Source organism: Vombatus ursinus, unplaced genomic scaffold, assembly GCF_900497805.2.
Source record: "Vombatus ursinus unplaced genomic scaffold, bare-nosed wombat genome assembly UNPS02014786.1, whole genome shotgun sequence".
Taxonomy (NCBI): domain Eukaryota; kingdom Metazoa; phylum Chordata; class Mammalia; order Diprotodontia; family Vombatidae; genus Vombatus; species Vombatus ursinus.
In genome coordinates this window covers 44,293,961-44,366,049 of record NW_020954564.1, presented here as the reverse complement: position 1 = coordinate 44,366,049, position 72,089 = coordinate 44,293,961, and the positions used below count along the sequence as shown (strand labels likewise).

General features: G+C 37.1%; 2 protein-coding genes across 2 annotated transcripts in view; both read left to right on the top strand.

Annotated features, from left to right (window-relative positions):
• Positions 1-29,009: 29,009 nt before the first annotated feature.
• Positions 29,010-48,366, top strand: LOC114047255 (olfactory receptor 1J4-like). The gene is given in 3 exon segments (XM_027868038.1): positions 29,010-29,506; positions 47,425-47,861; positions 47,864-48,366. Coding segments are annotated over 3 exon segments (1,437 nt in total).
• Positions 48,367-71,221: 22,855 nt separating this feature from the next.
• The window catches only part of LOC114047254 (olfactory receptor 1N2-like), a 948-nt gene continuing 80 nt past the window's right edge, over positions 71,222-72,089 (top strand). The window contains exon 1 of the mRNA XM_027868037.1: positions 71,222-72,089. This exon is cut by the window's right edge and continues 80 nt beyond it. Coding sequence (XP_027723838.1) covers positions 71,225-72,089 — 865 coding nt within the window. The 5' untranslated portion in view covers positions 71,222-71,224.

Sequence of the window (72,089 nt, the reverse complement as noted above, 5' to 3'; positions counted from 1 at the left end):
AGATCAGACTTGTTTCTGGGTGTTGTGTTATGTGTTACTACTTTGTCTAGTATGGCCCCTACAATTCACTGAGGTTCTATATTCACTTGAAGAGGCTATCTTGCCCTCTGGGTCCAACTTAATTCTCATACCAGGTAGCTATCATCTTGTTTCCCCAAGAATTGTCATGATATTATTTTATGATTAAGTGAAGATTGATTTAAAAAATGTTCAACTATATTAGACTTGATTCCAACATGATGACTGTGATAATGATGATTAATAACCAATTATATTCCCTTTGAGAATATCTTGTTCCTGATGTTTGAAATCAAATGCCTGATGTCTGAAAACATAAATAGAATTTCAGAACTTGGAGGGTCCTTACAAACCATCTAGTCTCACTTCCCATTCTGGGCAGGAATTCTCACTACAGAAAACCAGTCACAAAAACTTCCAGTCTTATTGAACTCTTCCAGTGATGAGGAACTCACTGTCTAACCAGGCCATTCATTCCATTGTTAACAGTAGCCTTTATTAGAAATTTTTTATACTTTTTATCTTTTTTAATACTGAATTGAAACTTGACACCTGTAACTCTGACCCATCGATCCTGTTTCTGCCCACTTGGGGCTAAGCAAACCAAGTCTACTACATTTTCTGCAAAAAAAAAAAACCCTTTAGATCATTGAACATGGTTAAAACCTCAACTTGAGTATGGTGGCTATGGGTGAAAAGTTCAGCAAACTATGGTATATTCTTCTTTACTGATTTTTCCCTGTCCTGATAATGGACCTATAGTATAGACTGAGGTGCTTTGTAGTTTTATTGTATTTATTGTAGTTTTATTGTATTTATTTATTTGTAGGGCTATTGGCATGGGTATTGCCATAATAATTATGGGGAGGGAGTCCCTAGGCAGTCCAGGCTGAGTCAGATAAATCCAAAAAGCAGATTAGAAAATGTCTTCTTTGGGATATTCTTTCCTCCTACATTTAGGAGATAGAAGCAGTGGAGAAAGGAACCACAATTCCTCCTCAATAGCATGTAATATTAGCACTATGGGGATGTAGGAAAAAAGTCCAGAAAAGGAAGGACGTAATATTGGTTCACATGAGGGCATCAGCAAGAGAAAGGTACCATGGTATAATGAAAAGAGCAGTAGCCTAAGAGTTAGGGAATCTGAGTTCTAGCCCCAGCTCTACTCTTCACTAGCTCCATCAGTCAGTTGGTAATCATTTAGTGTCTACAGTGTGCCAAATGCTGTGATAAGAACTGAGGATAAAGAAGCTCCATGACCTTGAGCAAGTCACTTTCATTTTATTTCCTCATCTATAAAATGAAGCAGGTGCATTAATGATTTATAAAACCCCTTTCTGGTCTCACATCCTCTGGTAGCAAGGTACTTTTATTCTCTGAATCTCAGTTTCTTTATAAAATCAAGGGATTGGATTAGAAGATTGCAAAACTTTTAAGCTCCAATATTCTCTGAGTCTTAGTTACTTCCTTCTTGTTCTCAATTTCCTCATCTGTAAAATGAAGGGATTGGACCAAGTGATATGTTACTCATTGATTCTTTGCTTGTATTTTTGCTTTGCTACAATAAACAAAACATTGATCTTAATTTAATTCTTGGTTCCTTTCTATTTATATAGGCATAATGTATAGTTTATAAAAAAATCTAAATAGATAAGTGAAATATGAAAGGAATTTCTTGGGAATTTCATATCTTTGTGTCTTAGTCCTCACTTGTCTAAAGATGGAAGGAGCTGGGGATTTAGGGAAGACAAGAAAGAAAAGCACTGTTTACAAACCTAAAAGTAGGGGACTGAATGATTTGAAATGATTCTTAAGGCTTTTGAATTAGGCAGGTTGGTTATGCAACGGATGGAGTGTTAGGCTTAGAGTCAGGAAGATATGAGTTCAAATCCTACCTCAGATACTTACTAGCCTGTGTTATTATCTGTAATTCCTTCTAGTTCTAAATCTATGATTCTCTCAATATTACCAATAGTTTCTCATTGGTGATATTTTATTCATTTTAGAGTCTGATAACCTGGGTTCAAATTCTACCTCTGCCATTTACTACCTTTGTGACCTTGGGGAAATCACTTAACTGCTCTAGGCCTCAGTTTTCTTGCCTGTAAAATGATTGTGTTGAACTAGATGATCTGTGAGGTCTCTTTCAGCTCTAGATCTATGATTCAATGATCCTTTGATCTTCAAGGTCTCTTCACGATCTAGTATTCTTCCAATCCTATCCCTTCTCTGAGTTTCTATCTCATCATCTATGAGAGACAATAATACTTGAATTACCCGCCTTGCCAAGATATCATGACAAAAGTGTTGTATTTTTTTTAAATAGGAACATAATAGCTAAGTCCCCATTAATGCAAATAATGAATCTCATTAAGTGGCCACATTATTTAAATTTGTATAGCATATTTCCATTCAGCTGGAACTAATTATCATATTTTACATACTTCTAAGCTCAAATATTTTGAATTCAAATACATGCTGCCACTTCATAGGATTCATTATTCATTATTTGCCCTAATTAGGAACTATCTTATAAACTAAAAAGTGCACTAGGAGTAAGAGCTAAAAATTACTGCCCTGTTCTGCCTACTTCCCAGAATTTTGTGAGGGGCAAGTCAAGTCAAGAATTTCTTAAGTGACACCAGCGTTATAATAAGCACCGGGGAGACAAAGAGAGGTAAAAGACGTTCCATGATTTCAAGGAGATCTCGCTCTAATAGAAGAGACAACATCCAAGCAACTATGCACAAATAGCATATATACAGAATATATTGAAGATTATCACAGAGGGAAGGCACTATCAATAAGGGGGGTCAAGAAGGGCTTCTTGCAAAAGATAAAATTTAAACTGGGTTTTACTGAGTGCTTTAAGGTTTGCAAAGCTATATGTACATATACTTACATGCATGTATATATACAGATAGACAGATATGGATATAGATTTTTTTTTCATTTTGGGGCTCAGCAATCCTGTGAGGTGTTTCTTAAGGGTATCATTATCTGCAATGATTATTGCCTCTCGGCATAAGAACATTTCAAAAAGTGTGAGAGAAATGCGCTTATTGTGAAACCAACATTGGAGCTTGAACTCTTCTGTCTGACACCAAGTCACCATCAGGAGCTAACTTTCTTCCCTAAGTGCCCTAAAATATGCTCTGAACCTGCTTTGTGATGGATCAAGAACCTGAGGGTTAAAGAAATGTGAGGGCTGCTCTTATGAGTAGGCAAAGGCTTTTTATAAGGTATGATTTCTTGGACTCTGGGGAAATCTTTCCAACCCCTCAAAGTAAGGCTTCACTTGATTTCTGTCCCCCAAAATACCACCATTAGTTCTGCTTTCTTTTGCTTCAATCTTCTATTAAATGGTGACATTTTGTCCTAATACATAATTATAGAATCTCTGAGTTGTAAGGGACCACAGAGGTCACCAGCCTTACCTAAATCACAAATCTCCTCCCCAACACCTGCTTCAAGGTCTCTGGGATCCAAATAACTAGTTCAGAACATATATCTTAGAGGGGACAATGATGAAAATGACATCAGTGCCAATGATGACGATACTGGGAAGAATAAGGGCAATGGGATTGAAAAATATGATAATGGTGGCATTTGTGCTGATGGTTCTAGTGTGCTTCAGAGCTCCAACATCTACCTAAAGACTTCCAGTGATAGGGAACTCATTATAAGTCAAGACACTCTGACTCAATTTTGGACAGTTCAAATTGTTCAGCAGTTCTTTCCAATGCTGAGCTGAAACTAATCCTTTAGTATAAATGAGTGCACATTCCTAAAAACAGGATTATAGGGAGTATTAGAGAATGAGATGAAGACTATCCCAGGAAAGGTCACCCTCCTAAGGGCATAGTGAAAGCCAGATTAGAGTTAAGCTTGGGGTCATGCATCAGATATCCTGGAACAGTTGTATACCATATATTGAAAGGTTAATTACTAACCCTACTATGAAATTCCTGCTAGTCTGAGTTAGACTTCATTCTGTCCACATTTAGATACCTGACATCATTCTGTGATGAGAAGTACACCCATAGAGGTCAGTGACCTGGCTCTGAAAAAGGAAAACATCTATCTAGGGGAAGAATTAAGCGGAAATGAATGTGGAATCAATGAGATTCCAGAAGGAGTTGTTCCCTGTCTGAGATAGATGAGGCTGTTCTGAAGTGTGTTGGAAGCTGAGGTTTGATCAGACATTCCCATTATTCTCATCACTAGAGCCTCAAATAAGCCTCTGTCCAAACTTCCAGCAACTCCTGAGGGTCAGACTCCCACAACAACTGTTTTTACTGACATCATTCATTACCTTGGTAGCTGCTGTGGCACCCTAGGAGGGAATGGCCACACTGTAGGCATCAAGAGTTCAGTCTGAGCAATGAGTCTCTTGGGATAGTGACCCAGAATTTTGGCTTGGATGAGAAAGTAGAGATGGTCTTTATTTAACAACTGGTTGTTTGACTCCTCAAATATTACCAGGGGCATAGGCAAACATTTCTGAGCTTGAGACCTCAGAGACATAGACATAATCTCCTCCTCATTATCCCTCATACCGCTCTTTGGAGTGAGAGATTAGCAACCACATTCCCAAGCCAATAATCTTGAGCTGAGGTGTCAAACACACAGGGCACATGTGGACCACAACACTCTGGCTGCCAAATGAGATTAAAATGTAATTGGAATGGTTAATAAAACAAATACAAATACATATATAAGGCTAATATGTGGTTTTCTAAATCAATTATGTGTCCATAGAGATCCTTATGTACAATTTAGTGGCCCCCTTTTCTATTTGAGTTTGACACCACTGCTCTAAAGGATGACAAAGCTTCTTTTCTATAGGCATGATAGAGAATAAGGCACAGACTTGACCTTGGGTGGAACCACAGAGATTGACAGAGACTGAGTCCAGCTACATACAAATAACATCAGCAGTCAGACTTAAAAGCCTTTCTGTCCTGAAGATCTCCATCTATTTCCCCAAATCCAGCATGTTCTTAGACTAAGTCCTTTTCTTTCTACACCCCAGCCTTCCCCAGAGAAGTGATTTTTAAAAGTAGATTTTTATGGGTATCTAGGTGACACAGTGGATAAAGCGTTAGACTGGCAGTCAGGAAGACCTGAGTTCAAATCCATATTCAGAAAGTTATTAGTTGTGTGACACTGGGTAAATCCCTTAATCTCTATCTACCTCAGTTTCCTTATCCATACAATGGAGATAATAATAGCACCTACCTCCCATGGTAATTGCAATAAAATGAGATAATATTTTAATATTTCTTTGCAAACCTTAAAGCTCAATATAAATGATGATGACTATTACATTGCTTCTATCACTCTCGCATTATTCCCCTTCTCCTCCCTGAAAGCATTCCTTTAAAACAAAGAATAAAAAAAAATACAGAGGGAGAAGAGAAAAAAATTCTGCAAAACTGTTTGACACACCCCAAATCAAAACATCATATTAAGTGTTCCACATACACAACTATAGATCTTAACTTCTGCAAAAACAGTAGGGTAGGGGGAGGCATCATCTTAAATCTCTTCTTTGGGGACAAGCTTGTTCTTTATAATTTCTCGACATTAAATTTTGACTAGTTTGTGGTTGTTGAGTTCTGTTTCAGAATTTGAGATACTTACAGGGTTATTTAGTTCAAAAACTCAAAAAGAAGTTGGTGATATGGAAGTGAAACTCCTGAAAGACTTGGACTAGATAAATAGGTCAGAGAATACTGTGCATCCAGATGATAGTTGAATCCTCCCAGAGGAGCTAATGAAACCACCAAGTCAGAGAGCACAGAGAGAAAAGAGAAGAGAGCCCAGGAGAGAGCCTTGGTGTACACCCACAGTTAAGGGGCATGACATAGATGAAGATCTACCAAGAAAAATACAGAAGTAGTTAGACAGGTATGAGGAGAACCAAGAGAGAACAGTCATGGAAACTCAGAGATGTGAGAGTCTCAGAAGAGCTTATCAAAGGATGCATTTAAGTAATAGATTTTGTTGTTGAGTCATTTTTCAGTTGAGCCCGACTCTTTGTGGACCCATTTATGGTTTTCTTGGCAAAGATACTAGAGTGGCTTGCCATTTCCTTCTCCAGCTCATTTTGCAAATGAGAAAACTGAGGCAAACAGGGTTAAGTGACTTGTCCAGGGTCACATAGCTAGTAAGTGTCTGAGGCCAGATTTGAAGTCTGGAAGAGTTTTCCTGACTCCAGGTCCGGCACTCTATCCATTGCACCACCTCGTTGCCCTTCAAGTAATGGTAATGTTGCGTAAGTGTTGTGGAAAATGGGGATACAGAGGGAAATTGTATCTGTTTCAGACACTTCAAACTAAGTAGTTTGGACTTTGACGATGTGAATAATAGATGCGGCTTAATTCAGGATTATTTGCAGAGGAAAATTCTTTAAGCCAAAGGTTTAGGTCTTTAATGGGAGTATCTGAGGCATTAGTAAGCTGAAGAAAGATATTTAGGGAAAGCAGCTGGGTCTTCCTGGCAATCCTTAAATCCCATAATTTATAGAACAGATAAACTAAATTATAGGCACAGACATAAAATTTGGGGTCATGATGTCAAACCAAATCAAGACTTGACTTGATTTGATGATGTGAGAGGAGATCCTCCCACAACATCTGGAGCTTATAAACAAGTCCCTGACTTATGGGGTGAGGGTGGCGGTGAACCTACTATGTATCTTTCATCTCTACTGCACTATCTCTGACTATCATGGGAAGACAGAGACAGAGAAACAGAGACAGAGACAGACAGAGAAAGACAGAGAGACAGAGACAGACAAAGAGAGACAGAGATGGCAAAATGTCAGCTGGAGCAGAGGTCAGGAAACATGACTTCCAAATTGGAAAAAAGTTGGTAATACACCAAGATTCAAAGATGAGTACTCTTGTTATAAATTTCTGAAAAGAAAATTTGATTTTGGTGTGACTACATAGAAACAAAAATGTTTTTGTCATGTTAATGAGACTATAAGTTTCTATGATGTTTTTGGAGAATAACCTTGTAATATGCAATAAGAGTTACAAAGCTGTTTATAACTCTTGTCCCAGTAATGTTACTGCTAGGGATATAACCTAAGGACACTATTAATAGGGAAAAATACCAGTCTCTACAAAAATATTCATAGTAGTTTTGTCTGTAATAGCAAAAAATGGGAAATAGCCCACATTTTTGATGATTGACAAATGGATAAATAAATTGTAGTATATTGATGCAGCAGAATATTTTTATGTTATAACAAAACATGAATAAAAACAAACATGAATAATACTAAAATACACAAAGATATTCAAAATGAAAAAGAGTGAAATAATAGAAATAGATACTGGATATTACTACACATACATATATGCATATATGTGTCTGTATATATACAAACATATATACATATATGTGTATGTATGTATACAAACATAAACATAAACATAAACATAAACATATACATATACATATACATATACATGTACATGTACATATACATATACATATACATATCCCACCATGGCAACAATTTCTACACTGAAGTAATGTAGACAGAAGGCAGAAAAGAAATAAGGAAATGTGGTAAAAACATTATTCTTAGTTACTGTTTTACTAAAGTTATAATGCAGAGGTGGCTAGGTGGTGTTCTGGACTGGGTGTGGAACTTGAGTCAGTTAAGATCTGAGTTCCAATCCAGCTTCAGACACTTACCAGCTATGTGATCCTGGGTGAGTCATTTAACCCCTCTCAACTGCTGCTTACTCATCTATAAAATGGAACTATAGCACTTACCTTATAAGATTGTGAGAATCAAATGAAATTCTGTATGTAAAACATTTTAAAACCTTAAAGCACTATAGAAATTTTATCTACTAGAATAGGTTTTTTCTTTTATCTCTCTTTTTAAAATAAAAAAAAATCAGTCAGATTTTTTTTGTGTAAGACTGTGCCCCATCCAAGATCTTCAGGACCAAGTGAGGGTGTAGGTAATTTTAAAAGATGGACTGAGCTGCATGTGAATGTAGGAAGACTAGGAGAAAAAAGCCTTCATGACAACTTTGTATATTATTATTCTCTGTATCTTTGGATAGGGTTGCAAGACCCAGGGCATTTTTTCCCTACAGAGGAAAGATCCTGACCCTTCCCCAACTCTCTAGATACTTGCTAGTGTAAACAGGCTATCTCTTGAAACTAAATAAGTGCATTTGAACTGAGGTTCAAAGAGTAGAGTTAGTGGCTGTCCAGATGAGAACTCAGCAGTAGCTATAGTAGAGCCAAATTGCCTTAGGAGAGAGCAATGGAAATACTCTGATTTCCTGAATCACCTAAACAGACTGCATGAATACTGATTCACTGGGAAGTTTGATGTAAGTCAAAATCTGGGTAAATGCTTTACTAACTCCCCATGAAAGTGACTAAAGGGGTTGCTGGCTGGTCTGAAGAGGATCATGTGGGCTGGAGGGGAATGATCTTGTGTTCACTGATGCTATTTACTTTATCAATTTCTAATGTTTTTATTAAAGTTTTGTATAATATGTCGAGCTAGAAGCAAACCAATGAAACTCACAGCCAGAAATAAGGAAAGAGAGTTCCCCTAGTAGGATAGAAGCTGGATAGTGATCAGGAAATATAAACATGCCAACCCTCAGCCAGAGAATCAGGCAATACTACCCACAAAAGAGCAGAGTTAAAGGAAGGGAGGCAGCCAGCTCTCTTGAGATCCAAAGAGAGCTTAGATATTCTCTGATTTTGACAGGTGGAAATCAGCATTTGATTAACAATATCTGACCCTTATTACTGAATAGTGTTAGGCATGAACCATAGTTCTCAACATGTGAAATATTTCGTTTTAAGTGCATATTTAAAATCCAGTTAGAGGAGATTATTGATTAGCTTTTTAAGTTTTTTTTAAAAAAATTTTCATTGTTTTTTGATGAAATTCCCCATTTGAACAAACTTGTGTTTCATTGTGCCTCTAATTGTGTGATAAAGCTGTACAGTCTTCTTGTCTGTTTCTTTGTATGATTGCGTGCTTAAGTACTGATATTTGGAATATTCTTCTGTACTCTGCAATTTTGATTTAAGTGAAATTAAACAGAAGAATATTAAATCTTTGGCATATTGATGCGAAACTTTAGAATTGAATCTCCATTAATGACTTTTGGTGATGGGTCTGCTTTCTGGCACTGAGGAGAAAGGGATAATGGATGCCTTTTAATGAATAATGGATGACTGGAGGGGGAGGAGTGTAAAAAATATAAATATTACACACAAGTGTAGAGAACCCTACCTTTGTTTTGTTTATCAGCTGAAAGTTTGGCACATTCCAGCATCACTGGAAAGACAAAAGCTAGGGTGACCACCTTGAAATTGATCAATAGGTAGCCATAGGATTGTGGAACCAGAGGTTGAAATAGCTGGATGGGATCAATGAGAAAGGGAAAGATACTGTAGGACTAGAGAAGATGCACCCACCTCTTTTATTTGAATAAAGGGTGGAGCAGAGCACATTCAAATTTCAGCAGAGCACAGTTGAAGAGGAAGAGCCACTATAGCTTCTATTATAGATATGGACTGTATGGCCACAGCTGTACTGTGTAAACTCAAGAGGAGAATCACAACATCGTTTATCAGAAGCTGTGTAATATCGGACCAGCTTTGGGAAATAAAGCTTGAGTCAGGTTGGGACCCAATGTCCAAAGAATCTTGGCCTAGTTCCACCAAAAATATTTTTTTTCTCTATGAAGAAGAAGAAGGAGGAGGAGGAAGAAGAAGAAGAGGAGGAGGAGGGGGGGAAGAGTAAAAGTGCAAGGAAGATGAGGAGGAGAAGCACATGGAAGAGGAAGAGGAACAGAAGAAGGGTGGGGAAGATGAGGACAAGGAGGAGATGAACAAGGATTTATTAAGCACTTAGTACATGCTATGCATTGTCATAAGCACTGGGAATACAAATGCAAGATAAAGCATAAGAATACTGAAAAGTGGGAGTGGGTGGGATGGGGAAAAGAAGATAAAGTGGAGAAGATGGATATGGTGAAGGTAGGATAGAAAAGAATGAAGACATGGCTGGCATTGTCATTTTCTTAAAATGGATGTTCTAAGAGAAAATGACCAATCTGAAGATGAGGCTGCAGGAGTGGAATGTGATTCCAATGTGAGAAGGCCAGAGGTGGAGGCAACTTCCAGCATGAGAAGGCTGTTGTGGCATGGTGGAGAAAGTCCAAAGTCAAGAATGGAGCCCAGAGAGGAATGAAGACATGACTGGAATGGAAATTTCCTTAAAATGGAATGTTGTTGATGAAATTTATACTAAGGGGACTTTTATAAATCAGAAATTGAAGCAACTAGAGGTGTAGAATATCTTGCTGTACTGAACCAATGTCATGATTATATTCTAGCTACTTTATGAATGACATTTGCAAGAGACATTGCTACAGGAGATTCAGGATCTAGGCTTCTGTGAGCTAAGTAAGAAGAACTATCTATATCTTCATTTCATCTCTGTGAGCTTGAAGTTCTCTAGGGAAATCTCAGGAGTCAGCAGGAAGGTAGACACTGTGACTCTGGTATGTCTAGATCCCATAAACATTTCTGGTATGTCAATGTTAATTGGAACCAACTCAAGTCTATTCAAAGTACTAGCAAAATTCTTGAAGCAGCAAGTTGGGGTCAAATAGCTGTACACCATGATACTCCATGTCTCCTGTGGGAAAGCTGACAAGAAGAGAAAGACAAATGGTGACAGAGAGTGTTAAAGGTGCATTGACTCTTCTCTTTTGAAAGTGGACCCAGAGAAGTTGACTTCAGTGACTCTCTAGTGCTCATGAAATGGAACTGGCCTATTCTCACTGCATGAGTGAGATAGGGGGTGGGGGTGGGGAGGGAAGGTGCTATGGAGCAATGTATAAAATCCATTTTAACAAATCCTAATGATTTTGAAAGGTGACTCAGAAGATTCATCTGTTCAAGATGGAAGGCCACATAAACCATCTAGAAGACTATTAGTCAATTGTATCATTACAGAGTCCCACAGTCTAATTGCATGATTCATAGTGGTGGTACAAAAGAAGATTGGTTGTGTGTATATTTAGATTAACAGACTTGAACAAGAAATAGTAGGTGGACTAGGACACAATGCTGAGTTCAAGGTGCTCTAGACCATAAGCGAGGCAGCCAGTTATTTTCAGTATTCAACTTGCATAGTGGTTACAATATGATCCACATGGCAGAAGAATGCAAAGATAAGATAGCCTTCAATCTTCTGCTCAGCAGGATTCCATCAGTTTGAGTATATGCCCCAAGGGATTGGAGGAGGGGGAATCTGCCATTTTTCAATGACCAGAAGATGATTGGAGATATGAGCTACCAGGTTTTGATGTACCTAGATGACTTCTTGATCTTCATAAACACACTAGTAGAACACAAGAAAACGTTAATGCAGGTGTTAGATCAGTTGGAAGATACTGCTTTGAAACTATCATTTTGTGGATTCCCATTCTTCAGAGCACAATGGAAAGAGATATTGGTCTGGTGTTAGAGGAAATGGGTTCAAATCCCACTCCTGATGCTTATTACCTATTTTGCATTTGGGAAGTGACTTAACTTCCCTAAGCCTGAGTTTTTTTTCTATAAAACAAAGGAGTTGGACTAAATGATATTTGAGGTATTTTGCTAACCTACATCTTATGATCCTTTAAGTATGTGGGTCACACAGTCTATCAACAGAGAATGAACACTAATCTAGAGAAGAAAAAATTTTTTATAAGCTAGCCATATCAAAAGGACCCTTCAAAAATACTGGTTACAATCAGAAATTTTTACAAGGTATAATCTTAGAAGTGTTCTGATTGAAAGAAATGATATTATGCTAAAATTTATTGCCCATATCTTCAGTAAGCTGGTAGAGTTCTGCTAAAATATCTTGGTGTTCAAGGAATACACAAAATAAAGAACTGATAGAGTCATTCCATACCATTGTTGAAAGATTGGGCATCTTATCAATCTTTAAAATAGCCCCAGACAACAAATGATCAGCCAGTCCTTGTCTGAAGACCTCCAAGAAAGGGGAAGCCATCATCTCTTTAGGAAGATCACTCTACTTTTGGGAATCTCTAATTGCCAGGAAGTTTTTCCTGACAATAAGCTAAATTTGCCTCTTTTCAGCTTCTACCTTTCCAACTTCTATCACTCCTATTTCTCCCCTCTTGAGCCAAACAGAATGAATCTAGTCCATTCTACACATTACAACCCTTCAAATGCTTAAATACAGATATCATGTATCCCACCTCCTCCACCCCAAGTCTTCTCTTTCCTAGGTTTACCATGAACCAAAATTATACTATTTTTCCCGAAGCCAGTGAGCTTTTCACAATCAACATTTAAGCACAGATGTCATCAAATGCACATGAACACATGAATTAATTTAAAACATTTATTAAATTTTTATTATGTACCAAGATTTGGGATAAAAAAATAAAGAAAAGATAATCACTAGCCTCAATGAAGCAATATCCTAATAAGAGAAAACAACACATATAAGGCAGTGGTGGCCAGAGAGGTGTATATTGGTTTGGAAAATTACAGAGCTGGTGAGCTGAGGCATAGGAAAACATGTTGACGTATTCTCTCCAGGAATATTAGAAGTATTGATTTTATTGTAGTCTCAGACTGTAATGTGGGAGGAGTAGCAAGGCAGCTATTGAGAAGATAGCCAGGGAATTGAAGGCATTAAGACTATGTTTAATGGCGGGAATAATGATGGTGATAACTATGTTGATAATGATGATGGTCATCGTGATCAAAATAACAAAGATATGATGTTGAAGATGGGGATAATGATGATTCAGTGAGTAATTATTAGGAGGAGATTTAACAATATTGCATGATGATGTGTATAATAAATGAAGATAATGTTACCTGTTGTGATGATGGCATGTATGATGTTGTTTTATCTTGGTGATATTGATGAAAATCATCATTCAATTTTTTATTCTTATCATCACCCTCATCTTCATCATTACCATCATCATTATGCGTATGATGCATTAAGACAATAATTATAATAGTTATGATGTTTATGCCTATCATGATGATTATGGCATTTATTTTGAACATGGGCATCAAGACAATAAGTGTCATGGTGATGATGGAAATGATTATTTTGGTGATATGGATGGTGATGACGGGCTCTAAAAATGAAATATGTTGCCTCCAGAGGTGGTAGGTTCTAAATCAATACATGTCTTCAAGCAGAAGTTGATCATATGTTTGGCATGTTGAAGAAGAGATCTTTGATCAAGTACAAATTTGATTAGATGACCCCTTAGTTCCCTTCCAATTCTCTAATGATTATCTGTGATTAATCACATATATCCTTTAATAAACTTCACTAGGATATCCAAGTCATGTGTCAGGGGTTTTTAACCCTCCAATACCCTTTGTAGGTATTCAGTCTGACCTCAAATAATTTATTTAGACAATATTTATTACTAGGTATGGGGATGGAGATACTGACCACCTCTTCAGAGTCTGAAAAAGTCACTACTTTCCAGAACTCTTACAAGTAACTAATTTATGTATTAACTCTCATAGCACTTTGTCCCTTTTTTATGGATTGAACATATCTTGTTTTGTATTATAGTTATTATTTGTGTTACTTGCTTCGCACATAATATGTACTTGATACATTTTTGCCAAGTTGAACTTAACTGAATTATGCACTCACATTTTTCCTCATCCCTATATCACACAAGCACACATACATACAGACATACATGCACACTGCACTAGATTTTACACTCTGAGGACAAGGACTGTTCTGAATTCCTTTCAAGCTTTAGTTGCTATTAGTCTTTTTTATCTTTGTCTTCCCACTCCAGGATTAGCACAGTCCTCCAAACTTAGGAGGAATTTAGTGTATATTTGTTCAATGAATAAACATTATAACTATGAGTAAGCAATTTCCCTTTACTTAGTATCAGTTAGATTATCAGAAAAAAGGGATAACAATTCTTACATTACATGCACACAGGGCTATGCTATGGAGAGAGCTATATAAACTGTAAAGCCCTGTAGAAATTGCAGTTATTATTATTATTACTACTACTACTACTATCATTATTAGTTTTTTATTTACACTTCCCGTTGGTAGAATTTCAAACATACAAGTGGGAATCAGAACTGCCCTCAAATACAGAATTCTGTGATTTCAATAAAGAACATTGCACAATGTTTACCAAAAGTTACTACTTTCTTAGGATGTCACAAGTGGTTGTTCTGGTTCTTGAAATAACCTTCTTCAACTCTAAAGGAATAAAAAAGAATAAGGAAAAGAAAATCAAACTTATTCTCTCAGAAAGTTAACTCTAAAGAGATCCCCAAAACATGTAGGCCTCTTCCTGCAGGCTGTTAGAATCCAGGATTGAATGGATGTCACTCACTCGTTTTCAGATGAGAAAGAAAATTGTCCTAGGTAAAAACTTTTCCATGACTTCCTCAACATATAGGGCCATACAAGAATGGTCCTCACAAAATCTCTAGGAGTCCCTTACATAGGACATACCAAAATATCTCCAGGGGTTTCTGTACCAAATTGCATCTCATGGGACTTCATTAATCAGTCCTTTCATTATACTCCCTTTTTAAAAAAATATATATATTGAGAGGATATTGGGAAGATGGCCAAGTAGGTCAGAAAACTTTAGGCTCTCCAAATTTCCTCCACAAAAAAGATAGAGAATGGCCTCAAAGTGAATGTAGAGCAGCAGAAATAAATAAAAGTAGAGAGGTAAAGCAGTTGTCCTCCTAAGACAACTTGAGAAGACCCCAAGAAAGACTTGACTTCCAGGGGTGGAGGTTTGGCCTGTGTGAAGGGCAAACACCTCTAGGCCAACTCCACAGGCAAGCCTTGGTTAGCAGCTGGGTTAGGAGGCAGCTTCAGTCTCAGAAATGTGGGGGTTGGATTGCTGAGTAGGAGAAAATTGAAGGAACTTCCACTGCTGAAGGATACCAAGCACAGTTGTCCTGACCAGACACAGTCCCAGGCTGTGGACAAGGGGCTAGCACATGTCTGGTGAGTGCAGTAACAGAGGGGCAGGGACCCTGCTGGCTGTGGGGACTTATAGAAGAAGAGAGTCCCTGGTTTCAGTTCCAGGGCAAAGAGGAGAGTAGAAATTTGCAGCCACCAAAGAGACTACAGGAAGCAAGAACATTTGCAGGAGAGCATGGCTGGGGTCTTAGGAGTGCAGAAGAGTGTCCAAGGTTGGGCCCCAAGATAAAACTCAGAAAATCACAGTAAGACGGACCTGAGGTGTGGGGCATCATTCCCCATACCTCAGGACTAGAATCATTATAATAATAAGCTGCTAAAAAATAAAATAAAACAAAATAAAAAATGAGCAAGCAAAAGAGAAAGATTCCAACCATAGATAGCTACTATGGGGATAGAGAAGATCTGGGTTCATATTCAGACGAAGATAGTGGAGCTAAAAAAAGTCATTCCGAGCAGAACCCACAAAAAACAGAGTAAAACAAATTTCCAGGCCAAGACAACTTGGATGGCTGATCAGAAAGGTATATCGTGCCAGGCTGGGAGAGGAGCACAATTTGGCGTGGGCGTGCAGGCCACAGCGACCCTGGAGCAGGCCTCAGAGGACTGAATCACAGGCAACTGTGGTGGTTTCCAGACTTCTCAACCCACAAACACTAAAGACAACTTAGAAGGTCAGTGGGAAAAGTCTGTGACTTTGGTGAGAGAAGAAGCTAGGTCTCAGCCGCAAGTCCTAAGTGTGGGCCGCGGCTGCCTCCTGAGCTTCTGAACCACAGACTGAGGGGGAATCGAGTGGCTGATCAGAAGGGGATTGCAAGGATCTCTTTGCCAGGGCTGTGGCAGGAATCTCTTGCTTTGCCTGTGCTTGGATCTGGGTCACAGTTCTGAGGGGTGGTCCTGGGATGAGGAGGAGCATTGGTAAGGAGGAGCGCTGGTGTGGTGGAGCTTGTTGTGGAGGTGGAGAGGAAATACCTCACCTCTTATCATAGCACCTTGGAAGGAACTGACACTTTTCAGGTCCTTAAAAGTACACCTCTGAAAACAGCTGTACAAATCCCCGAAGCTTGGGACAGTACATTCTCCACATTGGAAACAGACTGTTACCGTAACAAAGAGTTTAAAACTCAAGTAATTGGTTGGGATCATGAGCAAGCAGTGCAAAAAGAGTCAGACTATATTATCTTACTTTGGTGACAAAGAAGATCAAAACATACAAACAGAAGAAGAAAACAAAGTCAAAGTTCTTACATCCAAAACTTCCAAGAAAAATATGAATCAGTCCCAGGCCTTGGAAGAGCTCAAAAGGGATTTTGAGAAGCAAGTAAGAGAAGTAAAGGAAAGACTGGAAAGAGAAATGAGAGTGATACAAGAAAATCATGAAAAGCAAGTTAACAGCTTGCTAAAGGAGACCCAAAATAATACTGAAGAAAATAACACCTTAAAAAATAGCCTAACCCAAATGGCAAAGAGGTCCAAAAAGCCAATGAAGAGAAGAATACCCTAAAGAGCAGAACTGGACAAATGGAAAAGGAAGTCCAAAAGCTTACTGAAGAAAATACTTCCTTAAAAGTTAGAATAGAGCAATTGGAAGCTAGTGACTTTATGAGAAATCAAGAGACTGTAAAACAAATCCAAAAGAACGAAAAATTAGAAAACAATGTGAAATATCTCATTGGAAAAACAACTGACCTGGAAAATATATCCAGGAGAGAGAATTTAAAAATTATTGGACTATCTGAAAGTCATGATCAAAAAAAGAGCCTAGAGGGGGGCAGAGCCAAGATGGCGGAGGGAAAGCAGTGACTTGCTAGAGCTTTCCACCAAACCCCTCCAAATACCTACAAAAAAAATGCTTCTAAAGCACAAAACCCACAAAAAAACAGAGCAAAACAAATTTCCAGCCCAAGACAACCTGGATGGGTGATCAGAAAGGTATATCGCGCCAGGCTGGGAGAGGAGCACAGTTCAGCGAGGGCGTGCAGGCCCCAGCAACCCTGGAGCAGGCCTCAGAGGACTGAATCGTGGGCAGCTGTGGTGGTTTCCAGACTTCTCAACCCACAAATGCCAAAGACAACTTAGAAAGTTAGTGGGAAAAGTCTGTTACTGTGGTGAGAGAAGAAGCTAGATCTCAGCCACCCTGAGGGCAGCGGCTGGCTTCTGAGCTTCTGGCCCACAAACTAAGGGGGAATTGAGTGGCTGATCAGAGGTGGATTGCAAGGATTTCTTTGCCAGGGCTGTGGCAGGAATCTCTTGCTTTGCCTGTGCTTGGATCTGGGTCACAGTTCTGAGGGGCGGTCCTGGGGTGAGAAGGAACGCTGGTGCAGTGGAGCTTGTTGTGGCTGTGGAGAGGAAACACCTCACCCCTTATCATAGCACCTTGGAAGAACTGACACTTTTCAGGTTCCTAGAAGTATCTCTGAAAACAGCTGTACAAACCCCCAAAACTTGGGACAGTACATTCTCCACATTGGAAACAGACTGTTACCGTAACAAAGAGTTTAAAACTCAAGTAATTAGTTGGGATCATGAGCAAGCAGTGCAAAAAGAGTCAGACTATATTATCTTACTTTGGTGACAAAGAAGATCAAAACATACAACCAGAAGAAGAAAACAAAGTCAAAGTTCTTACATCCAAAACTTCCAAGAAAAATATGAATCAGTCCCAGGCCTTAGAAGAGCTCAAAAGGGATTTTGAGAAGCAAGTAAGAGAAATAAAGGAAAGACTGGGAAGAGAAATGAGAATGATGCAAGAAAATCATGAAAAGCAAGTTAACAGCTTGCTAAAGGAGACCCCCCAAAAAATTGAAGAAAATAACACCTTAAAAAATAGCCTAACCCAAATGGCAAAGAGGTCCAAAAAGCCAATGAAGAAAAGAATGCCCTAAAGAGCAAAATTGGACAAATGGAAAAGGAAGTCCAAAAGCTTACTGAAGAAAATACTTCCTTAAAAATTAGCATAGAGCAATTGGAAGCTGGTGACTTTATGAGAAATCAAGACACTGTAAAACAAATCCAAAAGAACGAAAAATTAGAAAACAATGTGAAATATCTCATTGGAAAAACAACTGACCTGGAAAATAGATCCAGGACAGAGAATCTAAAAATTATTGGACTATCTGAAAGTCATGATCAAAAAAAGAGTGTAGACATCATCTTTCAAGAAATTATCAAGGAAAACTGCCCTGATATTTTAGAACCAGAGGGCAAAATAGAAATGGAAAGAATCCACCGAACTTCTTCTGAAAGAGATCCCCAAAGGAAAACTCCTAGGAATATTGTAGCCAAATTAGAGTTCCCAGGTCAAGGAGAAAATATTACAAGAAGCCAGAAAGAAACAATTCAAGTATTGTGGAAACACAATCAGGATAACACAAGATTTAGCTGCTTCTACATTAAGGGACTGCAGGGCATGGAATATAGTATTCCAGAGGGCAAAGGAGATAGGATTACAACCAAGAATCACCTACCCAGCAGAACTGAGTATAATTCTTCAGGGGAAAAAATGGTAATTCAGTGAAATAGAGAACTTTCAAGCATTCTTAATGAAAAGACCAGAGCTGAATAGAAAATTTGACTTTCCAATACAAGATTCAAGTGGAACATGAAGAGGTAAATGGGAAAGAGAAATCATAAGAGACTTTTTAAGGTTGAACTGTTTACATTCCTACATGGAAAGATGATATTTGTAACTCATGAGACCTTTGTCAGTATTAGGGTAATTGGAGGGGAAAATTATATGTATGTGCATATACATACACATGTAGATATAGATATAGATATAGATAGATGGATAGATAGATAAATAAATAGAGGGCACAGGGTGAGTTGAAGATGAAGGGGTCATATCTGGAGAATAAAATTAAGGGGTGAGAGAGGGTTATACTAGGAGAAGGAGAAATGGAAAGTTAGAATGGGGTAAAGTATCTCACAAAAAAACAGAAAAGAAAAGGCTCTTACAGTGGAGGGGAAACGGGGGAAGGTGAGAGGAAATGAGTGAATCTTATGCTCATAACATTTGACTTAAGGAGGGAATAACATACACACTCAATTGGGTATGGAAATCTATCTTACCCTGCAGGAAAATAGGGGGAGGGAAGGGGACAAGAGAGTAGGGGGATGATAGAGAGGAGGGCAGATTGGGAAAGGGGGTAATCAGAAGCAAATACTTCTGAGGAAGGACAGGGTCAAAAGAAAGAATAGAATAAATGGGGGGCAGGATAGGATTAAGGGAAATAGAGTTAGTTTTTCATAGCATGTCTACTATGGAAGTGTTTTGCATAACTGCACATGTATAGCCTATATTGAGTTGCTTACCTTTTCAATGAGGGTGGGTGGGGAGGGTGGAAGGGAGAAAATTTGGAACCCAAAGTTTTAAAAACACATGTTTAAAAAAATGTTTTCACATGCAACCGGGAAATAAGAAATACAGGAAAAGGGGTACAGAAATGTATCCTGCCCTACAGGAAAATAGAAGGGGAAGGGTGGGAGAGAAAGCAGGGAAAACAGACTAGGGGAAGGGGTATTCAGAATGCATGCCATCTTGGGGTGGGGGGAGGGGCGAGATGGGGTGAAAATTTGGAACTCAAAATCTTGTGGAAGTAAATGTTGAAAACTAACAATAAATTAAAAAAATAAAAAAATAAAAAAGCCATTTCTTTTCATATGAAGAATGTCAAATGGTCACATGCCCAAAAAAGGAGCTCTTGGAAGTACTTAAAAAGACTTTAAAAATCAAATAAGAGAGATCAATTAAAAATTAGGGAAAAAAAGAGCAATTCAAGAAAATCAAGAAAATTATGAAAAAATCAACCAACTGGAAAAGAGAACCAAAAACGTAAGGAAGAAAACAATTCCTTGAAAACTAGAATTGGGCAAGGGGAAGCTAAGGACATTTTAAGAGACCAAGAAACAACAAAACAAAATCAAAAGAATGAAAAAATAGAAGAGAATGTAAATCATCTCATTGGAAAAACAACTGATCTGGAGAGCAGATTGAGAAGAGACAATACAAGAATATTGGACTACCTGAAAGATGTGATCAAACAAAGAATCTTGATGCAATATTATAAGCAATCATTAAGAAAAATTGCCCTGAAGTTCTAGAACAAGAAGGCAAAGCAGAAATAGAAAAAAATCCACTAATCACCACCTGAAAGAGATCCCAGAAGGAAAACTTACAGGAATATTTTAGCCAAGCTTCAAAGCTCCCAAGTTAAGGAGAAAACATTGAAAGCAACAACAACAACAATAACAACAAAACAATTTAAATATCACAAGCCTACAGTCAAGATTGCACAAGACTTAAGAGTTTCCACACTAAAACACTATAGGTTTTGGAACACTATATTTAGTAAAGCAAAACAGCTGGGGTTATGACCAAGGGTAACTTAACCAGCAAAATTAAGTACAATCTTGAATGAGAAAAAAAGACATTTAACAAATTGAAAGAATTTCAGACATTTGTGACAAAAATAGCAGAAATTAATAGAAATCTTGATATATAAGATCTGAGAGAAAGATAAGGTAAATATTACAGATCAATTATAAGGGATTCAATAAGGTCAAACTGTTTACTTATATGTGAAAATGTTATCAGAACTCTTAAGACTGTTATTATTTGGGTAGTTTGAAAGAAAGTCTTACACTGACTTGTATATGATGGGGCAATTCTAAAAAGTAAAACTGAGTAGGAAGAGATAAAAAGGAGTAATTATTTCATACAAATGAGGCATCAAAGGAAGAAATGATACAGAAGAAACAAGTGGGGATGGAGGGCTGATAGTGCTAGAAACTTCTCATGGGAAATGGGTTAGGAAATAGGGGAAGGGAGTGACTTTTAGAAGGGCGTATAGATTAAGAATTTGGAGGGAGAGAAGATAAAGGAGAAACTCTTAGGTAGATTAAGGTGGAGGGCAGGGAGAGAAGACAAAGGAGGGACTCTTACAAGGTTGGATGCATTAAAGAATAGGAGGGCCAGGTAGCAGAAAAAGTAAATTACACTAGTGAGGACAGATAGAGTAGAGAGGATGAGAAGAATAGTGAAGAAAAATAGGATGGAGGGAAATTTACGAGTAATTATGAATGTGAATCAGATAAATTTACCCATAAAATGGAAGTGGATAGCAGAATGGATTAAAAATCTGAATTCAACAATATGTTGCTTTCAGGAAACACGATAAAAATGAGAGATATATACAGAGATAAAATAAAGGGCTGGATTAAATTTTATCATATAAAAAAGCAGGTGTAGTAGTCATGATTTTAGCAAAGTTAAAGCTGTAATAGATTTAATTAAAGGAGAAAATAGGGAAACCATACTATGTGTCATCAATATTATTTAACATTGTTTTAGACTGTTTGAAATAACTAGACAGTATAAAATAAGTCATCCTCCAATTGATGAATTGTTAAAGGATATAAACAGGAAGATTTTCTATGAAGAAATCAAGACTATATATAATCATATGAGAAAATGCTCTAAATCATTATTGATTAGAGAAGCATAAATTAAAATAACTTTGAGATATCATCTTATACCTCTCAGATTGGCTAAAATGATAGATGTTCTTCAATTGGGAAATGGCAAAACAAGATGTGGTATAGATTGTGATGGAATACTGCTATGATATAAGAAATGATGAGCTGATTGATTTAGAAAAACATGGAAATACTTGAATCTATGAAAGAAGATGTTAGCCACCCGCAGGGAAAGAACTGACAAATAGAAATATGCATAGTATGGTCATATGTGTGTGTATGTCTATAGATATGTATGTATATGCATATATATGTATATATTCATGTTTAAATATAGCCTTCTCTAGGGTGGGAGGGGAGGGAGGGAGAAAAAATAAGATAAAATATAAAATGCACAGCAGAGAACAAAAGAAAACCTAGAAGAAGCACACAAAAGCTGGGTTATTTTGAAAACAATATATAAGACTTATTACATAGGTTTTTGAGAAATGGAAATTTATTGTTTTATATTGAATCCTCACATGTTGTGCTGTGAAGGTGGAAATGTTCTTTTTTTCTTTCCTTATTTTGTATTTAAATTTAAAATGAATAAAAAAACTTAAATGTATCGCTCTCTTGTTTTATATGATTTAAAATTTTCCTTACATACCTACATCTGTTTTTTCCTAGAGAGTCATCCTACAAAACAAATACTTTTATTAATGAAAAAAGAGGTAAAAGACAAAAACAATCAATAAAACTAATAGCTGTAACAAAAACATCTGAAAATATATGCAAAGTTCCAGATCTATGGGCCTCTGACCACTGCAAAATAGTAAAGATAGAAGGTGGAAGAAGTTATCTTCTCAAATGTCTTATTTAGGGTCATACTTATGCTTTGTAATTTTTTTTCTCTTTTAGTTTTGACTGTTTGGTCATTATTTTTATTTCAAATTTACATCGTTATAGTCATTTTGTATATTGTTTTCCTGGTTCAACTTATTTCATTTTCCATCAATTCATTGACGTCTTTCTGCTTTTCTGTATTTATCATGTTCATAATTTCTTACAGCAAAATAATATTCCATTTTATTCAAGTTCTTTTTGTTTAGCCATGCCCCTATCTATGAGCATCTACTTTGCTTCTAGTTATTTACTGCCACCCTCCCCTCAAATGCTACTGCAAGTATTTTTCTATATATGGGGAATTTATTTTTATCAACCATCATATGCCTAGAAGTGGAATCTCTTGGTCAAAGGATATGAATATTTTAATCACTTAATTTGCATAATTCTTCATGGCTTTCCAAAATAATGGCATTAATTCACAGTTTCACTAACAATGATTAGTGTGCCGATCTTTTCATAACCCCTCCTACATTGACTATTCTCTTCTTTTGTTGTCTTTGCCAATTCACAGGGTGTAATGTGGAACCTCAAGGTTGTTTAATCTTCATTTCTCTTGTTAGTGATTTGGAGTATTCTTTCACATGGTTTTTAATAATCTTAAGTTCATTTGATAACTTTTATTGATCACTATTATTTGACTACTAAACTTTGACTTCTCATACTTTTATTCCCTAGTAGAGCATGTTTATCTTAAACATGTTGTAGTTCAGTGAAAGGAAGTATGGTTCTTGTTTAAACCTGAGCTAAGGGAGTTATAATTGATCCTGGGTGCTCCAGAAGCCAGACTATAGCTCTTTGCAATGAATGAGACTTACAGGCATCCTTTAGAGTTTGGGATTAAAGCTGTTTCTGGCTTTCCAGGCTTTGCACAGGCCCAAGGGAAAGAACAGGAACACTAACAAATCTTCCCCAGTGATCCCACAGCCTCACCTTCTCCAGCTCCTGAAAGAAACACTCCAACCTCAGATGTATCCATCCCACCAAGTTCCATGGGGGAATTAGGCAATTGCTCTAACAAGGAACTGGGGACATTGTCCCCTCCCCAAACAACACCCCCAAGTCCCTTCCTTGGCTAGTACAATAAGAGAGATTGCTTGTGTATTCTATGTTGTGAATGGAACCTAAGCAGAGTCTCCTCAGCCTAAGAAGCAAAAATTCCAGCCTCTTTCCTTTCCCAGCAAAAAGTTTGAAACTAACAATGCTTCAACCCGATCTTATTCTTCTCAAGTTCCAGGGTTTTCTGGAGAGAAACAGACAAGTGTATTTCCCAAAGCTCCAATCATCTCAATTCATCACAGATAGGCACAGGTCAGAAGAAATTGGGAATACTAATTTAAGCAATGGGAGTATGTGTGGGCACATATATGCATTAATGGATGGATACTTTAGTGTATCTATGTGTGTGACTTTCAGTAGAACTTTTCTCTTCTCTTGCACTCACACTCACATGTGCTGGTCCAAATCCTTCCTATCTGGATCTCCAGGTTCACTGGACAACAGAATGCTGGAATAGTCAGTGGCTCAATAAATATTTATTAAACCTAGTATGTTCTAGGCAATGTGCTAAGTACAAAGTACATATGCCTTTCCCAGGAGATGCAGTGTGGGACAGGGGATAGATTGTTGGACTCAGGGTCAGGAAGAACTTGGTTCAAGTCTCACTTCTGATATATGCTGGCTGTGTGACACTGGGCAAGTCACTTAACCTCGCATTGCCCCAGACCACTCTCTGAAAGTACAATTTACAGAGCAGTTTCTGATAGGCACAAGGAATATCTCTATCAGGAGCGCCCTAAACCAATTAAGTCATAGGCTCTGGCAAAACAAACATGCAAAGTAATACAGGCTATTAGAACTGAAAATGACCTTAGAACATAAAGGAGGTACAGAAGAAGAAACACTGGATTTAGAGTCAGAGGACTTGGGTTCACATTTGTGTTCTGTCACTTATTATCTGGCTTAGGGAAACCATTTAATCTCTTTGGCATCTCAGTTTCCTCATCTGTAAAATGAGTGGGTTGGGCTAGATTTCCAACTATATCATCCTATGATCCTAATGTTAAAGCTGGAAGGGGCCACAGTAAGTTAAATATGAGAGGATAGAATGGAGAAGTAGAGCATGACATTTGGCATCTAGAGACCTGAATTCTAGCTTTTCCTCTGCCCATTAAACTGTTGACAAATCACTTCATCCATCTGTATTTCAATTTCTTTATCTGAAAAGTGGGGTAATAATAGCTATACTATTTACTGCATCTGAGTGTTGAGAAGAAAACTCCCTGAGAATAGTAAATAAATAACTATGGTAATAAGAGCTATTACTATATGTGTAAACTAGAAGGACTATTTGGAACCTTAGAGGTAGAAGGGATGATAACAATCACTGAGGCCCCAAGCTTAATTTTACATATAATGAAACTAAGTTTAAAAGAGACAAAGAGACACCTTACCAGAGCCAGGACTAGAGCCCAGATTTTCTGATTCTTAATCCAGTGTCCTTGGCATTGCACCAGGTTGCTGTCTTGATGTCTTCCTCAGAGATTGAATTACTAAGGGACCCAGAATCTCTGGATCCCTATACAACTACTTCTCTGCCAAGGAATCTCCAAGATTTCCTTTCTGTCTCTGTCTCTATCTCTTTCTCTCTCTCTCCATATCTTTTGCTCTCCCTTTCTCTCTCTCTCTTTTTCTGTATCTCTGTGTCTCTGTGTCTTTCTGTCTTTCCTCCTCACCTTGGTCTGGGGGATAAAGGAAATTTCATGAACTGAGTCACTGATTACTGGTGCATCCTATATACCAGAACGCAAGAAAGAAGCTGTCAAGATGAACTGATAATCAGTGACTCATTTCATGAAATCATATATATTCTCTTGATGAGTGGATCTCTTATGGGCAGTATATTTCCATTCCTCTTTTTTTTAGGTGATTGGGGTTAGGCAACTTGCCCACGGTCACGCAGCTAGTGTCAAGTGTTTGGTCTGAGGCCAGATTTGAACTCAGGTCCTCTTGACTTCAGGGCCGGTGCTCTATCCACTATTTCCCTTCCTCTTAACACTGACAAAAGCTTATCTATCCCATTTCCCCACCTCTGTCAGCTTTTTCTTCTGCTAGAGTAACTCCAATAAATTAGCTCAAAATCAAGTGTTTATGAGATGATAAAACTTTATCCCTCCCTAATAGAATTTGTATTTTCCCAGGTCCCTTTGATGTCTTAACCTAAAGAAAAGAATCATAAGGATTTCGGGTAATGTATCGAGAGAGAGAGAGGTAATTTGAGTTGGGGGGAAGAAGGGGAAGATTTTCCAACCAAACCTTCTCTATGCATGGAGCTAGCCCTATAGAAAGACCTTGTGATAAATAGCCCACTGTCTACCTATTTTTTTTGGCATCCCATGTTGTAGACAAGAATAATCTTCTGTCTATTCAATATAAATGAAGTGGTTTCTATGCTCAATGTCAAAGAAATTGTTTGGTTATCTTAGCCATTCTATTAACAAGCATTTATTAAGGACCTTAATCCACCCCAAATGTTCACATGGAGTATTTGTACCCAACCTGTGGTAGAATAATCTGAGCTTGTGTTGATCTGATCAGCCACAGTCAGACACATTGTAACTTGGCTCTAATGTAGTGATGCCGTTTTGGGTCCTCTTTGAGAGTGAAGAACAACAAACTACCAATCATGTGCAAGGCATTGTACTAGACACAAGGCTTGTAAGATATAAATGAAACACTCTGACACAGGAAAGTAAGACTACAGGGATAATTTTAGGTTGGAGGTGAGATGCTAGCATCCAGGAGTGAGGATTAAATAAGACCTCACCTGGGCTATGCCATCTGAGCCAAGCTTTGAAGTAAGTGGGCGATCCTGAGGCAGATGAGAAGAATGAATGAATTTTGGACATAGGGGACAACCTTTGCAAATGCATGGAGAAAGGAGGTGAAATCTTATGATTTGTGAGGAATAGCATGAAGGCCAGTTTGGCCAGACCAAGGGGTGCATGAAAGGAAGTAGTATGTAATAACCTAGAAAAAGAGATTTGGAGCCAGGTTGTGATGTGAAACAGGGGATCTGATATTTGATTCTATAGGCAACAGTGAACCATGGGAGCTTCTTCAGCAAGCAAGTGATCAGAATTTTTTAAAAGACTATTACTTTGGCAATTCGACAGAGGGTGAATTGGAGAGGGAGCAAGGAGCAGAGAGACCAATTAGGAGGTTATTACAATAGTCCAAGTGAAAAAAGATAAGAGCCTGGATGGGTGGTGGTTTAGTGAGTGGAGAGAAAGGTAAAGATGTGAGAAATGTTTTAAAGGCAGAACCAACAAGACCTGCCAACTGATTGGATGTGGAGGTGTTCAGAGAGAGTCGAGATTATCTTCAGAGTTGCAAATGTGTTTAACAGAAAGCATGATGGTATCTTTGACAGAAACAGATAAGCCATAAGGAGGGGTAGTTTTTTTGGGGGGGTGATTTAATTCTGTTTAATTCTGTTTTGGACACATTAATTTTGAGATGGCTTTGGGACACAGAGTTGGAAATTTCCAATATGCAATTGATGATGTGCAACTGGAACTCACAAGAGAAACCAGATCTCTCTCATCTCATGTGTTTGGTGTAAATCAAGGGCTTTTATAAGTGGTGACTTGTTTATAATTGACAAGCAGAAAATACAGTAGAAGAAAAACTATTTAACCTAGGTTAGAAGAAGAATCGTATGTAACAAGAAAATCCAGCTAATGATTCTCACAGCTTTATTTCTAGGAGTCTTGTATAAATGGTAAAGTCTGAGATGAAATACCAAGAACAGGCTAGCAATACTAAAGAGAAGAGACAGGAGGTGGGTTGGGAAAAGAAACGGTAGGAGAAGAGATATTCAAAAGGTTAAGCACTAGAGGAACCCCAGGAAGAGGCTGCTTTCACCTCTGGTTATAGTCCCTGCCTCTAGCCTAGGGTTTAAGGCCTCTTCTTTATATTTCTTTCTTGATCCTCTGATATTTAACCTCTCATTCTTTTCACCACTTCTCTTGAATAAAAATATTCTCTCTATCAGTGTTATGGCTGATCTTTTCTCCAACATACCACCATCCCATGCCTCAATAGCAGATTTTAACAAATTGCTGTAGCCCAAAGATTCACTCCCCTTGCTCTCCATATTCAGTTAGATCTGTCTTTGATTTAGTCATGCTGGAAGCCTTTCCAGTGCAGTAAAACTTTCCAGGTCTTGTGCTCTAAAGAACACAGAGAACCCTTTATGTCCTGCAGATGCATCAGAGCCTCAGGAAAGAAATAAGTTATTTATATTGGACACGACCCCAGTGTCTTTGCAACATACAGTTTATCAGTCCATTGGAGAGTGGTTCAGAGATATGTGGATAGAAAATACTCATCTCTCTCTATTCTGTTCAACACAAGCCACTCAGAGCAGAGATGGTTATGGCAGAATGATTATTACTAGGAGTGAGAACAATCCATCACAAGCATTTAGTAAGTGCTGATACATACTTGGAACTATACTATTCTCTGAGGATAAAAAGCCAAAAGTGAAACAGTCTCTGTCCTCAAAGGACTTATATTCTTTTTTTTTTTTTTTTTGCTAGGCAATGGGGTTAAGTGACTTGCCTAGGATCACACAGCTAGTAAGTGTTATGTGTCTGAGGCCAGATTTGAACTCAGGTCCTCCTGAATCCAGGGCTGGTGCTCTATCCACTGTGCCACCTAGCTGCCCCTAAAGGACTTACATTCTAACAGGGACAAATGTACACATCTACAGGGATGTCTGAAAATTTTTAGTGTTATTTTATGCTGTTAAAGCTTTATAAATATAAAGTACATAAGTTTATATAGAAAATATAGGGATAGGATCTGGACCTGTGATTTTATTGGTGTAGAGACTTCCTGGCAAGGAACTTCCTCTCCCACTGTAGGGCAACACTGTCTCTGAAACATATAATCATAGATAGCTGGCCAGAGCACTGAGGTTAATTGATTTGCCAAGGGTCACACAGCCAATAGTGTTGGAGGTGAAACTTGCACCTAGATATTTCTAGATCAGCATTTTAGCCACTACTACATGCTCCTCTCAATATATACATACAAACACACATATAAGTATATATGTGTATATATACATATATGTATATATATATATGTGTACATATATATACATACATATAATTCAAAATAGTTTCAGGAGGGCTAAGAGACTAAAGAGTTAAACAAGGGTTACATTGATAGTGTAGAGATGAAGCATGCCGCAGAGGAATGAGCACTGAACCTAGAGTTTGATTTCTAACATTCTGGTTCTCAGGTCCCTTTAATCTCTAACATTACAGGTTTTCATGAAACATGGGTTTATGAACTAACACTCCCAGCCCACACTATTCATGCCTAAGTCTAACAGTTATTCTAACATTTTTTTCTGGGGTACCTTGGAGTTCCAAAGAAGTTGAGATTTGTACAAGGTCACATGGATGGTAACAAAGCTTTGATTTGAACACAGATCATCTGGGTCCAAGTGGTATGCTTTCCCCGTGCCAAACTGATCCCTTCTTCTTTAAGCTGATAGAACAGAATGGAGAGGGAGAACAAGACAAGTATCTCTGAATTCCGCCTCCTGGGACTTCCTATCAGACCACAGCATCATGTTCTGTTTTACATTCTTTTCCTGAGCATGTATCTCACCACAGTCCTGGGGAACCTGCTTATTATCTTTTTGATCAGACTGGACTCTCACCTTCATACTCCCATGTATTTCTTCCTCAGTCACTTGGCCTTCACTGATGTCTGTTTCTCATCAGTGACTACCCCAAAGATGCTGGTGAACATGCAGACAGGGAGCCAGACCATTCCCTATAATGGCTGCATCTCACAGATGTGTTTCTTCATATTCTTTACTGATCTGGACAGCTTCCTGCTCACTGCAATGGCTTATGATCGCTATGTTGCCATCTGCCACCCTCTCTATTATACCACTGTTATGAGCCAGAGTCTCTGCAGCCTGCTGGTGGTTGGCTCCTGGATTGTCTCCTGTGCCAGCTCTTTTTCCCACACCCTTCTCCTGGCCCAGCTGTCCTTCTGTGCAGAAAATTCTGTCTCCCATTTCTTCTGTGACCTAGCCGCTTTGCTCAAGCTGTCCTGCTCAGACACTTCCCTCAATGAACTAGTCATGTTTACTATGGGAACAATAGTCATTATGCTTCCATTAATATGTGTCCTTGTCTCTTACATACACATTACTGCCACCATCCTGAAGATCCCTTCTACCAAGGGGACCTGCAAAACATTGTCTACCTGCGGCTCACACCTGTCTGTAGTGTCTTTGTATTATGGGACAATCATTGGCCAGTACCTTTTCCCTTCCTCCAGGAATTCAAATATCAAAGACATTATCTCTGCCATGATGTATACAGTGGTGACTCCCATGCTGAACCCCTTCATTTATAGTCTGAGGAACAGGGACATGAAGGCTGCTTTGAGAAGAATCCTCAACAGAACAATATTCTCCTCTCAGCGACAGTAACTCATGCTTCTAAACTAGCTCCATTACCCTAATTTCACTCAATGCATGGAGTTAAACATAATCTCTACTTATGCTACAGTTGAAAAGGTAATAATAATCATACCTTATATTTCTTTATTGTTGACAATGGACTTTCACATATGTTATCTCATTTGATCCTTAATTGTAACCCTTTGAAGCTAGAATGGCAGAAATTATTACCACATTTTCCAGATGTAGAAACTGAGTCCCAGAGACTGTTTCATGCAGGAATCAAATTGATGCTGCTTACTTCTACTATGTCTACAACCCCATATGGATGCTCAATGATTGCTAATGAGGTTATTTCTACTACCTTTGGTACCTAAGACCAGTTAAAATGTCAGTTTAAAATGTTGGGATCTTCATATGCTGTTTATTTTATTTGGAGGGAATTGGGAATCCTTGGACAGAATGGAAGAGACTGTCAGAGAGATCTCTCAGCATCTTTCCTTCCTTCCTTCCTTCCTTCCTTCCTTCCTTCCTTCCTTCCTTCCTCCTTTCATTCTTTCCTTCCTTCCTTCCTCTTCTTCCTTTCTGCCTCTCATTCTTTCTCAAACATTTTAAAGCACAACTATATCATGATGTTATGCAAATCATTGGGAATAGTTTTGAATGTATTGTGTTTTTCCAAATGTAGATTGCCCTTCTGCCCCCAAATCTGCCTGCCTGAAACTAACAATCCATGATATAAATGCATGTATATATATATATATGTATATATGTACATATATATACACACCCACATGCATCTATAGATATATGTACCTTTCCCTCTCTCTATATATATCCATACACATACACACATATACATACACACATGTACATGTATGTATATACATACAAGTACAGTCATGTCATCTTCTACCCCCCTCCCCAGAAATCAATAAATTTCAGCAGCTCCCTATCATCTTCAGAATAAAAGACAAAGCTCTCTGTTTGGCATTCAAAACTCTTTATAACTTAGCCCCCTCCTACCTTTCCAGTCTTTTTGTACCTTATTCCCAGTCATCTATTTTTCTATTCAATGACATTGGCTTCCTTGTTGTTACATGAACAAGACATTTCATCTTTTAGCTCTGGGTATTTTCTTTGGTTGTTTGCCATGCTTAGAATGTTATCTCTCCCCATCATCCCTAGCTTCCTTTAGGTCCCAACTAAAATCCTACCTTCTACAGGAAAATTTTCTGAACTCCTCTTACGTCTAGTGCCTTCTGTCTCTTAACTATCTCCTATTTGTCTTTTACACAGTTTGCTTGTACATATTTTTGATTGCTGTCTACTCTATTAGATTATGAGTTATTTGATGGTAGGGACTATCTTTTGCCTTTTTTTTGGTATCCTCAACACATCACAGTGCCTGGCATATAGTATATGCTTAATAAATGTTTATTGATTGATTGACTTCCCATTTCCCTGCCTATTCTAGTCGAAGGGACAGTAGTTAGCAAGGCCTTTTCCCACCTTATCTTGCCTCCTTCAAGTGATGGCCTAAACTCATTAGTCCTGAAAGTATCACCTGTCACAAACAAAAATGTTAAGAAGCCCTGCCCTTAAGGAGGTTACATTCTAATGGGAGAGATAACAAAAATATGAATATAGATATACATACGTATATATGTGCATATATATATAATAAACTGAATACAAGGTAGTTTGGGGAAGGCCTAACACTATCATCTGGGGATATCAGAAAAGATTTTGTATAGAAAATAATACTTGAGTTGTTTTGAAAAAAACTAAGTATTATGAGAGTAGAAGGTGAGTCCTGGAGGGCACAGACACTGGAGAAGGGGAGTCATGTGTGCACCAAAGCAAGTAGGCAAGTGTGAGTGTATTGTAAAGTAAGTAGAGGAGGATAATGTGTAAGAAGACTAGAAAAATAGGAAAGACCCAGATTGTGAAGAGATCCAAATGTCAAATCAAGAAATTATTGTTTAATTTTTGGTGTACTGCCCTTGAAGAATATTACTTTGTACAGTTAGTAATCATAACTGTAAATATAAGTGGGATGAACTCACCCATAAAATAAGAGTGGATAGCAGAATGGCTTAGAAACCAGAATCCAACAATATATTGTTTACAAGAAACACACTTGAAAGACAGAGACATACTCAAAGTTAAAATAAGGGGCTAGAGCAGAGTATTATCCTTTAGCTAAAGTAAAATAAAAACTAGGGTAGTGATTAAGATCTCAGACAAAGCAAAAACAAAAATAGACCTAGTTAAAAGGGATAAGCAGGGTTGTGATAACAAAAAGGGATAAAACTATATCTTGCTAAAAGGCACCATAAGCAATGAAGTAAAATCAATACTAAACATGTATGCACCAAAAGGTATAGCATCCAAATTCTTAAGGAAAAAGTTAAATGAATACAGAAGGTAATAGAAAGTTAAAGTATACATGTGGGGCACTTCAACTTTTCTCTCTCAGAGCTAGATAGTTCTAACCACAAAATAAATAAGAAAAAAGTCATGATGATGAATAGAATCTTAGAAAATTTGGATATAATACATCTCTGGAGAAAACTGAATGGAAATAGAATGGACTATACCTTTTTTCTCAGCTGTCCATGGCACCTTTACAAAAACTGATCTTGTATTAGGGCTTAAAAACTTCACAATCAAATGCAGAAAAGCAAAACTACTAAATGCATCTTTTTCAGACTATAATACAATAAAATTACATTTAATAAAAGGAACATAGATTAAATGGAAACATAGATTAAAAGTTAATTGGGAACTAAATAATCTAATCCTAAAGAATCATTAGTCAGAGGACAAATCATAGAAACAGTCAATAATTTCATTAAAGAGAACAACAACAAGATAATATTCCACAATTTATGAGATGGTGCCAAAGCAGTATTTAGGGGAAAATTTATGTCTCTAAATGTGTACATCAATGAGATAGAAAGAGAGAGAGTAGATCGATGAGTTGGACATGCAACTAAAAAAAACTAGAAAAAAATTAAAAATCTCCAATTAAATACCAAAATTGAAATCCTGAAAATCAAAAAAGAGATTAATAAAATTGAAAGTAATAAAATCATTGAACTAATAAAAAACTAAGAGCTGGTTTTATGAAAAAAATAAAATAGATAAATTATTGGTTAATCTGATTTAAAAAAAGAAGGAAGAAAAACAAATTACTAGTATCAAAAATGAAAAGAATGAACCAAAAAATGAAGATGAAATTAAAACAATTATTAGAGTTATTTTGTCCAATTATATGCCAGTAAAACTGACCATCAAATGAATGAATGGATGAATATTTACAAAAACATAAACCACTCAGGTTAACAGAAGAGGAAATAGAACACTTAAATAACCCTATCTTAGAAAAAAAAAAAACTTGAACAAGCAATAAATGAACTGCCTAAGAAAAAAATCCCCAGGACTAGAAGGATTCACAAGTGAATTATATCAAGTATTTAAGGAACAATTAATCTCAATACTACATAAAGTATTTGAAAAAATAAAGAATGAGTCTTATATATGTCCTTTTATGACACAAATATGGTTTTGATACCTAAACCAGGGAGAAAAAAACACAGAGAAAGAAAACTATAGACCAATTTCTTTAATGAATATCAATGCAAAAATTTTTAATAAAATAATAACAAGGAAATTACACCATTATATCAAAGATAATACACTATAACCAGGTGGGATTTATCCCAGGAATGCAGGAATGCTTCAGAATCAGGAAAACTATTAACATAATTGACTGTATCAATTAAAAAAACACAAAAAAATCATGATTATATCCATACATACTTGAAAAAGCTTTTGACAAAATACAACACCCATTCCTATTAAAAACACTAGAAAACATAGGAATCAGTGGAGCCTTTCTTAAAATGATAAGTAGTATATATCTAAAACTCAAACCAAATATTATATGTAATGAGAATAAACATGAAGCCTTCCTAATAAGATCAGGAATGAAACAAGGATGTCCACTATCACTGCTATTATTCAATATTGTACTATAAATGCTAGCTATAGCAAGAAGAGAAGAAAAAGAAATTGAAGGAATTAGATTAGGAAACAAAACTATCATGCTTTGCAGATGATATGTTGGTATACTTAAAGAATCCTAGAGAATCAACTAAAAAACTACTTGAAATAACTAACCATTTCAGGAAAGTGGCAGGATATAAATAAACCCATATAACTTATCAGCATTTTTTATTCATTACTAACAAAACCCAGCAGAAAGAAATAGAAAGAGAACCTATTTACAATAACAGCAGACAATATAAAGTACTTGGAAGTCTACCTGTCTTGACAATACCCAGGGATTATATGAACATGACTGTAAAGCTCTTTCCATACAAATAAAGACAGATTTAAACAATTAGAAAAATATTAATTATTCATGGATAGGCTGAACCAATATAATACAAATGACAATTCTGCCTAAATTAATTTACTTATTCATTTCCATATCAATCAAACTACCAAGGAATCATTTTGTAGAGCTAGAAAAAATAGTAACAAATTCATCTGGAAGATCAAAAGTTCAAAAATGTGAAAGAAAGTGATGTAGCAGTTCCAGATTTCAAACTCTGTTACAAAGCAGTAATCATCAAAACAATCTGCTCCTGACTATGAAATAGAGTGGTGGATCAGTAGAATGGATTAGGTACACAACACATAGTAGTTAATGACAATAGTAATCTAGTATTTTATAAAGCCTGAAATCCAACCTTTTGGGGTAAGAACTCAACATTTGACAAAATTTACCAGGAAAATAGGAAAGCAGTTTGGCAGAAATTAGTCATAAACCAACATTGCACACCATATACCAACATAAAGTCAAAATGAATAAATGCTTTAGACATAAATGGTAATATCATAAGTAAATTAGGTGAGCATGGAAAAAAGTACCTGTCAGATCTTTGAATAAGGGAAGAGTTTATGACCAAACAAGAAATAGAGAGCATTATGGGAGGTAAAATAGATGATTTTGATTAGATGAAATTAAAAAGCTTTTGCACAAACAAAACTAATGTAGCCAAAATTAGAAGGAAAGTAGGAAGCTGGGAAAAAATTTATAGCAAGTTTCTCTGATAAAGGTCTCATTTCACAAATATAAAGGGAACTGAATCATATTTATACAAACAAGAGCCACTCCCCAGTTGATAAGTGGTAAAAGGATATGAAGAAGCAGTTTTCAGAAAAAGAAATCTAAGTTATCAATAATTACTTGAAAAAAGGCTCTAAATCACTACTAATTAGAGAAATGAAAATTAAAACAAAAATGAGATACCACCTCACACTTATCAGCTTAGCTAATATGAAAGAAAAGGAAAATGACAAATGCTGGAGGGATGTGGAAAAGTTGGGATACTAATGCATTGTTAGTGGAGTTGTGAATTACTCCAACCATTCTGGGGAACAATTTAGAACTATGCCCAAAGGGTTATAAAACTCTACATATCCTTTGAACCAGCAATACCACCATTAAGTTTGTATCCCAAAGAGATCAAAGAAAAGGAAAAAGAACCTACTCATACAAAAATATTTATAGCAGCTGTGTGTGGGGGGGAAAGGGGCAAAGAATGGAAAATCTAAAGAATGTCCATGAATTTAAGAATGGTTTTAAAAGTTGTGGTATATGACTGAGTGAAATATTATTGTGCTATAAGAAATGATGAGCAAGATAGTTTCAGAAAAACCTGAGAAGACTCATGAAATCATGCAAACTGAAGTGAGCAGAACCAGGATAACATAATATACAGTAACAGCAATATTGTAAGAATGATTAACTGTGAAAGACTTAGCTGCTGTAATTAAGACAATGATTCAAGACAATTCCAAAGAACCCATGATAAAAAGTACTATCCAAGTCCAGAAAGAGAACTGAAGAATTCTGAATACAGATTGAAGCATAATTTTAAAAAATTCTCTATTTTTATTGTTTTATTTCACTTGTGTTTTCTTTTGCAACATGGCTAGTATGGAAATATGCTTTGCATGACTTCACATGTATAATCTATATCAAATTACTTGCCTTCTCAAAGGAGGAGAGGTGCAATGGAAGGGAGAGGATTTAGAACTCCAAATTTCAAAAAATGATTGTTAAATTTTTTTACATATAATTGGGAAGTATTTAACAAAATAAATAAAACTAATTTTAAAAAATAAAATTATTTAGGAACACTGCACTGAAGTAATGAAGACAACGTGATTATATTAAATAGGGGCTTTAACATAAGTATAATATTTTATGTGATATATGTTTTCATAAAATCATAAAATATTAGAGTAGGAAGGTGGCTGAGAAATAATTTTTATCTTACTGCCTCATTTCATACATAAGGAAACAACCAAAGTGATTCAAGAAATTTCTCATGGCTACTCAGGTGGTAAGTGACAAAGCTGAGAGTCCAACTCAGATGTGTTGATTCCACATCCAATACTCTTTCTGATAAATGAGGCTACATATGCTTTTGTAGTTTTAATAAGTGTAAGGTTTCATAAGATATGCTAATGAGCACAGTCAAATGAACACTGGTCTTGTAGTCTGAAGGCTTGGGTTCCACTGTTGCAAACTGTAGAAATATGACTCACATGCAGCCAAATCTTATATCTTGCAGTCCAGTGCTTTCTTCCTTGTAGTCAAAATTTGAAAGCAATTTATATATGAATAGTCTTAGATCTTTATTTGTTTATTTTTATGGATTTACTGTGGTCTGTTTCATATCATAATTATTTATAGCCTTACCTGTTTACTAGACTATAATCTGTACAAGGTAAAGAACTCTTCAGGTAGGAGTTGGAAGAGATGACTTTTAAGGTTCCATCAACATTTAGGAGTCTGGAATTCTAAGCTTTTAAAAATATTGCCTTTTATCCACCCAGTGTTATTGTATGGCTTTGAATCATGGAACACTACAGTGCCCCAAAGAATTAAAAATTAGTATTACCCAGAAGTCACTTGAAATGTTCATGGTGGATGTGAGAATGCTGCAACATATGACAAAAAAAGAACTTTAAAGAACTGGAGAAAATATTAGCAGGGAAATTTATGAGCAAAAAAGAGAAAGGACTGGCCATGTAGTAGGAGTGAGGGATGACAGATGGACAGATCGAGTACACCACGGTTATGTCAAAAGAAAGGAAGGATGGAACCTAGTATGTTGAATGGAACCTAGAAACAAACTTACAGACATACATGTACAAGAATCTCAAAGTATGGATAGGCATAGAAGAGCTGCTCTCTGTATCATTAAAGGGAAACATCCAGAAACAAGGAGATCTTGGATGCATTTGAATATCCTCAAAGCATAGCCTAGAGCCTTGCACATAATAGCTGTTGAATACATATGTTCATTGAATGAATGAATAATGCAACACTGAGCAAATCACTTCTTTTTGAGCTGTTACTGGTAATGATAGAGTGAACAGAGTATTGCTCTATACTCTGTACCGCAATGAATTCCATCTGTAAATCAAGGGTGGACATTTAATACCTAACTCACAGAGCTGTTTGGATGAAAAAGAGTCTATAAACTCTAAAGTGCTAAAGCAATGCCAGCTATTTTTTTTTTAATTTTAGTTTATCATTCAGTCAGTAAGTATTAACTGTCTATTCTGTGCCCAGGCTAGGGCACAAAACAATCCCTAGACTCACAGAGTTTGCTTTATGTGTTTCTTCATTCCATAGCAAAGTGTTTTAATTCTCTCTCTCTCTATATATATACATACACACACAAGTATACATACATATATATGCATATACATACACACATATACATGTCTATACATATACATACATACATGTGTATATGCATATGTATATCCCCCAAAACTAAAATGAAGGTGAGAAGGATTCTTGTCTAAATCTGAATAATTTGAGTCTTAGTTGATTATGGATGTCCAAGAGTCTAGGCAAGGGCAGGTGGTATTAGGTAAATGAGACTTGCATGAGGTACAGCTTTGAGCTGGAGAATAAGAAGCTAATCATTTCTTTACACAGGCCCAGAGGAGAGAGAATGGACACCCCAAAGGTATTTTTCCCAATGGCCCACAGTATTGCCTTCTCCAATCTCTGACACAAACATTCCCCTTCCCCCAACCCCAGTGTATCCATTTCACAGGGAGCCTATGGGGGATTACTCCATGTTTATTTCTAACCAGAATCTTGGGAGTATTGTCTCCCTCCTCCTGGTTCCTTCTTTGACTGATAAAGCAGGAGTCCCAAGCTCCTTTGGTAGTGGACAGGAATGAAGAAGCTCTTCCCAACAAACATCGTGCTTTATCCATTTCCCCATTCCCTGTGAGCAGCCCAGAATTCTGAAGACTTAGGTTATCCTGTTTCTTCCAGATTCCCATGTATCCTGGTGAGAAGCTGTATGCTCTGGAGTTGAGAGCATCTGAATTTATCCCATGCAGGCACAGGTCAGATAGATTTGGACTTCTTTATTCAAGTAATGTGTATTTGTGTGTTTACGTTGGGGGTGTTGTTTGTGTGTGTGTGTGTGAGACAGACAGGCAGACAGATTCATAATATTTTTCTGCTTCCTCAGATTTAACAAAGAATAATGCCTAATAATAGCGAGCATCTTATAGCACTTTTAGGTTTGCATAGAGTTTTAAAAAATATCTTATTTGATCCTCACCACAATGCTGTGAGGTAGGTGATATTATTCTTATCTTCCAGATGAGGACACTGAGACTGAGAAATATAGTTACTTGCACAATGTCACTTAGCTAACAAGTGTCTGAGGTTGAATTTGAACTCATGTCTTCTAAGTCTAAATCCAGTGCTCTATCCACTGAACCATTTAGCTGCCTATTACTTTCCAATGCAGATTCCCAATTTATTTGAATCCCCATGCTAGACCATAGACTGTTAGAACATGGAATATAGGATATTAAAAATGTAAAAAAATTTTACTCAGTCAATAAACTTTTCTTAAGTGCCTACTTTGTGCCAGGCACTGCACTAAGTTCTAGGCTTATGAAAAGAGACAAAAGACAGTTCCTGCCCTCAAGGAGTTCATAATCTAATGGGGAAGAAAACTTGCAAACAAGCATATACAAATAAAGATACAAGATAAATAGAAAATAATTTAACAGAAGAAAGCACTAGAACTAAGAGGAGTTGGGAAAGACCTCCTGTGAAAGATGGGATTTTAATTGGGACTTAAAGAAAACCAGAGAAGTCAGTAGGTAGAGATGAGGAAGGACATTCTGAACATGGAGGACAGCCAAGCAAAAGTCCTAGAGCTGAGATGGGGTGTCTTGTTTCTGGAATAGCCAGGGGACCAGTTTTACTAGATCAAAGAGTATGTGCAATATGTAAGAATACTAGAGAAATTAAAAAAAGGTAGGTTATGAAGAGCTTTGATTGCCAAACAGAACATTTTGTATTTGATCCTGGAGATAATAGGAAACCACTGGAGTTAACTGAAATAAAAGGAAATCAGAAATCAAAGGAACCTAAGAAAATAGAATGTTAAAACCTATAAAAAGGAATAGAGAGTTAGCATCATCTAGTGGAAAGACCACCATACTTAGCATCAGAAGACCTGAGTTTTAGTCCCATCTTATAAAATTATTTAGTAGCTGAACTGGAGAAATCACCTCACCCTTTGAGCTTCAGTTTCCTTATCTGAAAAAGGGATAAATAATACTTTATTAGGATATCATACAATAGAACAATAAAACTCTATAAAAATATAAGCTATTTTGAATCTTCGCACTAGAAAGGACCTTAAAATGTTAGATAGGGAAGGGATCATAAAAAATAATCTAGTCTGAACTACCCATTAAACAGAGAAGAAAAGTGGGTCCAAGAAAAGTGGGATTGAGGTCAATATCAATAAGGGAATTGGAAACAAAGCCAAGTCACAGAACTCAGTTCTTTTGACTCCTAAAACAGTCTTTTGTGTACTGTATTCCTTGACCTCCTTGATGCTTTTCTGAGAGGTTGTATGACTGTTGGCCCTAGCTCTCCCATACTGCAACCTCTCTGATAGCAAGCCCTAAGATTTCCTGTCCTCCCTGCTCTCTCACCTTAGGTCAGAAAATCAATGAAATTAAATTAGAAGATCCTCTGTTCATATGAACAGCTCTTTCAATGTAAGGAAATCTAGTGAGTGGGAGAAAAGTCAGAGTTCAGGAACCATTCTGTACAACATAAGAGCTTTCCCCAAATCAAAGCTGTTGAAGGGGGAGATGGGCTATTTAAGTCAGTTGTGTGCACTCACTCCATTTGGAGTATTCAATTAGATGCTGAAGGAACACCTGCCAGGGATGCCATGTAGTTGATTCCCACACTGAGTGTTAGTTTGGAATAAATTAATTCTGAGGTTTCTTTAAACAATGAGCCCCTATTAGGCTAACTCTGAGATTCTGCTAAACTGAGATTATATGACTCTGTTTCTTTGATTATATGAGTCTAAGATTCTTTGATAGAAGAATTCTAATCTTTTCTAGTATTTTATGAATGAAGTGGATTAACTCATAAATAACATACTTTTGAAATTTGCAGATGACAAATCTAGGAGGGGGAGCTAACAGGTTGAATGATGAAATTAGGATTCAAAAAGATTAGAAGAAAGCTTAAAAAGATAGGCCAAATCCAATACCTCATAATTTAATATAAATAAATATAAAATACTCCACTTGAACTAAAAAAATCAGCTCTACCAGTATAAAATGGAGAAGGCATGACTAGGCAACAACTTGTGTGAAAAAAAGATCTAGGAGACTTAGTGGACTGCAACCTCAAAGTGAGTTAAAGATGTGTTATGGCAGCCAATAAAGCTATGGTTAGATGGTTGGGCTACATTAAGAGAAGCAGCATCCAGAGTAAGAGAAGAAACAGCCCTGCTGGGCTCTGCCCTGGTCAAACCACATCTGTAGGATACCCTTCGGCATTTTATTCCCCATTAATAAGCTGGAGCATGCCTATAGGAAGGAAACCACAGTGGGAAGCAACACTGGAGACCATTCTATCCAAGGATTAATTGAAGCAGCTAAAAATGTTCAGACTAAAGAAGAGAAAACTTTGAGGGAGCTTGACAGCTGTCTTTACCTAGTTGTAGGACTGTCATGTGGAAAAGGAACTGGGCTTGTTTTGCTTCAACTCAAAGTGCAGAATTGGAAGTGATGGGTGAAAGTTGTAGTGGAATGGCAGATGGGTTCAACATAATGAAAAATTTCTTAACAATTAGAACTGTCCTAAAATTGTATAGGATACTTTTGAATATAATGAATTCTTCCTCCCTAGAGAATTTCAGGTGAAAGACAAGAGGCTGCTTGTTTGGCATGTGGTGGAAGAGATGCTTTTTTAGGTGTGAGTTCAACTAGAAGACTTGTGAGGTCCCTTTATACCCTTCAATTATGTGATTCAATGACTCTGTGACATCCTCTTATCTACATAAGCTTGTTATTTAAGTAGTTGTGATATTGAGGACATTTATCCTTGAAAAGAGAAGATGTAGGTGAAGCATAATAGTTTCCTTCAAATATGTTTAAGGCTATAATGTTAAAGAAAAACTTTATTACAATCAAAGGACCCAAAATTAAAGAGGCTAATTACATAAGTAGTGAGTTGCTAGTCTCTGGAGATATTCAGAGTCTGAATGAACTCTGATTGAAAGTTATATTGAGAAGCTTCATATTTCAGTTATGGGTTGAATAGCATGACTTTTCAGTTCCCTTCTAATACTTATTTATATACACACATAATATAGATTATATATATATTAAAATATATAAATTGCATCCATGTGTATACACATATACATACATATGTCTATATATACAGAGAGAGAGAGCTGTGTGTATGTGTGTATGTCATGTGTGTGTGTTTGAAGGGAGACCTTTTCATGAATAGTTTAAATATATATGTGTTGTTGGACCCCTATTTTGACAATAAGACAATCTTGTGTGTGAATACTGCCACTAACGTATTTTGGTCATTCTATGTATATTAGTGTTATTAAAAAGCACAGAAGCAAAGAAGTTCAGCTATGCTTTGACCCAGAGATCTACATTGGAATCATTTGGAGCTGTGTGTTACTGATGATCAAACAGTATAACAGAAGTAAGGAGTAGAGCACCCACATCCAGTCTGGCAGGAGGAAGAGTTTAAATCATTTCTGCACTGCCTATGACCCTTCTGAACCTTGGTCAGATTGGCCCATCCCATACAGTAAAAGCATACGAGAGAAGGAAAGTGAACTTTATGTAAGGCTCCCAGAAACCTATGGTGGCTTGATAGTAGTGGTCTATGAGTTTATTGTCCAATTTTTTTCTAAAACTTTGTGTGTAGTCCTGGTTGCTATATATCTGAGGAGTCTAGTGTTACGGGAGTCTATGTGCCATTTTGTGTTTCCTCTGGGTATGGTGTGTTCCACTGTAAGGCCTTGTAAAGGCTGGGACCTAGGACATAGTACACCAAGGAAGATATTTAAGTGGTGATAAAGTATCCTACAGATTCAGCCACAATGCAATATATTCGATCCTGTACAATCTAGCCCAATCTCCCACCCACAGGAAAGATTGTTTGTCGGGACTGGCCAGAGACTGTGGTGCAGTTGAACATATTAGGCAAGTTTAACATTAAAAGTGGTGTATAGCAGTGAAGTCATTCTGAGAGGCTGTATTGCACTGATTGATATTACCAAGCATATTTAGGAAGAAGAGGAAGACTGTTACTGGATTCAGTAAGTTTAACTAGGCTGACTTGCTTTTGTGAGATTAAGGCCCAAGTGAGACTCTCTAGGCTATAAGAAAGGTGCTTTTCCACTGTGGTTTTTCTAAGGAAATTATTTCCTTGGTTTTAGGATTATATGGAGCCACTTTCCTAGTGGAATTAGGGAAGCAATTGAAGGAAAGTATCTGTGTCTAGATGTTGCCTTGCTGAGTGGCTGGGGCCTTATGATACTGTCCCTGTGTGGCAAGAGGTCAATAAAATCAATAAAGACTGAGTTGCTTATTGGAAGGCCTTTCAAAGATGATTGCATAAATCTTTTAAGCAGCACCAGTGATGCGACACTATCATATTAAATATGTGTTTGGAATCTGAATATAATGACTGCCTAATGGGAAGCAACTGTATGACCCATGTGATTTAGTACTAAAGGCAGAATTTATGCTTGAGTCAAAACGGGGATAGAAAAAGCAAGCCAGAAAGTCTCTGCTAGAACTCTGCTGAGTTCATCAAAGGTAAAGAGAAGGAACTTGGGGACCAGGAATTCCCTTGTCACATTAACTCTCACAATGGAAAATTCCTAGGGAGAGGCAAAATAGGAAGATGATTCTGATTAATTGGAATATATTACCTAGAATATGGTGAGAAAATAGGATTGCCTCTCTCAGAAAGATATATTCAGATTATGTGGAAAGCATGTCTTTGGACAAAAAAGCTAATATAGTACAAAACCATTCCCATCATGCAGCAAGCAGATGGTAGTAGAGGGAAAAGAATTCTCGTAGCCACTGATGTAATTGGCAGGATGATGTGTGAGTTGTCATGTTTAAGATAGCACAGTCTCCACATTGAATGGGATACATGTCAATGTGATTTCCTGAAGTAGAGATTTGCTTACCTGGAATCAGAGACAAACCAGGTGTGCTAGCCACAATTGAAGACCAAAGGACTCAGATACCTTCTGAGTACCAGGATTTGCTAGATGTATTTATTAAAGGGAAAGCAGGTAATTTGTTCTCTCACCAAGAATATAATTGGCTCATAGACTTCCTCTGAATATCACTACCTTATGGGTAGAATTATGACCTTCCTTAGCAAGAGAGGTGAGCTTTATTGGCAGATATACCTGAATATATAAAGGCATATATTTTAACATAGGACTGTGTATTTAGAATTAGAAGGGACCTTTGAGGCCATCTATTTCCATTTATCTTAGAGAGTCCAAGACCCTCATTTTAAGTATGAGGAAGCTGAATCTTAGAGATATTAAATGATTTGCTCAATCACATAGGTAGTTAACTGACAAGAGTCCAACCTCTGACTTCAACCTCATGACTCTTTTCACTTTCATCCTCAGTGTTGGGGTGCTTTCGTCTTTGCCCTTAAGAAACAGGGTTTACTATGAGCATGTATTGACTTTTACGCAGAGTTTAGGTCCATTGGTAGATGGAACAAAAGGGGCCTTCCTGGACTCAAGTGTGACATCTGTAATAACTCCAAATTTGCATTCATCCTTGTAACAGGGAGAGACATAGTTTTTTGCCCCCCATTAAGCTGTCCTTATACAAAAGTTTATGAAGGAAGCAACTAAGTCAGCAAACTATGTAACTGTCTGTCCTCTTCTGATCACACTAATTCATACCTACAGAAACAAGGTATAATAGAATGGATGAAGAGGTATTGGCAGTTATTAGCCCTGCAGACATGGCAGCAACTGGAAGGGGATTGATACCAGGTGATGGGAACAGGGTTATATGATGTTAAGGATGCATATGATCTTGGAGTTCAACTATTCCTACATTTTACAGATGAGGAAATCAAGACCAAGATAGGTTGAGCAACTTGCCCAAGGTCACACAGCAAGTTAGTGGACAAGTGAACCTAGATCAAAGGAGTTTTGGTTTTGTTGTAGACTCTGCACTTATTGTCCTTTGTCCTCCCACTTTTGTCATTCTTGTTTAAAGTCCTATTATGTGTCATCATGGTGAGGGGTGACCTTGAGTTCTCAGATGACTCTGTAAATGGAGAGTAAGCTCTGACACATCCTACCACAGTGGAAACACATTAAAAAAAAGCCTAGCAACTGATTGTGGATCAGTCATCCAAACACCAGTTTACTTTAGTTTAGGAAGGCTCGTCATTGGATTGAACACAGGATGAAGAATTTTTCATCCAGATAACACAAGAAGACAATCTGCTAGGGCACTGAATGGTTGCAATTTGTGTCAGTGGAAGGAATATCCTCAGTAAAGAAATCTCAGATAATCCTGATATTATATGAACAGAAAAATACAATACTATTAACAAACAGAATCCAATTTTAAATTCACACTGATACCTATCTGAACATTTGGGAATCATGGTATTCCATAAAAAAGGCTAAGAAATAGGATAAATAGTACTTGAATTATGGCAGCCATATAAAAGAAATATGACTGTGATTCAGGTTATGAATCTTTTCCCCAGTTTCATCCCAACTTGTTACACCATTTGAATCACAACCATGAAAAACCTGAAGTATATGGAACTTTTCTGAACAACTTCAGTTAGCATTAATTTGTGAAACTGAAACACATCAGTGTGGTGTAGTGGATAGAGTGCAGGTCTTAGAGTCTGAAAAAAATGGGTTCAGCCCCACCACTGAAAAAACATGCTAGCTGTTTAACTTTGAGCAAGTCACTTAACGTTTAAATGCCTCAGGCAGTTCCCGAGGATTTATTCACTAAATCATGTACAGGTTGCACACGGTGGATCCTTACGCTTAAAAAAAAAATCACAAATTCTTCATGTCCTTTTTTGTAGAATCATATAAACTTTTTGGGGTAAAGATATTTTTGAAAGGATTTAAGAAATGAAAGGACTTAAAAATAAACAAGAAAGACTTAATTACTCAGCAACATAATGAATATCCTGTAAGAGTGAATTTTCCTGAAATTGAAACCCTTACCCTTTTAGAAGTAAAATTTTATATTTTAATCATTTTAATTTAAACTTTCTGCAGACTATCTTCCTGGTCTAACTTATTTCTTTCTGGAGCAGAACATACTGCAAAAAAAACATGATTTCATCTGTGTAGATACTCCCTCCATTGATGGCTACCACTCTGTGCTTTAATAGAGGGTCTTCATGAGCTACTGAGGCAGCAATTCATTACCTTGAGAGCAACCTTCCAGTCATGATACTTTCTTCACTTAGCTTGATGCCTCCTCAGAAACATTTTTGTCTTTAAGTCCAGATAAAACTCAAAGCCAGAGAACTAAGCAGTGAGGTCGAGTTTGTGTTTTACTCGCATAGACTTTGAAAGCCGAGGGTCACCTTCATTCCATGATGAGACATTGGACAGATTTTCTGATGCAGGAGACAGAATATACTGAACACTTTGTGACTTGTGATTTCATTAGAATAGAGAATTTCCAGGGAGGAAACTCCATAAACTAATGTAGATTGATACACTCTTGGCAACTTTTGGTCTTAGAATATTGCTTGGGGTCATTAAGATACTAAGTGACTCATCCGCAGTCACACAGCAAGTATCTTTTTGTTGTTGTTGTTGTTCAATCATGTCCAACTCTTTGTGAATGTGACCCATGGATTATAGCATGCCAATACTATCCATGGAGTTTTCTTGGCAAAGATTCTGGAATGGCTTGTAATTTCCTTCTGCAGTGGATCAACACAAATGGAGATTAAGTGATTTGTCCAGGGTCACACAGCTAGGAAATATGTGAGGTTGGATTTGAACTCAGGACTTCCTGACTCAAGGCCCAGAATTCTGTACACTGAGCATCTTTCCTATCCTTAAAATTAGCTATGCTGCTCCTCAAACAAGAGACACATAATCATCACAGGGTCCATATATGAAGTCTTTCCAGCTTGGTAGGTATGGGAGCTTCTCATACACTGGATAGCATAGAGAATCCAGGGCCACTTCCACACAAAAATGAGCCACTGTGAGGAAACTTTAATGAAGGATGATGTGCAATAAAACACAAAGCAAAATAAATCCAAGATTGATTTATCATAGAGGCAATGTGGTGCCTAAGTTCAAATACAGGCGCCTCTACTTACCAAGTCGGGCCAGTCACTGTCTTAACATTAGTTTCTTTAATTATAAAATGAAGGGGTCGGACAAGATGATCTCAGAGGTGTCTTCCATCTCTATATCTATTTTGATGAAATGTAGGGCTCTATGCTAACTATAAGTATAGTCCTTTGGAGAGTGGAATCAGGTGTGTGAGAAAACCTCTTCTCTCCCCATTGTCTCTGAATGGAGACTCTATGTGATAACCACGCAGAGACAGTCACAACAGAAAGATTTTTGTCTCTGAATAAGAGAGAAGCTTGTTGAACAAACCTGGACTGGCAGATTACAAAGGCAGTATTCTGTAATAGGATGAACATAGTCCATGGAGCCCATGGTCTAATGTTCTGTGATCTAAAGCCCTTCTAGTTGTAATGCCACATGTTCTATTTTATAGCATTCTAGGTTATGTATTCATTCAAATATAATATTGTTCTCGCTATGCTCTAATGTACTTTCCAGCTCTAGCATTTTATGTACAGATGCTACCATTCTAGGTTCTAAATCTCCTTCCTGTTCTAACACTTTATGTTCTAAGGTCCCTTTTAACTCTAACATTATAAAGTCTGTATTCTAAATCTTATCTAAACATTTGTGACTTTATGAATCTTATGTGTATTAAGCCTAATTTTTGTGACTCAGTGGTAGATATTTCTCATTCCCTTTTCTTCCAGCAGTTAGTAAAACAGCATGGGAAGAGACAACAACACAAGTGTCTCTGAATTCCTCCTCCTAGGACTTCCCATCAGACCACAGCAACAGGTCTTGTTCTGCATCCTGTTCTTGAGTGTTTATCTCACCACACTGTTTGGGAACTTGCTTATCATCTTGCTGATCAGATTAGACTCTTGCCTTCATACTCCCATGTATTTTTTCCTCAGTCACTTGGCCTTCACTGATGTCTGTTTCTCATCAGTGACTACCCCAAAGATGCTGGTGAACATGCAAACAGGAAGCCAGACCATTTCCTGCAATGGCTGCATCTCACAGGTGTATTTCTTCATATTCTTTGCTGATCTGGACAGTTTCCTGCTCACTGCAATGGCTTATGATCGCTATGTTGTCATCTGCCACCCTCTCCACTATACTACTGTCATGAGCCAGGAATTATGCATCCTACTGGTTGCTGGATCTTGATCCTCTCCTGTGCCAACTCCTTGACCCACACCCTTCTCCTGGCCCAACTGTCCTTCTGTGCAGACAACACCATAGCTCACTACTTCTGTGATCTGGCTGCTTTGATCAAGCTATCCTGCTCAGATATCTCCCTCAATGAACTAGTGATATCCACTGTAGGGGTAGCTGTTATTACACTGCCATTAATATGTGTCATTGTCTCTTACATCCGTATTCTTGCCACCATCCTGAAGATCCCTTCTACTAAGGGGGTCTGCAAAGCTTTGTCAACCTGTGGCTCTCACCTATCTGTGGTGTCTTTATATTATGGGACAATCCTTGGTCAGTATTTTGTCCCATCCTCCAATAACTCTAATATCAAAGACATCATTTCTGCTCTGATGTATACAGTGGTGACTCCCATGCTGAACCCCTTCATCTACAGTCTGAGGAACAGAGATATTAATGGGGCCCTAAAGAAAGTCCTTAGGGGAATGTTCTCTTGTCCTTCATAGCCAGAACTATGATCTAATTTTACTCAGGTCATGGAATTATACATTTTGTCTACTCATTCTACAATTCATAAAAATAAAGATAATTTAAACTTATTTTTCCAAATTTCTGCATAAATTCTCCATAGAGAATCTATCAGATATCAATAAGAATTCCCCAAGATGAAAAGGGATAGATTTTTGTTGAGCTCTTGAGTGGTAGACTGACCACTCACATGAATGCAAAGAAAAGTACATTGATTTATTGTTCACAAGTCACCATTTCTGGACTTTATGGTATTTCTGTGAGGTGAACAGATAGGGATCCTTTTGGGATGAGGAAAATTAATTGTTGAACAGCTCACATAATTTACTCAAGGTTAATTTACTTTCACAAACATTTTTAGCATCTCTTATGTCCCAGGCATTATTAGGGACTAGGGATACAAAGACAAAAATGTAAAACAGTCCTTTGCCCTGAAGGATGTTACATTCTTCAAATAGGAAGTATTAGGTCTCCTGAAACCAAGTCAAAGCCTGTTCTCAAAAGCTCACACTGAATGCTTACATAAATGAAATAGAAAAAGAGGAGATCAACGAATCGGGCATACAACTAAAAAAAACTAGAAAAAGAACAAATTAAAAATCCTCAATTAAACACCAAATTAGAAATATTGAAAACCAAAGGAAAAATTAATAAAATTGAAATTAAGAAAACTATTGAATTAATAAATAAAACTAAGAGCTGGTTTTATGAAAAAACCAATAAAATACATAAACCTTTGGTTAATTTAATTTTAAAAAAAAGAAAGAAGAAAACCAAATTGGTGGTATCACGAATGAAAAGGGTGAAACCACCACCAAGGAAGAGGAAATTAAAAAAATAATTAGGAACTATTTTGCCCAACTGTATGCTAACAAATTTGACAGTCTTAGTGAAATGGATACATATTTACAAAAATATAAATTGCCCAGATTAACAGAAGAGGAAGTAAAATACTTAAATAACCCCATCTCAGAAAAAGAAATTGAACAAGCCATTGATGAACTCCCTAGGAAAAAATCTCCAGGGCCAGATGGATTTACATGAGAATTTTATCAAATATTTAAAGAACAATTAATTCCAATACTATATAGACTATTTGGGAAAATAGGTAAAGAAGGAGTCTTACCAAATTCTTTTTATGGTTACAAATATGGTGCTGACACCTAAACCTGAAAGAGTCAAAACAGAGAAAGAAAATTATAGACCAATTTCTCTAATGAATATAGATGCAAAAATTTTAAACAAAATATTAGCAAATAGGTTACAGCAACTTATCACAAGAATAATACATTATGACCAGGTGGGATTTGTACCAGGAATGCAGGGTTGGTTCAATATTAGGAAAACTATCAGCATAATTGATCATATCAACACCAAAACTAACAGAAATCACATGATCATCTTAATAGATGCAGAAAAACTTTTGACAAAATACAACAACTCTTCCTATTAAAAACATTAGAAAGCATATGAATAAATGGAGTCTTCCTTAAAAAAATAACATCTACCTAAAACCTTCAACAAGCATTATATGTAATGGGCACAAGCTAGAAGCATTTCCAATAAGATCGAGGGTGAAACAAAGATATCCATTATCACCATTGTTGTTCAATATCATGCTAGAAATGTTAACTTTAGCAAGAAGAGAAGAAAAAGAAATTGAAGGTATCAAAATAGGCAAAGAAGAAACAAAGCTATCTGTCTTTGCAGATGACATGATGATATACTCAGAGAATCCCAGAGAATCAAGTAAAAAACTACTTGAAATAATAAACAATTTTAGCAAAGTTGCAGGCTATAAAATAAACCCACATAAATCATCAGCATTTCTATATATTACCAACAAAGCCCAACAGGAAGAGATAGAAAGAGAAATTCCATTTAAACTTACTGTAGACATTATAAAATATTTAGGAGTCTACTTCCTGAAACAAACACAGGAACTCTATGAACACAATTACAAAACACTTTCCACACAAATAAAGTCAGATCTAAACAATTGGAAAACCATCAGTTGCTCATGGGTAGGCCGAGCTAATATAATAAAAATGACAATTCTACCAAAGCTAATTTACTTATTCAGTGCCATACCAATCAAACTACTAAAAGATTATTTTATAGGGTTAGAAAAAATAATAACAAAATTCATTTTGAGGAGCAAAAGTCCAGAATATCAAGGGAACTAATGAAAAGAAATGCAGGGGAAGATGGCCTAGCTATTCCAGATCTTAAATTGTATTAAAAAGCAGCAATCATCAAAACTGCTTGGTACTGGCTAAGAAATGGAATGGTGGATCAATGGAATAGGTTAACTATGCAAGACACAGTAGTCAATGACCATAGTAATCTATTATTTGATAAACCCAAAGCTCCCAGCTTCTGGGATAAGAACCCACTGTTTGACAAAAACTTCTGGGAAAACTGGAAAAGAGTATGGCAGAAACTAGGCACAGATCAAAATCTCACACCATATACCAAAATAAAGTCAAAATGGGTTCATGATTTAGATATAAAGGCTGATACTGCAAGCAAAGTGGGAGAGCAAAGAATAGTTTACCTATCAGATTTATGGAGAACAGAAGAATTCATGACCAAACAGGAGATAGAGAACATGAAAAAAAGCAAAATGGATAACTTTGATTGCATTAAATTGAAAAGTTATTGCACAAACAAAGCCAATGCAACCAAGATTAGAAGGAAGGTAGAAATTTGGGAAAGAATTTTTACAATCAGTCTCTCTGATAAGGGCCTCATTTCTAAAATATATGGAGAATTAAGTCAAATCTATAAGAATACAAGTCATTCCCCAATTGATTAATGGTCAAAGGATATGAACAGGCAGTTCTCAGATGAAGAAAGTAAAGCCATCTATAGTCATATGAAAAAATGCTCTAAATCACTATTGATTAGAGAAATGCAAATCAAAACAACTCTGAGGTCCCACATCACACCTATCAGATTGTCCAACATAACAAAACAGGAAAATGATAAATGTTGGAGCAGATGTGGGAAAATTGGAATACTAATGCATTGTTGGTGGAGTTTTGAAATGATCCAACCATTTTGGAGAGCAATTTGGAACTATGCCCTTTGACCCAGCAATAGCACTTCTAGGGCTATGTCTGAAAGAGATCATACAAATGGGAAAAGTACCCACATGTACAAAAATATTTATCACAGCTCTTTTTGTGGTGGCAATGAATTGGAAATTGAGAGGATGCCCATCAATTGGGGAATGGCTGAGCAAGTTGTGGTATATGAATGTAATGGAATACTATTGTGCTTTAAGAAATGATGAATAGGCTGACTTCAGAGAAACCTGGAAAGACTTGTATGGTCTGATACTGAGTGAAATGAGCAGAACCAGGAGAACATTGTACACAGTAACAGCCACGTTGTGCAATGGCTAATATTGATAGACTTAACTTTTCTCAGCCATACAAAGATCTAAGACATCTCTAAATGCCTCATGATGGAAAATGCTATCCATATCCAAAGAAAGAACTATGGAGTTTGAATTCAGATCGAAGCACAATACTTGCTATTTTTTTTCTTCTGTTGTGTTTTGTTTCCTCTTTCTGGTGGTTCCTCCTATTGGTTCTAATTCTTACCTGCAACATTACTAATGTCAAAATATGTTTAATAGGAATATATATGTATAGCCCATATCAGATTGTGTGCCATCTTGGGGAGGGAGGTGTAGAGAGAGCGGGAGAAAAATGTAAAACTCAAAAGCTTATGGAAGAGATTGTCAATAATTCAAAATAAATTAATTAAAATTTTTTAAAAGCTCACACTAATTTTCAGCTAATACTATTTTAATTCAGAATTAATTCAATGGCTTTTTACCAGAGAGAAAGACAATATAATATGGGAGAAAGAGCGATACATCTGGAGGTGGTAGACTTGGGTTCACATGCCATTTCTCCCAACTACTATCTGTGTGATCTTAAATTACTTAATCACTCTGGGGCTCCATTTCTTCTTTTGTAAAATGAGAGAGTTGGAATGGATGACCTATAGGGTCTTTTTTTGCTCTAATTCCATAACTATTAATAGTTGGGTCTTTTACATTTTGGTTGGGTGCAGCCCATAGAAGGTCTGTGATCATACTGTGCAAGCGTAAGGGCAGTGATAACCAGCTTACAGTAGCAAAAATCATTTTTATTGCTCATGGATATATTCACATTTATAGTAGCAGGAGGAGGCCCTTCTAGAAACCCTATGCAATGGTTGAATACAAGGGAAATCTTCAAGTATCAATGACTTTATCCTGATAGAGGATCCAAAGATCCTAACTAGGGTAGTACCTTTTGTAGGCAACCTAGAGAGTTACATAGGTGCCTTATCACAAATGAGGGAATTCACCTGGCCATAAGGGTTCAAAGCCAGAAACACTACCTGGTTCAAGAAGATGTTCATAATTCCATGTGGGTTGAGGTGTGGGGGAGAGGATACAGATGATGGTTCCAACGGTTATTATGATCATAATTGGTAACCAATAGTGACTTTTTTTTTGTTCATCCTGGCTTTCTATTTAAAAATCTCTACAACTCTCCTGCCTCCTCCAGTGAAGGAGTTAGTAACAAAGAGTCTGGTATTAGGAAATAGAAGTGGAGAATGTGACATGGAAATTCTAAAAGACAACTCTTGAGCCAAGTCTCAGTAAGACTGAGCTGAGTGAAGTCTATCAGTGGTACCACCTACTTGATCTCTTTCTTGGTTGTGGCCTTGAGGTAATCATGAAAATTGAGTGAAGCATACTGACTCCTTCTTGTGACTATTCTAGATCTAGCTCTATCCCCTTTCTGTTCAATTATAGGTCTAGTCCAATTTTTGTCTTGTGAGGAAACTTTCTTCAATTAAGGGAATAGTGAGAAAATGTTATTGCATTGTTTGAACCTAGCCCTGAGTGGCTGGGAAGCTGGATCACCTCTGCCAAAGGACCTAGATTAAGCTTATCAGAAACCCAGTCAGATCTGAAGATTGAAGCAAAAAGTTTTCTCACAATTACACATCTCAAGCAGCTCATATATCTTATCTGAAAACTGGTCCCATGCAGATCAGTTATTGTTTCCATGTTCTTTTGATTGAATACAGATGCTTGGGGGCGATGGGACACCTCTTTTTATGATTTCAGAGAATTTGACCTGTTGATCCTTCACCTCTCGACTTGGAAAGCCCCTAATCTTCCCTCCAACTAGAAATCAGGTTACCTAAATATACTTCCTGTTTTTATTTTTTTTACTGTAATATTTTAATACATAACATCTCTTTCCACCTGTATTCAGGGTCCAGTGCCAAGCTAAGGAGGTCTGATCCCTTTTTCTTCTGCAATTGGCTGTATTGCTCAATAAATCTATATACTTGGAAGCTCAAACTTTTGTTTCTGTAGTTATTTCAGATTTCATACATGACACTCTGGCCTTCCCACATTTGTCCAGTTATCACATAATCTCAGGCATCTCCTGGCTTTGTTATTTCTTCTGCTTTCACAGCATGAGGTCTCAATATTCCCCAAAACCCTCACAGTAATTCAGGGAATTCAGTGATTTTAAGTCAACTGCCTGGACTCTATTTGAGTTCCTTTGTGGAAAGCATAAGTAGCAATCAGACACAATTGCATAATTGATATATAATATTGATATATTTCATATGATAATTGGTTTATAGTAATATATATATTATCTGACAGAAATTTCTCAATTCTGAGTGGTGGATAAGTGGAATCGAGTAGGTACATAAGACACATTAGTAAATGACCATAACAATTTGTAATTTGATAAAACCAAAGACCCCAACTTCTGGAATAAGAACTGACTATTTGACAAAAACTTCTGGGAAAAATGGGAGAACAGTATGGTAGAAACTAGGTATAGACCAACATGTTACACCATATACCAAGATAAGGTCAAAATGAGAACATGACTTAGAAATAAATGGTGATACCATAAGCAAATTAGGAGAGTGAAGAATAGTCTACCTGTCAGGTCTATGGGGAAGGGAAAAAATTGTTGACCAAACAGGAGATAGAGAGCATTACCAGGTATAAAATGAATAATTTTAATTATATTAAATTTAAAAGTTTTTGCACAAGCAAAACCAATGCAACCAAGATTAGAAGAAAAAAGAAAGGTGGGAAACAATTTTTTTTACAGCAAATGCCTCTGATAAAGGCCTAATTTTTCAAATATATAGAGAACTGGATCAAATTAATAAGAATATAAGGCATTTCCCAATTGATAAATGGTCAAAGCATATTAACAGGTAGTTTTTGGATAAAGAAATCAAGCTATCTCTCTATCATATGAAAAAATGCTTTAAACCACTATTGATTAAAGAAATTCAAATTAAAATAAATCTGGAATTCCACCTCATGCCTATCATATTGGCTAATATGACAGAAACATAAAATAATAAATATTGGAGAGGATGTGGGAAAATTGGGACACCAATGCACTCTTGGTGGAGTTGTGAACTGATCCAACCACTCTGAAAAGCAACATGGAACTATGCCCAAAGTGCTATAAAGCCACGCAGCAGTACCACTACTAGGTCTGTAGCCCAAAGAGATCATTTAAAAAAGGGAAAAGGATGTATATGTACAAAAACATTTGTAGCAGCTCTTTTTGTGGCAAAGAATTGGAAATTGAGAGGATGCCCATCAATTGGGGAATGGCTGAACAAGTTATGGTATATGAATGTAATGGAATACTACTTTGCTACAAGAAATGAAGATCAGACAGATTTCAGAAAAACCTGGAAAGATATACATGAACTGATGCAAAGTGAAGTGAGCAGAACCAGGAGAACATTGTAATAGCAACATTGTGCGATGATCAACTATGATTGACTTAGCTCTTCTCATCAATACAATGATCCAAGACAATTCAAAAGACTCATGTTGGAAAATGCCATCCACATCCAGAGAAAGAACTGATGGAGTCTGAATACAGATTGAAGCATACTATTTTCACTTTCTTTACTTTTTTGTGTTTTTTTTTCCTTTTGGTCTGTGTTTTCTATCACAACATGACTAATACAGAAATATGTCTTACATGCTTGCACATATATAACCTCTGGGAAGAGAGAGATAAGAGAGGGAGAGAGAAAATTTGGAACTCAAAAATTAAAAAGAAAGAACGTTAAAAATATATTTACATGCAATTGGAAAAAAATGAAACACTATTTAAAAAAAAAGTAATTCCACAATTCTGGATCATTTCTGTTGTCTCATGTACCATAAATGTCTATGTTCTCTATTTCCTCCTATGTCTGATCCTGGAGGTTTTAGTGCACTGAAAATGCAGTGTGAATTGACAGTGTGATATAGAAGCCAAAAAAAATAAAAAAAGCTAATGTGATCTTATGATCTTAAGCTATACTCTCAAAGGCAGTGTTCAGAAAGTAGGAGGCGATAACTTTGCTAACCTCAGCCCTATCCCAACCACACCTGGAATATTGTATACTGGTTAAATGAAACAATGAATATAAAGTGCTTTGCAAATCTTAACATAATATATGTGACCTATGATTGTTAATGTAGAAGGGGTTTAAAGTTGATCACCTTCATAGATAACATTGGCGAGATAATCAAAATCAAAATAATCATATAATCAAAAAAATACTTAAGAAAATAACAACTTAAAAAATAGCCTAACCCAAATTGCAAAAGAGGTCGAAAAAAGTCATTGAGGAGAAGGATGCCTTAAAAAGCAGAATTGGCCAAATAGAAAAAGAAATCCAAAAGCTCAATGAAGAAAATACTTCCTTAAAAATTAGAATGGAGCAATTGGAAGCTAATGACTTTATGAGAAATCAAGAAACTATAAAAAAAAAGAATAAAAAAAAAGACAATGTGAAATATCTCACTGAAAAACAACTGACCTGGAAAATAGATCTAGGAGAGAGAATTGAAAAATTATTTGACTATCTGAAAGCCATGATCAAAAAAAGAGCCTAAACATCAGATTCAAGAAATTATCAAGGAAAACTGCCCTGATATTTTTGAACCAGAGGGCAAAATAGAAATTGAAAGAATCCACCAATCACCTCCTGAAAGAGATCCCCAAAGGGAAACTCCTAGGAATATTGTAGCCAAATTCCAGAGTTCCCAGGTCAAGGAGAAAATATTGCAAGCACCCAGAAAGAAAACAATTCAAGTATTGTGGAAACACAATCAGGATAATGCAAAATTTAGCAGCTTCTACATTAAGGGATCAGAGGGCTTGAAATAAGATATTCTGGAGGTCAAAGGAGTTAAGATTACAAGCAAGAATCACCTACCTAGCAAAACTGAGTATAATTCTTCAGGGGAAAAAATGGTCATTCAGTGAAATAGAGGACTTTCAAGCATTCTTGATGAAAAGACCAGAGCTGAATAGAAAATTTGACTTTCAAATACAAGACTCAAGAGAAGCATGAAGAGGTAAACAGGAAAGAGAAATCATAAAGGACTTATTAAGGTTGAACTGTTTACATTCCTACATGGAAAGATGATATTTGTAACTCATGAGACCTTTGCCAGTATTAGGGTAATTGGAGGGAAAAAATTATATGTATAGATAGGTTGATAGAGGGCACAGGGTGAGTTGAAGATGAATGGGTGATATCTGGAGAATAAAATTAAGGGACAAGAGAGGATTTTCCTGGGAGAAGGAGAAAGGAAGAGGTAGAATGGGGTAAATTATCTCACATAAAACAGACAAGAAAAGGCTTTTACAGTGGAGGGGAAGTGGGGGAAAATGAGAGGGAATGAGTGAATCTTATTCTCATCGGATTTGGCTTAAGGAGGGAATAATATACACACTCAATTGGATATGGAAAGCTATCTTACCCTACAGGAAAATAGGGAGGAAAAGGATAAGAGAGTTGGGGGATATTAGAGGGGAGGACAGATTTGGGGAGGGGATAATCAGAAGCAAACATTTCTGAGGAGGGACGTGGTCAAAAGAGAGAATAGAATAAACAGGGGGCAGCGGGGTAGGATGAAGGGAAATATAGTTTGTTTTCCACAGCATGACTACTATGGAAGTGTTTTGCATGACTGCACAAGTATAACCTATATCAAGGTGCTTGCCTTCTCAATGAGGGTGGGTGGGGAGGGAAGAAGGGAGAAAATTTGGAAGCCAAAATTTTAAAAATAAATGTTAAAAAATTGTTTTCACATGCAATTGGGAAATAAGATATGCAGGCAATGGGGTATAGAAATCTATCCTGCCCTGCAGGAAAATAGAAGAGGAAGGGGATAAGAGAAGTGGGGGAGCAAGAAGGGAGGGGATTAGGGGAAAGAGTATTCAGAATGCATGCTGTCTTGGGGTTGAGGGAATGATGAGATGGGAAGAAAATTTGGAACTCAAAATCTCTTGGAAGTGAATGTTGAAAACCAAAATAAATTAATGAATCTTTAAAAAAAATAAAAATAGAGAAAGATAGCAAAAATAAAAAAAGAAATGATGAAGGGGATGGTTTCAGAAAAGCCTGGGAAGACCAATATGAACTGGTGCAAAGTGAAGTGAGCAGAATTAGGAAAACATTATATACAATAGCAATAATCTTGTAATGACAATCAACTGTTGTTGTTGTCTACTCTGATCAATATAATGATCCATGACAATTCCAAAGGACTCATGACCTCCAGAATGAGAGCTGATGAACTCTGAGTGCAGATTGAAGCATATATTTTTTATTTTCTTTGTTTTTCTTGCTTTTACTTTTTGCAACATGACTAATGTGGAAACATGTTTTGCATGACTTCATATATATATATATATATATATATATATATATATATATATATCTTGCCTTCTCAATTGGTGGGGGAAAGGCAAGAGAAAAGGAAAGAATTTGGACCTGAAAGTAAAAATAATTTTTTAAAAACTAAAAGAAATAAAAATATAAAAAAACAACAATTCTCTTACCTTGTAAACCCAATTTTCTTTGGGAAAGATAGAGTACTTTCCCAGAAAAGCTTCCACCTTAGGATGTCCCTCTGCAATGACATATCTAATATATCTAATAACCTATCTAATAAGTGCCCTTGCCCACAGATGTCATATTCTTGCTCACCTCAAGGGACCTAGCCTTTGCCTTACTCACAAGTGAGCTATCTCTTTCTGGTCTAAGGGATGCAGATTTGGTCTTTCTCATGGAGGAATCACCTCTTTATGACTTATGAGCACCTTACAATCTCCTTGCTGTCAGACTTCCTTTAATCACTAGGGCCTTTACTCTCCTGGTCAACTTCATTTCCTTAGTATGACAGGTGTAATGCAGTTCCTAAGTGCTTTTTCCTATAGTCACTGTATTTGGCATTTTTGAATGATGCAATAAATTGGGTAATTTATAGGATGCTGAGTTGTCTTCCCAACCCCGACTTTGCTATAAATTTACCTTAAAAAGTTCCAATTCTTTGACCTTTCAATATCCTGACAGTTTACATATTTTTATTTGTAGATCTACTCTAAAATCAAGAGACCCTCATCGCTTTCTCATTCCAAAACATCACATTATTTATTAAATACGTGAGGCTCCAATTTTTCAAGTAGTTAATAGAAAATTTTTGTTTAGCAAACCAATAAAACTAAACTAATTTTTAGATATACAATGCATATAGCAATCACTGATGAAACAATAGTTATATGTAATTAATATATATCAAATAAATAGTAAAATGGGCAAATTAATGTTACTAATTAGCAGCATCACTATCAGGAACTTTATATTTATGCTTGCAGTAGGTTTATAATGAGAGAGAAAATGCCTTCAGTAAAAAAAATTAAAATCCCAGATATAAGTCCTTATGTGTAGAAGCCATTTAGTATTGATTTCCTTCCCATATAGCCTAGGTGGGGTCATCACCTCTCTGGCTCTAGTCTAGTTTTCATTATTCTTTCTCATCCTGGGTTCAAAGACAAGGGCTAATATTCTGATTAATTGCCCATTAATTGCTAAAATTGTGACATCTCTCTATCGACTCATATTAACCTCTTTTCCCACTAACTTTTGATCATTTACCAATTCCTCCCACCTTCTAGGCTTCAGTAAACATCAAGGTTACTGGCTATACAATTTATTAACAGTGTATCAAGTAATAACAGGTAAACATAAATAATTATTTACAGCATATTAGCTGTGAGAAAGATCACAATTGACTTCATCTTTAACCATTACCCCCACTTCTGATTTCTCTATTCTGGAACTGCAGCCCCATCATTCAGTTTTCTCAGGAGATAATTTAAGTGGTACATAAAGGTCTCATCTTAAAAATTCTCCTCATGTTTTTTCTCAAAACAAGAGTCAAAACAGTTCTCTCATGGGAATCATTTCCCTTTATCCCCTTCCACTCTATCGTCACTCAATATCTCTTCAGCCATGACAAGTTACTTTCTAAAACAAGTTTATCTGTCATTCTCCCAAGATGCTATGGCCTTATAAAGATAGTAACAGTATCTATAGTTCTTTAGGAGATGTTATTGAAGCTGGTGTTACATTAATAGTGTTGTTCTGAGCACCACATTTTAGGATATTGACAAGTTGGAATATGTCCAAAGAAGGGCAACCTGGGTGATTTATACTAGGATTAGGTGAAGACACTGAAGATGTTTGGTCTAGAGAAGATTGTGCATTCTAATTATCTTCAGTTATTTTAAGGACTCCTGCAAAAAAAAAAAGGACTAGGCTTGTTTTTTCTTGGCTTCAGAGGGTAAAACTAAGAACAAGGATGGAAGTTTCAGTGCATCATATTCTGCTTCAACATAAGGAGAAACCCCCTAACAGAGGAGTTGGCCAAAATTAGAATGGGCTGCCTCTACAAAGTAACAAGAATGATCCTTTAAGGTTTATAAAGTACTTTCCTCACAACGACCCTGTGAAGTAGGTAACACAAGCATTATTATCTCCATTTGACTGTATAGTAACCCAACAAGCTTTCAACCACAGAGATCTAAGCTGAAGCTTGGATATATGAAAAGGGAACTATCTCAATAAGCTATCTATTGAATTTTATGAAGTAATCAGCCCCTTTCCCTGCCCACCACCCAACATCATCACATCAAGTCAATTGAGATATTATTAGGGCGTAAGTCAGAAACAGCCCATTTTTGTGACATTATACAAAAATCAGTCCCTACAACCCTCAGACTTGTGTGAGAAAGATGAATTTTTCTTGACCCCTTCCAGAGGGGTGGGGGTGGTGTCATTCTCATCAGTATAGAAGTTTCAGAGTTGAAAAAAATCAAGGGAGTAGCCAGGGCTGACATTGGATTCCCCTTTTGGAGGAAGTAAGAATAAATCCTAATAAGCTCAAATTTTAATATTGTTTTTCAAACTATCTTTTTGACAATAACTCTGTAAGGTAGATAATAAGAATATTATTATCAAGATTGTTCTGATGAGGAAACAGAAGCTTAAAAGGTGAGTGACTTGTTTCGTACAAGATCCCAAACTAGGGAATGTCAGAACCGAGATTAAAACCCAAGCTCTTGGATCCTGGGTCTGTTGCTTTTCGCACTGTACCACACTGCCTGAAAGGACCAACTAGCAAAGGACTCTCTCCCTTGTCTGTCAGGGACTAGGACTTGGTCCTTTTCTGCTGTGTGCTACAGGAGATTAGTTGGAGTTGCAACATGGTGCAGGATCAATAACAAGATCAAGAGCTGTACCAGATCTTAAATTGTATTATAAAGCAACAATCATCAAAACTACTTGGTACTGGCTAAGAAATAGAGTGGTGGATCAGTGGAATAGGTTAGGTACACAAGACACAATAGTCAATGACTACAGTAATCTATTATTTGATAAACCCAAAGACCCCAGCTTCTGGGATAAGAACTCACTATTTGGCAAAAACTTCTGGGAAAACTGGAAAATAGTAGGACAAGAACTAGGCATAAACCAACATCTTATACCATATACCAAAATAAAGTCAAAATGAGTACACAATTTATGTATAAAGGCTGATACTATAAGTAAAATAGAATTGCAAGGAATAGTTTAACTGTCAGATTTATGGAGAAGGGAAGAATTTATGACCACACAAAAGATAGAGAACATCATGAAATGCAAAACGGATGATTTTGAGTACCTTAAATTGTAAAGTGTTTGCAGAAACAAAGCCAACGAAACCAAGGGAAAACCAAAACCAAAACCAAAACCAAAAACAAAAACAAAAACAAAACCAAGGGAAGCAGAAAGCTGGGAAACAATGTTTACAGCCAGTGTCTCTGATAAAGGCCTCATTTCTAAAATATCTAGAGAACTGAGTCAAATTTATAAGAATTCAAGTCATTTCCCAGTTGATAAATGGTCAAACGTTATGAACAGGCAGTTTTCAGGTGAAGAAATTAGTTATCTATAGTCATATTAAAAATGCTCTAAATCATTATTGATTAGAGAAATGCAAATCAAAATAACTCTGAGGTACCACATCTCACCTATCAGATTGGCTAACATAATAAAATAAGGAAATGATAAATGTTGGAGAAGATGTGGGAAAACTGGAACACTACTAATGCATTGTTGGTGGAGCTGTGAACTGATTCAGCCATTCTGAAGAGCAATTTGAAAATATGCCCAAAGGGCTATAAAACTGTGCATACCTTTTGACCCAGCAATAGTACTTCTAGGACTATATCCCAAAGAGATCGTAAAAATGGGAAAAAAGACCCATATGTACAAAAATATTTGTAGCAGCTCTTTTTGCGGTGTCCAAGAATTGGAAATTGAGAGGATGCCCATCAATTGGGGAATGGCTGAACAAGTTGTGGTATATGAATGTAATGGAATACTACTTTGTGCTGTAAGAAATAATAAGGAGGTGGACTTCAGAAAAACCTAGAAAGACTTATATGAATTGATACTGAATGAAGTGAGCAGGACCAGGAGAACATTGTATACAGTAACAGCCACATTGTACAACGACTAACTTTGATAGACTTAGCTCTTCTCAGCAATGCAAGGATCTAAGACAACTCCAAAAGACTCATGATGGAAAATGCTATCCACACCCAGAGAAAGAACTACGGAGTCTGACTGCAGATTGAAACATACTATTTGCTCTCTCTCTCTTCTTTTTTTTTTTGTTTTGTTCCTTCTTTCTTGTGGTTCCTCCTATTGGTTCTAATTCTTTACAACATGACTAATGTGAAAATATGTTTAATATGAATGTATATGTAGAGCCTATATCAGATTGCATGCTGTCTTGGGGAAAGGGGAGGGAAGCAAAGGGGAGAAAATTTAAAACTCAAAATCTTATGAAAGTGAATGTTGAAAACTAAATATTAATTAATTAATTTTAAAAAATAACAAGATCAAGCCAATGAACCCCCAAACCATTAAAAGTAAGTAGTCAAATTCTTTGTTATATAGAATGGCTCTCAGGAAGGAGGGCTGTTGTGAGGGTCAAATGAGATAACATATGTAAAGTGCTTTGCAAGCTTTAAATTGCTACTATTAGAAATGCTAAGCTGCTATTGTTGTTGTTGTTGTTTTTATTATTATTAGTAGTAGTAGGAGTAGTAGTAGTATGGTTCCCCACCAGACTCTGCTGCTGATACTACTGCCTATGGTTTTTGGTGGGCCTTTGATGGCCTGATGGATCTCCCACCACAACACTTATGCAGTAGAATAAAATTTGGCAGAAAAGAAGCAAAAGGCAACAACATGAAAAGAACATATGAATTCCATGCAAACTAAAGCAACTAACCTAGAAATAGAATACACAGAAAAGCTTAAGGGTCACAGGGTTCTCAAAAGAAGATGATTTAAAAAAAAACTAAATAACATAAAGCAGGAAATAATATAAAAACTTGTCCACAGTTTTTGGATATAGATAACAAAACATCAGTTGATTATCTATAGATCACAATCAAACCAAACCAAAACCCAAACAACTACCACAGTGCTCTCAGGAATCGTAAACTGCAATCCAAATTTGAATGCAAAAGGATTGATAGGTTCCATCCGTTGTGACTTTCGTGCTTTTCCTTTCCAGTACCAAGTGAGACAAGAAGTGCTATGAGTTGTTGGATGTGGGTGAGAAGAGGCAGCAGCTGCCCTATCTCTCATGGTATGTGTCTGTGTGTGTGTATGTGTATGCATAAATCATCTGTTTCTTTTGTTTTTATTCTTTCTTGATTTTATGTGAATGAATGTCCTGAAATAGTTCAGTATTTGTTTTGTTTGCTATAACTCTCTCTCTCATATCATGGATGCAATTTTTATTGTTCCGCAAATTATGTTTTAAAATTCTTCATTGAGAACTCTGTTTATTGAGTCAAAAGCTTTTTTATTTCTGATCATCAAGGCTGGATTGCAAGGCTAACTTAACCCTCTCACGTTGGTAAATGGGAAGAGTAATGAACCTAGGTCTTTGCTCTGGGTAATATCTGGGGTATACAGGACTGGTCCCAACTGATTTTCCAAGCCCTTTTTGATCAAGCTTGATGGAGCCCCTTCTGCTCTCCTCTATTCTACATGGCTGAGAAGAATCAGCATCTTCCACTTCTTACAAGGTAGAGGTGTGATGTATGGATGAAATAATGGCAGCAATGATGGGGGAATATTTAGGTAGTATGTACCTTACAGCTGGGCCCCAAGACACAAGCCTGTGGGCTTATTTCTGCTTGCTGCCTCAGGATCAAGGAGGCTGGTGGAGAAGGAGGCACTGAGTGAGGCTTCTGAATCTTAAAATTGTCCATTTTTAATTCCTTTTCACTTAGCTATAATTACTCTATACCTGGTAAAGTATTCCTTTCTTTTGGGATTGAAGAAGTTTGTAAAAAGTAACATCTACCAACTTTCTGGTCGAATGATTCCACAAAACATAGAATGATCTTATAGCTGAGGAAATTGAGACCCAGACACTTTCTCATGGTCACTTAAGTGGTAAAAAGCACAATCAGAACTTGTACTCTGCTCCAATTCCAGATTCAGTGCTCATTCCAGTATAGCACGGTGCCTTTCTGGAGAGCACAGAATGATAGAATGAGAAGGGCCCTTAAAATACAGAATGTTATAACATAACATGTAGAATGCTGGATTTAGAAAGGATCTTAGAATAGAGAGTTGGAGTAGGAGGGAGCTAAGAAATCATCTGATCTGATTTCTTTTCTCTGTTCAAGACACCAATGCTACATTTTATCTTTTCCTCTCAGCCGAGAACCTTGCCTCACACATCACTGGAAAAAAAAAATTAAGGCAACCTAACCTGTGTTCCCACTTTGCTAATTCTATATCTCCAACCATTTCAATATCAATTCCCACTTTTTCCTTCTTCACTCCAATTTCTGAGGATGTGATGGTCCTTCTTCTCAGTATCAACTTCTTTTACTTATACCCTATTTCCATACCTTTCTGTCTCTTCTCAGAGCTTGCCCATTTGTTATCCCTCTCCCTCCCCTAATTTTCAATCTCCTTAAAGAATGACTCTTTTTTTCCTTGCAAACAGGCCAAAATCTCCCTATTATAAAACGAAAAGAAAAACTTTATTCAAGCTTTTTCAGCTACCATCTTTTCTTCCTTTCACAAATTCCTGAGAAATACTATCTATACTGTATACACACTTTGCCTCTGCTTGCTTTGCTCACCCTTTTGCAAGCTGACTTTTGACCTCATCACCCAACTGAAACTATTCTCTCCAACTATTCTCATTGATCTCTTAATTGACAAAACCATGGCCTTTGCTCAGTCTACACCCCTTTTTGACTTTTCAGCAACATTTAACTCCGTTCAAGAGTAGAGGCACCATCTCTTCTTAGATGCTTTTTCCTTTCTGCATTTTCATAAATTAACTTTCTCCTAGTTCTCCTTCTTTCTGACTGCTCCTTCTTAGTCTCCTTTGATTAATAATTAATTACTTATACTCATACCCCACACATGTGGCTGTACTGTATGACTATAATCAACAACAAGAAAGCACAGGTTCTCTGCCAGGCATCACTATACCATCCGTATATGAAACCATTGTTACAGCAAATCGAGAAATTTTGAATGCTGTGGATAATTTCACTTAACCTTGGCATTACGCTTTCCAGGGATGCACACACAGATGATGAGGTTGATGCACACATTGCCAGAGCTAGCTCAGTGTTTGAGGGGCTTCAAAAGAAAGTGTGAGAGAGAAGAGGTATTAGACTGCCTACCAAACTGAAGGTCTACAGAACCATTGTGCTGACCTCATTGTTGTATGCCTGTGAAACTGTGGCAATTAAAAATATTTGAGAGACATAGTGACATAGTTTCTGGGTAATTTAATCATTAAATTAATAAAGCTAGCTCATTATTAATAAATGGCTAGTCATTTGGCCATCTCTCTCACACCAAAGACCATCATGGTAGCAGGCTCACAGTTTATATACCCTTTAGAGAATAGGTTTTCCTGAGTAGTGGTAATCAACTCTGATTGGATAACCCAATCGGAGGTAAGCTATAGTAAAATGAGGGTCTTGGGGTATGTAACCTATGTCACCCAAAACTTGGGTGACATCAATTCCATATCACTTGTTAAGATAAAAGATAGAGTCCACATTTCCCCAGACCTGTCTGAGCAAACACAATGAGCAGGAATATACCCATTAGCTCAACCTTCAAATTTATTTTACTGTCTTTTTAGATCTTGACCTGGATAAATGTTTAAGAGAGATTTCCCACACTGGTTGGCTTCTGGTTGAGAAAGTAGAAAAATGAAAAAACCTTGGTCCTAATACAAGAATTAGCATTAAAATTAAGAGAGATATATTCATTTCTCACAAAATCTGGACAGTATACTAGTACCATGCCACGAAACTGAATTGCTTCCATTTACAGCGTCTTAGGAAGATTCTGAAGATCACCTGGCAAGATGAGGTACCAAACACTTAGGTCCTTTTTTGAGTTAAACTACCAAGCATTCAAACTCTACTGCAGAGAGCACAACTCAGATGGGCTGGTCACATTGTTCGAATGCCAAATGTACATTTGCCCAAAAGACCATTTTATGGAGTATTCACAAGGCAGGCACTCATATGGCGGTCAGAAGAAGTGATACAAGGACACTCTCATGGTCTCTCTGAAGAACTTTGAAGTTGATGGAGTGACATGGGAGACATTGGCAAAAGCATGCCCACATCAAAGAAAGTTCTGTGCTTAATGACCAAAGCAGAATTGCAATAGCTCAAAAGAAACATGAGATGTGCAAATTTAGAGACATCTTCACTCCAAAAGTTCATATGGACTCTTTGTGCTTGAGCTATGGTAGAGCCTTCCTAGCTCATATTGGTCTAATCAATCACAGTTGGACACACTGTACCTTGACTACAACGTAATGATATTATTTTGGTCCTCTTCAAGAATGAAAGACAACAACCAACCAACTATATGACTAGATCCTGGGCCCTCTTCTTTATCTACACTCTCTCTATTTGGTCTCACCAATTGTCATGCATTCAATTATCATCCCTATGCAGATAACTCTCAGATCGCTACACCCAATACTCATCTCTTTCCTGAGCTTCAGTCCTGTATCACTGACTACTTATTGGACATTCCCAGAAGTATCTCAAACATTCCCATAGATACCTCCAGCCGCAGAACTGAATATCTTTCTTCTCCCCATAAAAAAATTTTTGAATTCCCTATTTAATAATAATAATAATAGCTGCCATTTATGTAGTGCTTTAAAGTTGGAAAAGTGCTATATATGTATATATACACATATATAATCATATTTGATTTTTCTTTAAATAATAGTTACTTTTTTCCAAACAAGCATTTTAAAAATGAATTTCTTTCTCTTATTACCACTACAAATTAGTAAATTTTTTTAAAAATGAAAAAATAAAGACCTTAGTACATACCTGCATCATCCAGTAACACAAATTCCCACATTAGCCATGTCTAAAAATGTATGCCTCTTTCTCCATTTTAAGTTCATCAACTCTCTGAAGCAATGTATTCCATTTCTAAATAGCTTTGATTGCAGCATGATGTAATGGCAAGTAAATTAAACTCAGAGAAGTCCTTCCCTTGTGCTTGAACAGAGGCCACAGAGGAGGTCCTCTGGAGCCCAAGAAAATACCTCACTCCAACCTTGCCTCCCTCCTCAAAAGGGAACCAGGTGAAAGATTGCACTTGCATTGTCTAAGAGTCCCTTGGGATCCAACCTGGGCTAGCTGGAGCTGAGGATGAAGAATTACTGTTTGTTCTTAGTGAGGAGTTCAGAGGATTGTGCTCCAAGGAGACATTATAATCCAGGGACACATTCCTAATTTATACTACACTGTGACCTAGGATCTGCTCCAAAAGGAAGCCTCTGTGTCCATATTCCAGACCCATAGCCCATCTCCTCTGCGGCTGCACTAAAGATTCCCTGGGTCTTCATTGTGAGTTTACCATTATCTAGAGGAGATACATGGAAATGACTGAAGCAGCCCCTTCTGTCAGAGTTCATGCAGACCATCCAGGTAAGGGATGAGGGAGGGAAGAAGAATGGTAGAAGTTCAAAGATACATGCAGATCTTTATCCCTCTTTTCATCAGACAGTTAAGGGCTGAGAAAGGGTAATGGAAAGAGGCTCATTTACACACTGAAATTTCTATCCCTCCTTCCCACCAGTACAACCTCAGACAAGTAACCTCTCAGGTTACTGTGAGAAGTGTCTCTCAGGCCATCCAACCTAATCCTATGGGTATTATCTAGGTCATAGAGACCACTGAAGAGACTAGAAATTAAGAACCCTAAGAGCTTAGTGCCTTATCTCCTGTCCACTAATAGGCTCCTTCTGGCTATTCTAATACCATTCCATTATTGCTTCTCCCCTTCAAACGAGGTGAAAATCCCAAAGGTCTCTGAGTAATGGGACCATAGTAGCACTGGTCAAAGAGACAGAGTGAAAAACTCAGGGAAAGGCCAATAGAACAGAAGAAACAGGACCAAGAATAGAGAAATCATAAAATAGTAGAGTGAAGATGTTTGGGGAAAAATTATATCTTTATTTTCACTAGTCTTTATCTGAAATTTAACATTTCCTTCTATTATCAATATAAGTAGCAAAAGACATTCTTAGAAGTGATCCATATGTATCTCCAGACTGTCAAAGGGGTGCATGATACAAACAAAGCAGATAGATTGATAGACAGACAGACAGATAGACAGATAGAGTCAAAGGTGTGATCAAACTAGATTGTACAAGCTTGTGAGAGCCAATTTTTAAATTTTCAGTGTAAGCATTTACTTTTCAGAAATGTTACAAAACATGGCTTGATTTATTGTTTTTTAATTATCTAGACTCAAGAAAGTGATGGAGAAAAGATTAATAATACCAATTAAACTTAGAAATGTGTCTTGTGTACATTTTTTTTTCCAGGGAACTGGTTGTTAAACATTTACTGGAATATTGCTGGATATAGGCCTCCCCTGACATATGCTGCCATGTGCCTTTTAAGTATGTTTGAAAGAAAAAATCATAGTCCTATAAAATCAGAAGAGACTTTTTCCGTTTCCTCATTATACAGATGAGTAAGTTCAGGCACAGAGAGATTGACAGTTCCTCAATAAGAACTGACCCATAGAGTCACCAATAAGTCGGGGAGCCAGGACTCAAAGTCAGATTGGCGTTTTCACTATTAGTCCAATGCCCTTTCCACTCTGCCATTTTCTGTCCTTTCAGAGTATGTAATTTTATACTTATTTCAATACTTTAGTAATTCATGGATCTGTAATTTCTTCATTGTGAGTACTCCCTCCCTTGATGCTGATTACATCTTCATCTCCCTTAGCCTAAGGCCTTCATGAGCTGCTGTACAAAAAAAACAAAAAACAAACAAACAAACAAAAAACCACAAGAAAAAAAGCTCTTCATCCTTTGGCTAGCCTTTTGGTGATAATACTCTAGATCATCTCATGATGAGGGTGGCTCTCGAACAACAGACAGAGGATCCATTGGTAAGTTTGTACTCAAAGCTTCACTAGTTTGACCAAGTCTTCCCAGAGTTTATGCCCTGTTGGTAGGACCTTCTAAAGTCCAAGTTCACACTTCTTAATGAAGAATCAGAGGACAACTTGAATGCAGGTGTAGAACAAATATTAATTACTCCCCACAACCCCATTTTGGACAAAGAGTATTCATAGACCATAGACCTTTAGAACTAAAAGAGACTTTCCAAGTCATCTAGTACAACCCATTCATTTTATCGATTAGGAAACTGAGATCAAAAAGGTTCAGTGACTTACCTAAAAACACTGAGCTAATGTAGATGGAACTGGAAATCAAGTCTTCTGACTCAAAACCCATGATATTTCAAGTACATATCTCTTATCTATGGTTGGGGAGGAGGTTAACATAGATGTATTACTCATTTGCTCTTCCCCACCATTTAACATCATTCCTTGAGTGGCACCTCACTCAGTTTCAAAGCTTGGAAACCCCACTACTATGAGAGATCAACCACACCTGTCTCCTTTTCTGGTCCTTGACATTAAAGTCCCCAGAATTCTATAGCTTTAAGCATTGGCTACAAGAGAGAATGGGATCCCCAACAAGGCCCAGAGATAAACACTTTTGGAGAGTTCAGGGTGAGAAATTTTCTCCTGTAGCATATGCCCAAGAAATTTTCTCAGTTTCCTCAGAGTTGCAGAGGATGGAGAGCAAATTGAATGGTTTTGTGATTAATTCCCACCTCTAAGGGGCTCAGAAGAGGGATAAACTGAAATATGCCTGTCTTATCTTGTAGTACCAAAAGTGGGGGCATCCCTATTAGAGTCCCCAGGACACACACACACACACACACACACACACACATATGCACACACTCTTATGTAGGCTAGCGGGAAATCTACAGTTGCTCCTTTTGCTGTTATTGCTTAGTTAGACTTAAGTAATATTTCTAGTGTATTTATTTAACTTCCTTTTTAAAAATTATTTTCAAATTAATTTTTTCCAATTAATAAAAATTTATTTTCTATCTCTCTCACCTCTCTCCCTATACAAAATAACAAAAGTCTTGTAATAATTTTAATCTCCAAATGAAGATTACATTCAGGTTTTATAATGATCAGACTAACTACCTTAGAATAGTGTATTAATTCATCACAACAATCCCATCAAATCAGCAGAGCAAGGATATTCATATTTTACTGATGAAACTGAGGCCCAGAAAGGTAAGGTGATTTGTCCAGGGTCACACAGCCAGGATCTTGAGTCTTGAATACCATACTGCCTACAAACCACTCTTCATGTCTAGGGACAGGAGATGTAGGGTAGCAGAGAATGGCCTATATTTGTACCAATTGGATAATACTACATTCCTGACCTGGTGAGGCTAATTAATTAAATACTTTCCATTAATTAGGTCCCAGTCCAAGTACTACCTCCTCTTAAAAGCCTGCCCTAGTTCTTCCAGAACTCACTGATCTCTTCTTTCTCTGAGCCACCCCATTTTGACTGTACCAAGCAACCTAGCAGTTGCTTAAAAATAGTTCTAAATAGTTCTCATGTTTTTAGTCTCAGCTCCTCTAATTTTAATAATAACTCATATTTCTAGAGTGCTTTACTCATAAAAACTTTGAAGTTTAGAGTACAAGTATGGAACCCCATTTCATAGATGAGGAAACTGAGTCACAGAGAGGAAAAGTAGTTTTTCCCTGATCACACCATTAGGAGTTGACTTGGTTAAGGTTCAAACTCAGCTCTTCAGACCCTAAGTTGAAAGTTCTCTTTATTTAGTCATTCTTTTATCCAGGACAGAGATCATGCCTCCCCCTTCTCTTAACCAAAGACTCTAGCATAAGACTAGGTGTAAAGAGGGGACTCAGTAAGAACTGATTTAGAGTATTTTCATTTTCACAGACAATGGGAGACACATGGAACAGGAAAATAGAACAAGCATCTCTGAATTTATCCTCTTGGGACTATCTGAATGGCCAGATCAGCAGAGACTGCTTTTTGGGCTTTTCCTGGTCATGTACCTGATCACCGTGGTGGGGAACCTTCTCATCATACTAGCCATTAGCTCTGACTCACATGTCCAAAGCCCCATGTATTTTTTCTTGGCCAACCTGTCCTTTGCAGACATCTGTTTCACATCAACTTCTATCCCCAAGATGCTGGTGAACATTGAGACCCAGCATCAGACCATCTCCTATATTGGATGTATCACCCAGTTATATTTCCTTCTTACGTTTGGGGGTTTGGACAATCTCCTCCTGGCTGCAATGGCCTATGACCGCTATGTGGCTATCTGCCGACCCCTTCACTATGCCACAGTCATGAGCCCCCAGCACTGTGTGCTGATGCTGAGTGTGTGCTGGGCTCTGACCAATATTCCTGCCCTGACACACAGTATTCTGCTGGCCCACTTGGACTTCTGTACCCATCATGCCATCCCCCACTTCTTCTGTGATATTAGTCCCCTGTTAAAGTTGGCATGCTCAGATACCCACTTAAATGAATTGATGGTAATCATCATGGGAGCAATATTTCTCACTGGTCCCCTTGCCCTCATTGTCCTCTCCTATGCCCACATTACATCTGCTATCCTTGGTTTCTCTTCTCCTGAAGGGAGATGGAAAGCCTTCTCCACCTGTGGGTCCCACCTCACTGTAGTCTTACTCTTCTATGGTTCCCTAATGGGTGAGTATTTATTTCCTTCATCAAGCTACTCTATTCAAAGGGAAAGTGCAGCTGCTGTCCTCTACATGGTGGTGACCCCCATGATGAACCCATTCA